This window comes from Poecilia reticulata, chromosome 9 (assembly GCF_904066995.2).
Source record: "Poecilia reticulata chromosome 9, P_reticulata-male-v2, whole genome shotgun sequence".
In the NCBI taxonomy this organism is placed as follows: domain Eukaryota; kingdom Metazoa; phylum Chordata; class Actinopteri; order Cyprinodontiformes; family Poeciliidae; genus Poecilia; species Poecilia reticulata.
This window is the reverse complement of record NC_088838.1, coordinates 16681667-16745672: the sequence shown is the minus strand read 5'-3', so window position 1 is coordinate 16745672 and position 64006 is coordinate 16681667. Positions and strand designations below refer to the sequence as shown.

Sequence of the window (64006 nt, the reverse complement as noted above, 5' to 3'; positions counted from 1 at the left end):
GTGCACTACAAGCCTCATCGTTGTGCGGGCGCTCTGCATAGCAGAACCTGGATTCGTTTGAGCTATTCGTGTCAAAAACAGCATGCAAATAAACAGTATGGGGTGTGGAAAAATAACTCCAAGTCAGAACAATGGCACACTGGGTAGATACTGTTGAGAGAGCATGGCTGATTTACAGCGAGCAGGCAGGCAGCATGCCAAAATGCTTTAAGCCCACCATTCGGCCATTCCAACAGCCAAAGCAGAGCAGGGCACTGCTGCAGTCCTGACGGCTTGCTGGCCCCAGCATGGCCAGGCGATCCCCAACCACTCTCTGACACTGACAATGCAGATGATTTAATCCAGTTTCCCCGGACACACCTCACTACGAGACAGAGAGGAAGAGGAGGTGAAGAAGAGAAATGGATAGATGCTTAGCTTAGCTCATCATGTGAAGGAAAACAGACACAAGAGGGGAAAAGTAGCCGTTTGCTTCTCAGCATTTGGATGAGAGGCAGACACTGGATGCTCTTTGAAGCAGAAGAAGCAGACTGAGAGGCGACTTCTGCTGATAATTAAGTTGTCTCCTTTCACACAAAGCTTTTCAAACACACCCTCATAAATGGGGACCTCTTGGTCGACATGCATATATCAGGAAACCACATACCCTGACATGTGAAACCATTTCATCTCGCCCGCCTTTCTTTGCAGCATCCATCACTGTGCAGGAATCGGCGACTCTCTGCTCTTGCAGTCAGAAAAGTAGAATGTGGAGTAAAAGATGACGGGGGCATGCATGCATTAGAGAAAAGATGAGTGCTGTCTGGAGCCGTTTGTGTAACAAACCAATGAAGTACTAAAAATGTGGGCGAGTGAAGCAGCCTGCTGTATATTATGACACAGCAAAAGAGAGAGACGGAGAGCAAGAGTGGGAGGCAGGGAGCAACATTTGTCTGGATCTTATACTTTAGGTCTTGCCGCCCGACTCGTCTTTCATCTCCTTTTATTCAGCAGCACCGTGAGTTAAAGTTATGCTGTTCATCAATCTAAAACGAGAGGTCTTCCCAATTCTCTCAAATTCAAGCTCTCTAATATTCATCCAAAATTCTTTTTCTCAGCACATAGTCCCGGTGAAGAAAAAACAAAAAACATGCAATATTCATCAGGAGCTGCACTTAACATCACAGAAGCACTTTTCTCACCACCAACACAAACACACCCACGTATAAAAACACAAATGAACTCACATTGAAACAGTTTTCCCAAAGCAAGCTGATGCTCCAGCACAGATATGAAAACGACAGCAGATTCTCTTTGAAAAGTGGAAACTAATACATGTTAAACAGATGAACTTGTGATTATCGGCCATCTTTAAGCACCTCATCCTTGCAGGGTTTGATTCCCATCCCCAGTTCTTTAATCCAGAGGATTATCCTCATGATTTGCACAATCAATATTTATACACACATCTATAACAGACAAGAAGCAACCCCATTCTTAAAAGTGTATCCTATTAAGTTGAGTTGATGGTATAAAGGTGCTTGAAAATGGATTGCTCAACTTATAGAAATAATAATTATTATACTTCAACAATACAGCTAAAAATTAAGCCAGTCAGAATATTTTTACTTTTGTTGCTATGATGGATGCAATAATGAAACTATGGGAGGTTGCACAGAGGAAGCCCTCATTTGTCCATTTGGGAGCAGCACAGACACACTACCTAATGTAATGATACTTTAACCTCTACAAGGTCACCAAAGGTCACAGTTAGGGGTGTAGCAATACAATAATTTCACAATATGATATACAATATTCTGGTCACGATACGATATGTATCACAATATTTGTTGAGTGATACAATTCGGTGCATTTTTACGATTTTCTGAAAGATTTTAGAAGGACAGTGATTTTAGTGACATTTTGTGTTCCATAGACATGAATTTAGTTAACTGAAAACTGATTAAAAGCACCAACTACACAATACCTGACTGTGATTGGACAGTCTAACAGCCTGCAGCTGGACAAAATGAATCAAAGATACAGTGAGAGAATTAGTTTCTGTCATTTAATTCATGTGGATTTGACATAAAACTCAAAAGTTTAAACGGTAATCCAGGAACAGAGTGGGGAGATTATCAGCCTCTGTAGACTCTCAATATGCAAATGATTGCACTTATGCTTTTTCTTTTGGACACTGTGGCTGCATTTTGGAGTAAAAATGCAGCCACAAATGCAGTCTTTTGGACTATGGGGAAAAAGGCTTTTCTACCTTGGCGAGTTAGCCGTGGCTGTAAGCTGCTTTCTTCTAAATGCTAAAGTAGTGGCTCAGCCTCACCCCGTAGTGATTGACTCCCTGCAGCTACGCAGCGCGGCTATTCCTATGCTTCAATCTCTGAGTAGCTGCCTCTCAGACTGCCAGGATCTCATAGTTCTCTCACTCTCTGATACTCTTTGTCTGTTGCTAATAAGAATGATCGATCAGCCATCGTTATCATGGAAATCCTCACTGGCTGGGGTTTTTTTCCTCTTCGTCTTCCTGCTCAAAACACAGCGCTGCTGCGCGCCCGCTTCGGATGTTATCAACCCATATTAATTCTTCAGGTAATACTTCATTTACAGAACAGAAACCGCTAAGCTAAAAACTAATTACAAAGTGAATGCTACCAATCAAAATTTGCATTAATTTTGTGATCTCACTGCTTTTTCAGCTGCTCCGTTCGCGCCGCTACTCCTTTCCGCTTCTCTTTCACGGTTACTTGCGCAACTTTACTTCGTTTCTCAACAACAAAATACAGCCCATCGTTATTTATTGAAGATTTTACATTTCCAAATACACAGGAATCTAATGTTTCGTTTGGTTTTGGAAGCTCATTCCCCCTCACAAAATCGGAAAAGCCGGGGAATGGCGGCGCTTTTGACATTTATCTGACATTCGGAAAAATATGGTTTACAAATTTTAGCATAACTCCGCTTATACTTGGCCTATTAACACAATTTAAAAACTGGTGTGTAGTTTATAATGTGCACTTAAAGCACGAGTTGAAAGTGAGACTAAGGGAGGCGGAGTCTTGCTGCTACGCCGTAACAAACTAGACGTTTAAAAGAGCTATAAGGCTCTATGGACCCCTATGGTTTAACGGATCGATACTCGCAGATTAAAAATAGATACTTTCCGAGGGCGTAAAATATCGATATATATCGCCGAATCTATTTATTTATACAGCCCTAGTCACAGTGCAGGGCATGACCCCAAAATATTCACACTGTAACTCTAATAGATGAAAGGTATGAAGTTACTCGCACCCAAACTAAAACATCCTGCATAACACAGGACGTGAAGTGACAGAGGCAGCACAAAATTTGTAAGAAGCCATAAAAAATGAACTGTTTTTAACATTTCTGTGATTTGTTCTGGTTTATTAAGGAGAGAGCAAGTCTTAAAGTAGATAAACAAGGCTGCAGAGAGAAAAGCAGAGAACAGCTTACACCATCATCAATCCAGGAAATCCCAGATGATGATGTCATGACTTTAAAAGCGTCTCAAACATTTGAGTTAAACAGAGGCACACCCCAGGATGTTTTAAGCCAGCCCCTCAAACAAACCGCTTCCTTCATCCAGGGACAAATCCAAAACAAATCAGGCGAGAATTGTGTACCTCCACAAGTCTGGTTCGTCCTCTGGTACAATTTCCAGAGGTCTGAAGGCGACACGTCCATCTATTTAGGTCACAGAATAAACTCCAGGAATATCCATCCTATCACACCATTCAGGAAGCAGACGGGTTCCTTGTCCAAGAGATAAATGTGTTTTGATGCATCAATCCTAAAGCAAAAGTAAAAGGTCTTGTGAAGATGCTGCCTGAAGCTGGTAAGAGAACGTCATTACCCACAAGGAAACAAGTCTAGTACCAACTTGGATTAAAAGAGCAACTCGTAGAGGAAGAAGCCATCACTTCAAAAGCAAAAAAGAAATAAATAGAAGAGGTAGATTACAATTTGCAAACTCACTCAGACACAAACCTTAATTTTTGGGAGAAATGTCCTAACGATGAAAATGAATTAGAGACGTATGGTCATAGGGACGAAACATTACATTTGGAGGTAAAAAGGAAAGCTTGTAAGGCTGATAACACCATTTCAGCTGAGGAGGGGTGGCGCCCTCATGATCATGTGGTATTTTGCTGCAAGAAAGACTACTGCAGCTCACAAAATATGACGACATTACGCAGGAGGAATATTATGTTGAAATGTAGAAGAAACATCTGAAGACATCAGCCTTGAAAGTTAAAGTTTGGGCATAAGTATGGAGGTCTTCCAAATGGACAACAGCACCAAGCACACCACCAAATTTGTCACAAAGAGGCTGAAGGACAAAAAGCTCGATAAGAACTTCTGGAGAGAGCTTTTATGAGGCGGCTTACAATCCCAACTCGGTTCTGCCAGGAGGAATGAGCCAAAATTTCAGAAAACTATAACGAGAAGTTAGTGGAAGGACACCGAAAATGTTTGACACAAGTTTTAAATTTTGAAGGCACTCCTACCAAAATCTAAGGAAGTGCACGTAGACGCCTGACTTTTAGGAAAGTATATTTATAACATTATCATTGTCATTATTCTGGTATTTAACAAACAATGTATGTAAATATCTGGTTTCAATAATGTACATATTTTTCGCCCTGGGAAAAGTTACATTTTGGTGATGTCAGTACAATGTTGGCAATGCACTACCAGAAAAAAATACTACGCTAAATTTATGACTGCATCTAGTACTCTCACTGTGTAAAAGTCAAATTCATGTGATGTTCTTGTGTTTGCAGCAAATGAAGTGCATCACAAAACATGTGACTCCAGCCAAGCGAGCTCTCCAGACGGGAGTTTTCTTTGCAGAAGAGACGTTCGGCCTGTAAACAAATGGATCTAAATGCAAACTTTGACCCAAAACCTGAACAAATTCAATCTGGCCCACATACTTTTACTGTGAAGCCAAACATCATTTAACATGTCTCTGAAGGGAGCAACAGCCTAGTATCAGAGAGAGGGAAGCCCCCCGCCTCATCACCTCACTTAGATTCTTGACATTCCCCGAGTACCGAGCTCTGCATGTGTGTTCGAGTCCTTCTGCTGTCACACCCAGCCCACAGAACAGAAAACACAGAACTCCATGTCGGATCTGAAAATCTGACCTCCGATTCAACCTGAATGTTGGAGCTACGTGAATACGGCAGCCAGGAAAATATCTGATAGCAAAAAAAGATTATTTGGCTTATTGTAAGAAAACACGTTTTTAATCTTGACGGGGGAGGGGGGCACACGAACCACATGCAAACACATAAAGAACTGGATTTAGATGCCGTGAATGGACCAGTTTCCTGAATCTCTAAATTCGTAACTATGCAAACAAAAGGGTCAAGAGTGACGAGAAAGGAGAACATAAACATAGTAAGCTTATTAATGAGAATCAAGAAACTACTCACCTTATGCAGCTCTATGGACTCTATCCACTCCTGCCTGTGCTCAGGGTCCTGTGCTCTGAGGTACCAAACGCTGTCATTCACGCTGATGTCAAAACGGCACTCGTCAAACTCGTGAGGCTGCGCAAAGAGAGGAGAGGCCTCATGAATAATATCGACGAATGTTTGCTATCGGAACGGACTATAGCCGCTCACAAAATCACAATAACTAAATCTGAACTTTTCCCTCTACCTTAATTAGAGTACTGGGAAGTAGGAGCAAAATACTACTTCTATAGCTCTTTGTTACCCTAACTGAGCAGGAATGACACATTCTTGAAACACATGGAGTCAATCAATGACAGAAAGCCATATGTCACACACGATAAACAGAAATTTTAATTGAGAACTGATGTCTCGTGTCTCCTGTCCCACCCCGAAACGACTGGAGCAGGGCTGTGCGGAGAAAAAAAGAAAACTAAACATTAATTATTACAGGAAGAAGCTGGATCATTTCAACTTTGCTTTCTCCTTTAGGGAGGAATTATTCGACTTATTACGCTCCCCCACCCTGCTCCACTCACCGACTGCCTGAGGCACCCAAACACGTGCAATAAAGAATTTTACCCGTTTCCTCTCAGACTGGAATTTGACCACTGAGCTCAGCTGAGACGAGTTCAGCTTTGCAAAAAAAAAAAAAAAAAGGTTCACAGGAAGGAATAAACACACAGGAATATACAAGTTTTCTTGTCAGTTTTTTCTTTTTTTTCCCTCCAGGACCAACAAGAATCCAGCTGCCCCATCAGCTGACACAACCTTCCGCCAGCTAAGTTTAATTTCATTTGCAGAATGACGCTCATGTGCTGCCTTATTTGCTCCTGCTGACAACAGTCACATCCCTCAGGATCCTGATCACCAAGTCTGAGCCTGCAGAACTTTATGCAACATTGATTGAGACACTTTCATGTTGATAGTAGATTTCACAAGCTGCACTTTGCAACAGCCAATTGGGTCAAAGGTTTTCTATGATATTTCAGTGATCAATTATATATATCTATAAACCTCAGTAATTTCAATTTGCAGGCTGGTGTTACATTAGGAAAGCTACCCTGTCTCCAACCAGAACCTGAAGATAATCTAGGGGAGAACATTTAGGCGCATCGAGCCGTGACTGTTACTGGGGTAGAGAGAGAACGGCCATCTATCTTACTGTGCAGTATCAGACACGAACCATAAACCTCTGCTTTATGGTTCGTTCATTTCTTTTTCTCATTGTGTAAGCACTGCTGTGCAAAAAGACTGCGTACAGGAAAGAAAAACCTCGTCCGTAAGCACACGGGAGGTCGTAGATTGAGCGTGTCCTGTTAATACTGGCAATAACTAGTCGTCTTTTCAATCATTTTTCTTTTAATCGATTATTCCAAGCAACCGATTCTGTAAGAATGGAGAAGAGAAAAGAACATTTCTTCTTTATGGACTTTCACATTTATTGCGTGCCACAAAATAAAGGATTGGCACATAAAGTGTGACATACAAGTATAAAGTTCCTCCTCCAGAATCTGACTTCACAAAGTACATCACAAACACAGTGGCTTTGTCTTCACTCTTGGCCTATTAGTAGACCCCCAGTGTTGTCTCCATAGATGCTAATTATACATTTTGTTTGAGTAGCTTTAAAAAAAACCAAAAAAACAAAACCTAATGTAACGTCCAAACCACCGTTTAAAAGATTAATATTTGCCAACATAAATGTAAACAAAGTTTCACATGAGTTTCCCCAATAATACACACATGTGAGCAAATGGAAACAGCAACTGCAAAGATTGTATCAGTTGAGGTTGACAGACCTTTCAAAAGTTTTGTTTGCAATGCTTTTATGGTTTTAGTGCTTAAGCATGAGGGCGGTTTGCTGCGCATTCATTGCTGGCCAGTGAGTAACAAACTGATCATTTAGAAAAAGAAAAAAAAAAAGTGTTGTTTTTTTTTTCTTTCTGCAAGTCCTCAGACCTCACTGTCACAACACCAAGATGTTTAATATTCACAGAGAAAAAATTATGATAAAGCTGTAAACAATTAGTTTCCTGTAACACTGTTAGCAGCATACCCTGGCTGGACGGGGTTTCCATTCTGTTCACAAGCTGAAAGGAGCTGGCTGAGAGCTTTACTTGTACAGTTTTAATCCAGGTCCAAATCAAATAATCCCACAGGAGGGGAAAAAAGTGCAAAAATCACAGTAAAACCATTTGTTTGGCTGCTGCAGCTCAAACAGGAGTGAATATTTAACTAGAGTGTGGAATTTCAGCATATCTCACTTGCAGAGGGAAAATGCCAGAACAGTGATTACACTGTATGAACCAAACTTACATTTAACAGGAGAAAACATCAGTTTCAAGTAAACAAATAGTTTTTAAAAAGCCCGAGGGTGCTATTATTGAAACAATCTCAATGACTGACTAAGTGCCATTGTGATGTGAATAACAAGTGGAAATTAAGAGGAAATTTTACATGGGTCATTTAAGTGACTACCTCCTTGTACTCCTAACAACTTCATTAGCCTCTTATCTTTATACCCCAAGAGTATGTGGATTAAAGAAATCCAACTGTCTGCTGAAAAGGAATTAAAATAACGATGGAAGAAAGCCTCCCTATAGATCTGTTACTGCGACGAGTCTGCAGCTGCCATTTACACTGCAGTCACTTGATCTGTGACTAACCTACCGGCTTCACTGTTCCCTCAGAAACAGAGCTGTACTTATAGATATATTTTCAAGAACTTAGTTTGATAAAGCAGAATCTCTTTTATGGCAAGGCAGATTTTGATATTGCCTCTTTTTACAGTGAAACTTTTATTCTATGAAAAAGGAACACGACCTAAAGGACTATTGCAACATAATTTGTAGATCCTCTTAAAAGGCAGAGTATTGACCAAGAAACATTTATTTAAAGCTTCATTGCATGAGCAAATAAATTTGATTCACAAAACATTTCAATGTAAATTGAGGGGAATAATCACTCCATAATGTTGGTGTTTTAAATGTAATAACTCTCCTATTTTATTGGTCTTGGCATGATTTAAAACCATATATTTTTTCTTTGAGATTAAACTATATATATATTTTTTTCCAACATATTATCTCCAAGGTATCTGGTTAAAAAGCAGACATGTTGCAAAGATGCAAAACCGCATGATATTTTGTTTTGGTGCAATATTAAGCCACAAATTTCCCTCCTCTCCCCTGAGGTTGGCACTTACTGTGATAACAGCCTTGCTGAGGCACAGGGAGCCTCTGCAGCCGTACTCCCGTTCATCCTCCGACTTGTAGTAACTCAGTGTGTTGTTTTTTAGCACAACCCATCGGTCCTGCCATCCGTGTATATAATTCGTCCACTGAAAGCACACAAAATTTTTTTTTTAATTTGTAGCATGCAGTTATAGCTCCAAAATGCTATCAAAAATCTTTTCAGCGACTAATTAAAATGTAATTTTTAGGAGGTGAATTCAAATTTGAAACCTCATGACGGGATAGATAACAATTTGCAGGAATTACATTTTCTGAAGTAATTCACAACAAAGTTAAGATACTCTTCATCCTGTACATGAATTAAAGTATATTTTTATATTCTGTTACTTGTTAGATGTATGCAGATGACACTGTTTACATACCTGTAGAAGCTGAACAGTGGAATAAAGGAGGACTGTCTTTTGTAATAGTTACGTAAAGCATGTTTGCATCTCAGGATGAATAAAATTGTTTGCCTGTCTATAAATAGAGATCCAGAAGTTGCAGCAATATATAAAGAACTTTCAGCAGTACTTTATATGTGTGTTTAGGTGCAATAATGGATTCACAAATTACACATATTAAAAAAAAAATCTATTTAATTGTTAACTTAAGAAATACAAGGAAATATAAAGATAAGAAAGAAATAGTTTCACTTATGAGTCATCAAGAACACACAGGCAGGACTTTGTTATATTTGAAATACTGTCAGGTCAACACAAACCAGAATGCCAATCAATACAAAAATCATACACACCAACTTAAATATTAGTCAAACTAAGGAATTATGGGTTTGTTTTCCAGAGGAACTTTATTTGAACATTTTTCAGTTGACTAACTGTGTGGTTTAACTTTCTAATCTTGTTTTATATCACCAACCTGCAATCTAAGGAACCTTAAATTGAGATTAGCCTTCATGTCCCAATCGGGTACATTTACATGCACTCCACTACTTGTGTTAATCAATGAGTATTGTGATTTTCCAAATGAGAAATAAAGATAAACAAAAGTCACGCGGCTATTAACTCGTGATTCTTGTAGGGTGGTGTTTACATACCCTTTTGAGACTATATGTGTGTTAATTCGCCATAACTTACTTTGCTTAAAACTCCTCCGAACTCCACAGGCTGGCCGGATTCTGGGTCCACATCCTCATCCGAACCGGACGATGAACTCTTCTCGGACATTGATTTCCACGTTTCAAGAAAGCCCGTCTCTGATTTTATCGACAGAACACCGCAGCTCAAGGTTAGAGGCTTGATTAGCTATCAGTTTAACAGCTTCACGGCCAAACTCGCAGTTACTTCAAATTGTAATCCTAAACGGCAGCAAAATAAAGATAACTAGGCATTAAGCATACATGCATAACAAATAGAACTGAAGAGTGCTATTGCGATTTTTCCATGACTGTTTGAAGCAGCTAGATTTACTCATAAAAAGTTAGTCTGAAAGTGACAGCTGGGTCTCGGATTCTCGATTTTGCGGGCTTTGTTTTGAAACTGATGTCGAATACCAATAAGCCTAGCTAACTTAGTTAGCTAGGCAAACGACGAAACTAGCTAACAGTAACTACAAATGACTAACAAATTGGTGCAATTCACCTTAGGTATGGCAGCAATAGTCGACAATATGCTCAAAAAAGGCCTTCGTGTTAGCGCAACACTGCAACTTCCACCTACTAGTAAGGAGCCAAAGAACAGCCTCCCTGCTGTAGTCCGCAGTTCAGTTAGCAGTAGCGGAGCTCTGACTAGCTCTGTTGGGGGAGGAGCCGCGGCCACGCTTTACTGTGTACCTGTCAAGTTATCAAGTAACCGAGGTTACAGTCATACCGGAAACACTGTAGCCCCTTAAAATTAAAAGCCTTTCGACAAGTACGACAGAAACCAGTTTAACTTGCACGGATTTATTTGTAGGTGTTATTAAATGTATTTTTATTAAAGTTTTGTACAGTCTGCGATGAAGATTGCTTAAACCAAGGTAAGTTTAAGCAACTTATCTGCATTTTATTAAGCTACACGTAAGAAAGTGATACACACGGTTTACAAAAGTTGCAGAAACTTTTGAATCACTGCCTACTGTTCCTGAAGTCATTTTAATGAGATATCAGAAAAGACACCAAAGTGACTTCAATTTTGAATCCTAGAAGACAAAGCACTGTCCCTGCTTTTCTGATGTCATACATTTTTCACTAAAGGTGTGTGATACTGCATATTTTGGTATCAAAATCAATCAAAACCAAAATGGTATCGCTGATACAAATACTGATTCCAATACTTTTTTCTTTAAGTTGGATATATCATGAAACTTCTGACTTTTAGGTGTTTGTGTTTTTTTTTCTCTTTTGAGTTATTTACTGTGAACCTAGGACAAAATTTTGACAAAGTTTACAGGTATTAATAACATTTTAACATGAGTTGTGTGCATTTTTCCTGAATAAACAAAGTGAAAAACATTATCAAAACAAAATCTTTTTTGAACTTTAGTTGAGAAACCACAATGCAAAAATAAAATAAAAAATTTCAGAGCCACAAAGTTTTCTTTATGAGGTTAAGAATACTTAATTATAATTATATTGGTTATAACAACTTTCTTAGGTTGTCAACTATATGTCTGTGTTTTTTATTACAATTCCTTGATAATAATAATAATAATAATAATAATAATAATAATAATAATAATAATAATAATAATAATAAACATTTATTATTATTATAAATATAGCAATAAATATAATACATGCATTTATTATAAACCTAATAATAATCATTGTTATTACACAAACAATAAGAAGGCGAAACGTATAACTTATTTGTTGTTTTAGAAAAAAATATTTTCCAAGATTAATATCGTTTTTTTACTTTCACTTCCGACTTCGTCGAGGATGACGTATGCGGAAGTGCCGCCAAAACCGTCTTCGTCGTTAATTTTGAAAACATGTAGCGACATAAATGTCAACAGGGAAATTTATTTCATACTTACATATTTCGTTTCTTTTTATTTTTGTCTTTGTTCGCATCAAAGGGGTAACAGAAAGCCCCACTGAACTGCGATATTGATAGATCTTGGTAAATTAACACAATCCGGCTCGTTGTCGGAACAGTGACAGAATAAACCGATTCAGGATGGAGAATGGAGTTGGATGTACTAAAGAGGAGAACCTCCTGTCCAGAATGGCGCTCAATGACAACAAGGCGGGGATGGAGGGACTTGACAGGGACAAGATTAACAGGATCATTATGGAGGCGTCAAAGGTAGATACGTTTCTGCTGCCAGAGATACTCCATGTATTCATGGAGTATTTGAGAGCTATACACTGAGAGCTATACACCGGAGATTATGTGATTAACTTCGACATGTGCCATAAAAAATTGTTGCAAATAAATAGAAAGCTGCAGTTTGCTATTGATCATTTGAGCGGAGAGATTCAGGCATCACTTTTAATCCACTCTCCCTGTTTATAACAAAACATGCCCCAGGGGTTCATACACAGTGTGGAAACGTGTGGAATTTTGTGTTATTAATAAAAATGGAAAAATAAAATACAAAATGGAACAAAATGTGTAATTCCACATTTTATTATCTTTCTCAGTATCTAAAAGTTCCATCCATCTGTCCATCCTTCTCATGTTTCTTCCAGGTTCAGTAGCTAAAAGGTGACAGTTGTAGAAAAATTGTCACCCTCAGGAAATTTTGCATTCAGATTTAAAAAGAACTGAAGATCAAACAATTTAAGTTAGGAAAAACATTGAACTTTCACTTGGAAATATGTGTAGGAACGTTGTGTGCTGTTGTAAATATCTACAGAAGTACAGTAAATACAACTCCTCTTTGTGATTGTCTTTTTCTTGCAGGGATCCAGATTTTATGAAAACGAGCTGAAGAAAGAGCAGCAGGTGAACCAGCGAATTGAGAAAATGATGCACCAAAAGGCTCAGATCTCAGAGCAACTCCTACAGAAAGCACAGGCACAAGTCAGACATCATAGATAACATAATTGTAGAATTATTTAAATCCAACGAATTAGTAAATTACACGTTTTTTTAAATTCTCTGTGTAGGTGGAAAAGATGGCCTCTGAGCTTGAGAAAAGTCGTGATCTGAGCAGAGTAATTGTGCATGTGGACATGGATGCCTTTTACGCGGCTGTAGAGATGAGAGACTGCCCTGAGCTGAAGGACAAACCCATGGCTGTCGGATCTATGAGCATGCTGGTGGGTTAGGATGTCCAAGAAACAATTTCCTTGCAAATGTTTGTGGAGTAAAACAAATATGGTTTTGCTCCCATCTATCTAAAGTCAGAATTCTTTTTTTGTTTTGATTTCTTAACTGGTTTCCAGTCCTGTAGCAAAGTCCTGTAATTTTAACTACAACTTGCTAAGTTATTGAGATAAAAATACACATTTAAAATCACTAAACTACAGAATTTCTTCTTTTTTTTTTTTCAAGAATGCAATGGTGAAAAACTGTTATTATTATGAGAATGCCCACACATGCTGTGGGGAAGCGGCGGAAGATGGTCAGAGTTGACTGGAACATCGGTGGAGCTAAATCCAGGAGAATACTGGAGTAATGAAACCTTTGTAATGTTAAAGTTATTTACTATTTTTTTTTTATTTCAGTCAACATCAAATTATCATGCCAGGAAATATGGAGTCCGAGCAGCCATGCCTGGCTTCATTGCAAAGAAACTCTGCCCCAGCCTGGTCATCGTACCTCCTAACTTTGACAAATACAGAGCTGTGAGTGAGGAGGTAAGAGCACAAACACACACACAAAAAAAATTTCCACACTGGACTTTTGGGAGGACGTGATCATGATTTTTATCTTTCAGATTAGGGAGATTTTTTCTGAATACGATCCTAACTTTCAGCCAGTGAGTCTGGATGAAGCCTACTTAGATTTTACAGATCACCTGGAGCAGAGACAGAGATGGCCGGAGTCCTCACGTACGCACCGCTGCAGATCCAGGAGCAACACGCCAGGCATGCACGCATTACATAATAGTACTGATAGACGGGTGCATCTCAGTAAATTCAAATATTACTGAAAAGATCATTTACTTCAGTAATTCACTTTTTCAATTTAAAAAAGGTGAAGCTCATGTTTTCTCTATAGATTTATTAGATACAGAGTAAAACACTTCATATGTCTCTTTCTTTTAATTTTGGATGGTTTTGGCTTAAAGCTAATGAAAATCCAATATTTGTATCTGTGAAAAGTTGATATTGCATAAGACAAATGCACAAAAGGATCGTTATTGCCCTCCTGAAGAGCATGTTTCAGTACTCCAGGGTTTCCTGCAGTGTAAGCCTGGTGGGTCACCAGGCTTTACTTGTGCCCCCACCAGGTTTAGCAGTGCTTATTTATTTAAGTTTTTTTTTTTCTTTTTTAATGTTTGCATTTTTTAAGACTTTATAGTTGGTGTTCAGATTGTAATCTTTCAATCTTCCAGTAGTACATAATTATCAAGTGATATTTTCAAATTTCCTGCAAACTTTAAACATTTTTTAACTCATAAACACGACGGGCTGCTTGATGAATGACTGCTGAGCGCCCCAACCACAGGACTTAGCAAGTTTTCTGAGGGAAACCTTGTACTCTGCAATTCTGTAAATATATATTCTGTATTTAGTCCGGGCTCCTTTCGTGTTCATTACTGCACTACTGCAGGCTGTGGCTCATCTAACGGGGTCCAGGTTCCCTCAGTTCGTCAGCATTATTGGCTCTTGTGCCTCTCATCCTTTACTCTGTTGATTGTGCTCCGCTTTCTATCACAGGTTTTCCTTCATCTCAATTTTCCACGTCATTTGTTTGGATGCAGCACTTTGTAGCAATGAACTTTCTGGGACTTGCCTCCCCTGTGGAGTGTGCCAGTAACTGTCCTTTGGACAAGTCTGAGTATAAAAGACACAACGTAGCATTTCTGAAATAAAATTGGTTCTTTTTTTTGTGATATTCTGCTTTTCAGATAAGTCAAATACAAAGTTTTCATTAGCTATGGGTCACTTATCAAAATCAGCACAAATAAAAAATTGAACTGTATCCCTCTGTGCTATGAATTAATATAAAACACAAATGTCACTTTTTCAAGCAAACTACTCAAATAAAATAACTTTTTAGATGCATCTTAATAATGACTTGTGATGAATTTCTTTTGTAGACCTGAAAGCCTCATCTCTTCCTTACAGCTGACGAGTCTGATCAGACAGAAGAAGGGACAGACCTCTCCCCAGTCCTGTTCGAGGACAGTCTGGTCTCCTCCGAAGGGGACGCCGCTGGCTCCTTTGAACAGTTCGGGATGTCTGTTGAGGAGGCCGTGAGAGAAATGCGCTTCCGCATTGAGCAGAAGACTACGTTGACTGCCAGCGCGGGTGAGAGGGAATAAATCACTAAATCAAATGAGTGTGTGTGTTTTTTTTTAATGCATCTTATCACAATATGAGTGCAATAAAGAATAAAATGTTGTTTTATCAGTTGTATTTCTTCCAGACTTAATCAAAGCAATTGAAATAATAAATATATGAATTGGTATTTGTTACGTCCTCTAGGAATCGCTCCAAACATGATGCTTGCCAAGGTGTGCAGCGACAAGAACAAGCCGAACGGACAGTACAGGCTGGCCCCCACCAGACAAGCCGTCATGGACTTCATGCAGAAACTTCCTGTTCGAAAAGTAAAGCACAAATGACCCAAAGTTTTATGTCGACATATGCGGGAGACATGTTAAACGTTTCTGCTCTGAACCTCTCTAACTAGTGTCAGTTCTAGATGAGATCAATGATGCATCACTACATTTTATTGTTATCTGACTGCATCATGTAAACTTCAGTTGGCAGGATTATTTTGTCTTCAGTTCAGTTTTTTTGACACTAGAAGGACCTGTTTGGTCCTTAAATATGTTTATGCTCAGGCAGCTCTTTAGTTAAAGTATTTACCCCCCTCCTCCCCCAAATATTAAGCTTCTAGATTCTGTCCTAAATATTAGATGCAATCTGAGGGTATTCACATCCATGGAGAACATGAAATATTTTTAGGTCTAAATGTGGATGTTCAGAGCCCAGGAAAGATTATCGCTAAAGATTGAAGTCTGAAAAGTCTTCTGACCACAGCACATCATAATCTAGAGTTTACAGCTGGATCAGGGTGTTTGATAAAAAAGCTGGGAGTTGAGGCTCGCAGATCTTGCAGATTTCCCAGCAGAATTGTAAAAGAGTACAGAACGACTCAACGCTGAAATCTTGGCTAAAACTGTGCGATATGCTTGTTCAGGTTTGTGGCATTGGGAAGGTGAGTGAGAAAATGCTGAACGCTCTGGGCATCACCACCTGTTCAGACCTCAGCAGGCAGATGGCGCTGTTGTCCTTGTTGTTCTCCGAGACGTCTTGGCATCACTTCATCCAGATTTCTCTGGGTTTGAGCTCCACACACATACCCAGGTATTGTGCCGTATTTAATGCAGTTCAACACATAGAAAAAAAAAAAAAAATTTGATACGAATCAAGAAGAGCTCATTCTCCCTGTTCTTGGTTCCTTATAGACACGAAGAAAGAAAAAGCATGAGCACTGAAAGGTTTGTTTGCAAGTGTACATCTACAGCATGAATGCAGTGCAAGTATACTATTTGTGTCATTTGATTTTTAACTCTGATTTTTGTTGATAGGACGTTTAAAGAACTGAGTAAACCCGAGGAGCAGCTTTCTTTATGCAGAGAGCTGTGTGACGATCTGGCAGAAGACTTAAAGAAAGAAGCCCTGAAGGTATGAAATAAGAGCTTTGTTTTCCAGTTTCCATGTGGAGAAAAAGGTTATTTGGTTTCTGCACTCAGTATTGGGCCCAGTCTGGGTAAAGATCTATAAAATGCCTTAAAATAAATTGAGATTTTATTGCAGGAAAATAATCTGGCAATTAAAAAAAACTAATAAATAAATAGGCCTCTGGCATATTTTCATATATAAAGGTATTTAAGTTCAATAATAATGTAAGAGCACTTTTCCCTGGAATATGTTATTGTCTCGGAAAGAGCGAGGGTCACCAGAGTTAAACAATGTTACTTGACACATATGAATTATAGGTTCATATTGGTGAGAAAACGACATCCTATTCTTGACCTTCCAAGGATCACTTTGACTCTCAGCTGAATTTCATGCAATATCCTTAACCTGTCCATTTCCTTTCGAATCGATAGAGGAGGAAGTCGAGGTCTCAGTGCAGCCATCATCCCCCCTGCCTGAGTCCCCTGATAGCAGGAGAAAATGGAGGCCATTAATGAGACAGCAGGGGCAACTTTCAGCCTAGGCAGCATCCCCCTCCTGGAGATGATCACATGACTAGGAAAACTGACAAAATGCGCAGACAGATCAGTCAATGAGATGGCACATTACACAGATTTCCATCTCCCTTCTGTTTCCAGCATCTTGGGAACAGACCTATTGATTATTGGGAAATCAGACAGAATTTTTATTTTTTTTTAATGCAATTTCCTCTTTTACTCTCTAAGGGTAAGACGGTGACTCTGAAGATCAAGAACGTGAACTTTGAGGTGAAAACCAGGGCACAGACGCTCCCATATGCCGTGGCCAGAGCGGAGGACATCTTTGCTGTCGCTAAAGACTTACTGAAAACGGAAATAGAAAATGAAAGCCCCCAGCCGCTCCGACTGAGACTCATGGGTAAGTTCATTCAACTTTACAATAAAGCACATCGATTACCATGTTTCTAATAAATTTAAATGAACCGTCCTGAGCTGCACATTACCTTACTTAAGTACCCAAAGCTCAAAAAGGTCTAAGTACTTTTTTGGTATTCAGCCATAAAATTTTATGTGCGTTGTTGAACATTAATTTTGATTTTGTGTATGAGTGGAGCTCAGAAAGTCCAGCTTACAGTTTGCTGCATCCCAGGTAGAAGACAAAGCAAAAATGTAGAGCAAACTTTTCAAATCTAACATTTTGGGCAACATGCAAAATGTGGACAGAGTCTAAAATTATACAGTGGCTTGACTTAAATTAAAAACTTGAGCTAAGAAGAATGGGCAAAACCGTCAATTTGGAGATATGGAAGGTGATGAACCCCAAAAGACTTGCAGCTGTAAACGCAGCAGAAAGAGGTTAAAGTACTGAAACAAGGAGATGAATCGGAATGCAAACATTTTCTTAAATGTATCCCTTTTTCTTTCATGTCGTAGTTCTGCACTACTTTGTGTTGGTTTGCCACATAAAATCCTAATAAAACACATTAACCAGTGGTTGTGAGTTAATGTGGAAAAATTCAGAGTTCACAAATACATTTCAAAGGCATTGAATCTGGCCTTGCTTTCTAAGATTTGAATATTTTGCCTTTGTGCTTGCAGGTGTTCGAATATCTTCCTTTGTTTGCTCAGATGACAAAATACCGATGCAAAAAAGCATCATTAGCTTTCTTCAACCGGGCAAGACAGACCGTAGTCGCTCTTCCCCAATAACGCTTCAAAAGCCGGAAGTTGTGAACTTGTGCGATCACTCGGTCCAAACCTCTGAGCTTGTAGATGATCCCCCAGTAGAGAATGGCCAGAAACAAAACAAGGTTCTTTGGAGGAGTAAGCAGAGGCCCACTGGTGAGGAACCACAGCAGTCTTTCTTTCAAAGAGCTCATGCCAAAAGACTAGAACTCCAGGCTGCAAAGCCAAGTTCACAGGATGAAGGTTGTGAGGAACATGTTCCCGTGGTTACCCCTAACAATGGGACAGAGTCATTGAAACAAGCAAACACAGACGACGACAACGTTCAGGATCTTTCTGAAAACGAACTGGCGTCACCCGTGCAACCTCATGCATCCACGTCAGGCTGTGGGACTCCCGCAGAAACCTTCACGTGTCCCGTGTGCTTCACGAAAGTGAAGACAACCGATCTGAATGTCTTCAACAGGCACATAGACTCATGCCTCAGCGATGCTGCGAGGAGGGAAGACGAAGCCTCGGGCTCCGAGTCGGATCTGGATCCAGAAGACGACCATCGAAAATCTGCAGTTGTGATCCAAAAAAAGGAGAAGCCGTGTGACCTTAAAAACGAGGCGTCGGCAAGCGGCGGAGAGCTGGACTTAGGCAGAGTATCACCTCAAGAAGGCCAACAAACCTTAAAGAACAATTTGGTTTCACTGATTAAAGTTGACAAGAAGCCTGTGGCGTTACAGCAGCAGTCATCCCTCAGTAGGAGTCCTCTCCTGACTTGCCCCGTATGTCAGCGGACCCAAGATACGGACGACCTCGCCGTCTTCAACCACCATGTGGATCTCTGTCTCAACCAGGAGGTCCTGCATGAACTCGGAGGACAGACGGCCTTTACTGGAAAACCACCTGCCGTTAAAAATAGATTCGGCGTAGGTAAGTGTGTGTCCTTTACTTCACATCTCATTAGTATCAGCTTTATTGATCAAATGTGAACGTCATTAAATTCTAGGTTTTCAGAATATTATGAAATGATCCATTCTTACCTGCCTCTGTTATCATGTAACGTACAAAACACAAAGTACGAAAAATAAGTGCAACCTTTAAGTTGCAATGGGTTTTAAGAAAACTGAAAACCATGGGAAAACTTTAAATCTCTTATACAAATTATGATTGAAACATGCATATTTTTGTCTCTCTTAATATTTTATATAAAATGAAGCGCTCCTAGAACAAGATCCATGCTAAATGCATCCTGCATCAAAAAAATGTGTTACGAAAAAGGTGAAAAGGTAAAACTGGTCAGCAGCAGCAGAGAGAGAGATATACGCTCCTCTTCATCTACTGAAAGGTTCATTTTGTTCAGCAGCTTCCTAGATAATCAATTACCCACTAGTTGGGCTCTGGGTTTGTCATTTATTTCTTCATAGGTCTTAAGGAAAGAAACAGCGATGTTAAAAATGTCCATAACCTATAAGCACACCCTGAAGAAGCATTGTCTCGTTTCAAAGGGCTCTCAGTGACCTGTGACCCTGTTATTTACCGACTGTGGCACTGTATGAGAAGTTCTTATTGATCCCGACAGAGGAAGGACATCTCATTTCACCCCATGACCCCCCACTGGCCCCGGCCTCTCAAATGGCTAAATCACTTTCTGTCCTATCTATCTGCAACAATGAACCGAAGGCTGATTTCCTCTTAAACGATCCTGCTTCTGGAGGTCTGGGCTTTATGCTGCTGGAGATGTGTTACACATGGCTGTTTTTGTTTTGTTTTTTCCCATTGAAGAGATCAGAGGAGTTCCTTTTCTCTTCCATGTAACTAACTGGTTGTGTGTCTCTGCTTGTAGACAGTGGACATCCCCTGCCAAGACAAGCAAGTAAAGGCAAAAGCAAACGGTGAGGCAGTTTGTTTTTCTATATGCTATCTTCATATCTTTGAAGTTTCTTGCATTTTGTCATATAAGTACACTTCGAAGCTTTTAATTTGGTTTTTATGTAAGATACCTGCACAGAACAATATAATTGGGGCCACAAAAGAAAAATTTAATGTAAATGAAAACGAGACAAGCAAGGCTTGTGCCTTTCACCTTTCATGGTAGTAGCAGCTTTAACTCTTCTGATCTAAACCATTGCATTACAGCTCCAGGTGTGGGTTTTGGTCTTTTGTTATGCTTGAAGATCCACCTCATTCTCAAAGTGTATTTCAGCCTCTATCAGATTTTCTATTTGAATTTCCCTGTGTTTAGTTCCATTCATTTTCCCATCATTTTCTGAGTAATGGGGGTTGTATGCAAATGCATGTTTCAGATTTCAGATTTTAATTAGTTTTGTTCCTTTTTACATATGCGGCTAACCCTTGACTGAGACTCCTAAACGTGTTTAACGAGCCAAATGTTTTTTTTTTTGTTTTTTTGTCTGCCGTCTATATTACTGTTTGAAATACAATTTAAAAAGTATTTTTTCTTTCACTTCACATTCATGTATAACACATAGAATCCATATAAAATACAGTGAAGTTGGTGATTATAACACGACAAAAAGTGCAAGATCAATACTGAATACAATTTCCTTCACAAGCGCCGTAGTAACAACCATTTCCTGTGCATTCACCTCTTGTCTTAGACGAGACACGCCGTCCTCTCCTCCATCTAAAAAAGCCAAAAGCCTCGGACTTTGCAACACCATCGACAAGTTCTTCAGGTGACAGTAACCGTGTGGAAAATATCAGTCTGACTTTTCTTATTTTCTGCTGTCAAGAGACACCAGACTCTTCCAGTCTGAGGGTTCTATGTCGTCTAGTTTTATTCATGCCAGGGCCTGAGCCGAGCCGCTCCACATACAAGGACACATATTTAGCTTTCTGCTGCGACACCAAGCTGAGCACTTGCACTGATTAACTTCTTTTAAGCCATAAGCAAAAGTAAAGATGACAAGAAGTAGTTTAATTGCAGAAAAGTAAGGATTTTTAAATGACTATGAAGTTTGCTGATTCCAAATTCTTTTGTCAATGAAGACAGATAGATAAAAACTTTAATAATGTTATAATAATAATGTTGAATAAGTATGGTAATTTAAAGATGAGGATATTTGCTACCTATTCTATCTCTAAATTATTTTTCTTCTATTTTCATAATTTGTTGTTGTATTTCTTGCAATTAATAAATATTGAACTTGAAATGTTACTGTTGAACTCATTGCTCATTCATTCTCCATTAGCTACTGATGTTTTAGCAAGGAGGCGGGCATTCAGATCGCTGCGTCCAACGAATATCCATGGAAAATTGAGTGGAAGGAAAAGATGTGGCAGATAAAAGTACTCAAGTAACAGGAATAAGAACACGTGTGAGAGAATTTTGAGGTAAAGATCAATTAAGAGCTTGAGGGAAGATTCTCGAGTCATGGACTGGAGCAGGACTTGGAGCTTCATATTTATCCTGGACCTGGATTACAAATATCACTTTCCATGTGGCCTTTAAAACAGATGCAAAAAGTTTTTTTTTTTTACAAGAAAAAAAAAAAGACAGTAGTGCTGCTCATTTGCAAGCGTAGGCTTGCATTTGGATGTGTTGTCTGTTGTAAGCCAAAGTTATTGCTATTAGAAATAGCAGTCCTTAAAAATAGCATGAAAACGAGCATTTAGTTGATCTGAGTAAATCCTGCACTAAAGTCAACAAAATGCTGAGCATTACATTGTTATGTCTTTTAGTGAAAGGTAAATATTGTGGTTCTGCCACCCGTTAGTCACATACACAGCTGAGGCAGGTAACGTTTAACATTATCAGCTGACTTTCTGTGGGTGTGAGCAGCGAAAGCAAACATGGATCAACCTTTAGAAAACAAGTGAACGCTTCCATTTAAAGTCCTGCTGTTTCTCTTCAGACTGCGAAGCTGAGTAAAACGGTTTGCCTGACCTTTTACAAAGAACTTATTCATATTAAGTTAAAATGGAGAGAAGGGTTTTGTCTGTGAGGACGAAGATAAAGGGTAATTGTCCCAAGAAGGAAAAGCTGGACCTCTCAAAGTGGATGCAACGGGATAATTTCAGGGGACCGAGAAAGCACTCGGACAGAGAGACTGATGATGAGAGTTTTGACACCAGCGAGATGTGTGAGTATTGCGACAGAAAGCAGAAAAACTGGAAAATAAAAAGACGTGAGAGGCAACATGCCCTTAACAGTATTTATTTAATTTTAAATCAAATGTCTCTCAAAAAAATGACCATGGATGTGCTTTCGTAGTATTGTGTGTTCTGGATGCTTAAACATATGTTGATAAGGGGATTTGATCAGAAAGATTCTGGGCTAACTTTTAATAGAAGCAGCAAAGACGGACATTTGCCTTTTCATTAAATTTCCTTTTATAAATTGTCACACGTCACATAGTTATATTCATCTGAAGTAAAGGACAAGGAGCAGGATGACTTTCTGCTGATTGACAAGTTTGTGGTAAAATAACATGCAGTTTGTGTGAAATCCCATGTTGTGTTGAACAGTACTCGACACCGAGAAGCAGCTCATGGAAGCAGCAAAGAGGAATGATGTGAAAACCATGATGCATCTTGGAAAAAGTCTGAACGTCAACGCAAAGAACGTGGTGGGTAGAAAAAGTGCTTGTCTTTTTTTTTGTTTTTTTGAGGGACATAAATAAAGTATCATCAAGAATAAGCGTTTGGCAGAAACTTTCCACGGCGAAGTGGTAACGTGATCTGTAACTGCAAAACAGCTCAACAGGACAGCCCTTCACTACGCCGTAGCAGGCAAAAACAAGGAAGCAACTCAGTTCCTTCTGCAGCGCAGGGTCAAAGTGGACCAGAAAGACAAGGTGAGATTTTTGGAAATGTGTGGTTTTTTTTTTAAAGAATAATAGGTTACATATCTAAGTATAATTTTGTGTTCTGGTTGTGGCAGTACGGCATGGCACCCATTCATCTAGCTGCCTGGTTTGGCAGCTTGGAGATCCTGAAATTACTGGTGCAGGCCGGGGCTGAGCAGAAGGTTGAAAATGAGGTAAAAAAAAAAAGAATATGATGAGATTCTTTGACTTACACAGAATACACACATGTACCTAATTTAACGTCGAGGATAGCAATAAGAAAGGTGAGGTGTGTACATTTTGTAAAAACCAGCTACTCACAGATTTTTTCTTCTTCTTCAGGAAGGACTGAACATCATGCACTGTGCTGCCATCAACAATCACACTGAAATTGTAGAATATATTATCAATGATATGCAGATGAAAGAATTAAACAAGGAGGACCAGGTATATGTTTAATTAGAAAATAGATCTACCTCATTATGAAACACAGCATATTTATAAAGTGCATCTGGAACACAAAGAATCATTTAGTTCAGTTGCATTCAGTCCTTCTAAATTTACATCTGCATCAGCGAGTCTGACGAACCTGAAATGCAATTTATTTGTCCTACTAGTTCTCTTAACATTTGCGTAATTTAGCTAATGTGTAAGACTGCAACATGGAAGCCTTTTACTTCAAAGACAAGCAAACTTTACGATCATCACAGTCAAGACTGAACATAATCAAAAGAGCTCCTTACCCACAGTGAGGCATGGTGGTTCCATCTTAAGAAAAGTAACTGGGGGGTTTCTGTGAATGAATTTATGACAGTTATAAATACCATTAAGGTGATGTCACACATAATAATGGGGATTTGGAGGAGGGAAAAGTGGCTAGATATCAAAAAGTCAAGTTGTGGAGAAAGATTCCTACCAGTGAGTACTGAGGGATAAAAAACTGCATTGAATGTCAGGCTGTGCACATTCATGCAGCAAAGTGATTGCAGTGATCATGTTTTACTTTCAAAAGCTTTTGTTCTCAGTTGAATTATGCAGAACATATGAAAAATGTAATACATATCAGAAAGAATGATTTACCTTATCGTCCTCAGTCAGTGTTATTTGAAATAAGGTTGTGGATTTTTTTTTGATCCATTGTGTGTTGCTGTCCTCACCTGCATTTTTCCCCCCTCTGTATTCCAGTCAGGACATCGTCCATTTGCACTCGCAGCAGAACATGGGAGCATTGAAATGTTAAAAATACTGATGGAGCCGTACAACATGGCCACAATGAAGCCCAACAAGGTCTGAGCCACCTGCAGGATGTTGATGCATCTTGTTCCTAGTATCACTCAGGCTGTTTATGTTCATACGTGTCTCTGTGTCACACCTGCAAAGAAGCTCAAAGTCAAACCCTCTTTGATGTGCTGCTGTTTCCCTCCCCTCCTTCTGGCAGAGAGGGGACACGCCCCTGCACTTAGCTGCCAGGAACGGCCACTTGGACGCCGTCCAGCTACTGCTGCAGAGCTTTGATTCTCGGGATGAAGTCAATATGGTAGACAATCAGAGTAAACCTTCTCTTCTTTTCTTGGTGTTTGTGGATAATCCACTGCTGAATGTTGGTTCTACTTGGGCTTAATCAAGACCGACGAAACACGGTTGTGTTACAGCAACCACATACTGTGATCTAGCATCAACTTGAACTCTGACCTCTGGGCTGTAATGTAATTTCACGGTTCATAATTGCATAATAGCCTGTCCGACTTGCTTCAATGGATAATTTCTGATTCGAGGTTGTTTTTAAAAGCATATTATACTAAATAACTAGTTGCTTTATCTTTACTCCTGTGTTGCAGGACGGTGAGACAGCTTTGTACCAGGCGGCAGATAAGAGTCAGGAAGAATGTGTCCTGGCCCTGCTGGACGCCGGCTGTGACCCCAACATCCTCACAGTGGTACCGACTGATCTTAGATTAGAAGAGCGATTCATATTCTGCTGCCATTCATTTACTTATACTGTTCACAAAACTGCCTAAAACCTGCCAATAAGTCCGAACTCCTGTTCTTTGCAGGCCAAACGCAGCGCTCTCCATCAGGTCTCGGAAGGCGGAGACTCGTCTCTTGTCCAACTCCTTTTAGAGTACAACGCCCATACAGATGTTCAAAACCAGGTGAGGAAACACAAGCCAGCTGGGAGCGGTACATTTTCTTCGTCCTTATCATTGGTGTGTCTTACCTTGAATTATTATTTATTTGGGGGGATAATATGAATAAATGTGTTTGCTCCAAGCAGCTGGAGGCTCCTCTCCACCTGGCAGTGAAGAACGGTCACATCCCTGTTATCCATTCTCTTGTAGCAGCAGGCTGCAACATTAACGTAGCCGACAAGGTAGGATCAACCTCACGCAGAGAAACTGCAGCGCGTCAGGTCACAAACTTTCCCACATTAATTAGCAGAGATCATTTTCTTCTTTTGGGGAATTTTTGTAGTAGGTTTGAAGGAAGGAGTGGGGAAGTCAGTAGAAAATAGAAAATGACAGATGAAAGAAAAGGACAGAAGGAGAAAATTTAAAAAAATCAGAAGAGTGCGGGTTATTAAAGATGGTTAAGAGGAATATAAGAAATTAAAGCAGGAAGGGAAGTAAGAAAGGGATTAAAAAAATGGAAGGGAAACGAGGAGAAGCAAAAAATAAGGGAGAGAGAATTGAAATAATAAAATGAATGACAAAAAGGTAAAATAACACTGATATATACAACATTTATTTGAGCCAACGGAGAATGAAGTGAAATATATATCTATATACATATTTTCTATGCAATCTTCTGTATCTGGACCTTGAAAATACTTGAGTTATCCAGACAAAGTATGAACCCTGATAAGATGCCTCATGTCCTGTTAGAGACTCCAGACCGCGCTGCATCTCTCGGCAGAGCTCGGCAGGACTGAAGTCGTGGAAATGCTGCTAAAATCTGGTGTGGATCTACAAATCCGGGACAGAGTGAGAATACACACATGGTTACAACACAAAATCACCTCAAGACAATCTGACGTATAATGCATATATGTCACAGCACAAGCAAAGTACATCAAAATAAAGAAAATTGTGTCGAAAATGACACAACTAATGTTGTTCTACTTTACTTTATCAATCTCCTTTTCTGTGCTGGATCTGGAGTAGCAGGGTAAAACTGCTCTGGGAGTGGCAGCCAGAGCAAACGAGGTGATCATTGTGGACATGATCATTAAAGCAGAAAGATACTACAGCTGGAGAAAGGTGAGGGGAAAAAAAAAATCCAAATATGCATGTTAGCTGATGCGGTTGTAGCGTTTATATGAGCTACATGCCATTTTCAGGGCTTCAAATTCATCCAAAATGATTTATTTGGCACCAACACATCCTCAATTAGCTGCGTTTCCTCTAATAACATTAAAGAATCCCTTGTGAAAAAAAAAAACAAATTTGACAGGCAATTTACCAGAAATGTAATTAAAGATATGCATGATTCACTAACATTACTGATTGCAGACATGCTTAGCTCTGACATTCATATTGCTAATCATTTGTTTTGGTGCTTTGCCAATAACCTCTTCCCGTAGCGCTGTGTTTTCAGGGGCCGATGGCCTTTATCAGCCCTCTGACGTGATTTAATTGCCCTTTCAGGCCAACCCAGAGCTTAATGAAAGCGTTCACAGCGAGCATCCGCTAACGTTTAAACTTGACCACCGGAACGAAACCAAGCAGCTCCGTTCTGCTGCCTGGCGCCTGGCGTACGAGCTCCTGAAACCCGGAGACTGGAAAAGGCTGGCGGAGAACTGGGCCTTCACTAAGGAGCAAGTGGCTGCTATTGAGGATCAGTGGACAGGTGGCGCAAAAACCAACACACAGGACTTTAAAAACTAAAATCAATTTTTATGGAATCACTGTTCAAGTTCAAGTCACAGGGCGTAGACTGCAAAAGGAATCCTATGCATTTTTACACATCATAATTCCATAGTTTTCCAGACTCATAGCCAGAGTGCTAATCTTTAAATAAAAAAATTAGAAAATATTCTAAACTAATACTTGTTTAATATTTCCAAGTCAGACTTTAAAGGAGCAGAAAAAAAACCCCTCAGAATGTAAGGAAGTGAGTGAATGACTGACGGCTGGTTGGATAAAAGGATGAAAAAACCAGGATATGTGGGCAGATGAATAAGCAACAGATGAATTGATCAAACAGGCCGAAGGTTATAGTCAGGTTAGATGTATGATGAAGGGATTGATAGTGAGATGCACTGAAGGTAGAAAGATAACAGGCAGAAAAGCATAAATTGACAGATTTATGGACGGGTGAACAAAGGATTTGACACGAGGCATTTTAAGCTCTAGTTGAGTACTGATTTGCATATCAGTGTGTTTGAGTGGTGAATGTAGTTCTAAGGTAAGTCGTTTCGAGTTAATAGCTTGACTAGGAAAGTGCTGTATAAAACTCAGCCCATATGAATATTAATGCTCATTTCTCCTACTTACTCAAATGCCAGACGACACAGGAGCCCAGTAATCAAAACACCTCGCTGTTGAACTCACAGCTCTCGCTTCAAAACGTCTTGACGGGTCGACCAGCTTTCCTGACTCTACGCCGTTGTGTTTGTTTGGCTCCCAGGTCAGCACAGCTACAGAGAGCACGGCCACAGGATGCTGCTGATCTGGCTCCATAGGGAGGAGCTCGCTCAGACGAATCCTTCCAAGCAACTCTACCAGGAACTCATCCTCACTGGGAACAGGAAGGCTGCTGGTACCTTTAACCAACATGCATGCAAACATCGCTCTGTGCCTGTGTATGGTGTTCAATCAAGTGTCATTTCGTCTTGCAGATAAGATTCGGACGGAGGCAGAGAACACCAGCAAGAGTTGCTGCATTTCATGATCAGTTTTGTCTACTTAATTATCAACCATGGATTTCTGTAATAAGTTAGTGGTAAAAGCATTTATTTAGAAAATGGCAACGTGCTGCTGATCAGTAAAATATGACTTTGCATTGAGAAAGTAAGCAGCCATCGCTGCTAGATTGTTTCTAAATCATGAATGGATGCACAAAAATGATTTTATGCAATAAAATCCACATTCATGATGTGCATAATTTAAAAGCAAACATCTGACATGAGGTAAAGGTCAGTTTATAACCCTAAACTATAAATAATAAGTAGAAATTTCTACTACTCTATCTGCTATGCCTTTACATAAATGAAAGCCAACTAAAAAAAACCCAACAACAAACAACAACACAGAGGTAAATCTGTTGTAGGATATCAAACTTTACATGAATGTTTAAAAGACAAATGAAGATTTTTGCATAAAATAAATTAAATGCTATCACTAAATTTAATGCACCAGGGGGTGATCATTCCACTTCCTTGATCGAGTGGACGCTGCATGTGCTGGTGTGTGTTCGCGATGTCGCTCTGCCCACAGCGGACGTGTGGCTCTGCTGGAACGGCCGAGGAAACTTCGAAGCGATGGCCTGTCCGACCGTCAGCTGGAAGAACAGAGAGAGAGAGACATTTTACAGCTTCAAACAGCTGGAGGCTACACTTAGTGTACACCTTGAAGTGCAGCTCTCCACCACCTGTCATACCTGTGTAATAGGATGATGGCGTTCTACTACGACAGAGCTCATTGGTGGAGCTACTCCCATCACCTGAAGGCCGCCGTGTGGGACCTTACCGACATCGGCTCGTGCAGTGATGCGAGCCGTCACGGTCTTTGAGGGTTTCTGTTGTCCTGCCGTCAAAATCCGAGCAGCAGACTGAAAGAACACGATAACACAGCTGCATTTAGAAGAAAAAAAAAGCATTTTTATGGATGTAACAAAGAGAGAGAGAGAGCCAGTAAATGTTGGCAGGAAAGTTTATCTAGAGTTGCTTAATCATATGTCCTTCACAGCCATTTTAAAATATAAAATGGTTCAGTGTGTGTACTACACTGCTCAGTCCCTAAATGTGGAACTGGAAAAAACAGAGACTTGAAGAAAGCAAAGAAAGAAAGAATGCAAGAATGATAAAGAAAGAGAGAGAGAAAAGCACAAGAAAAAGAGGACAAGAAAAGAAAGGAGGGAGGACAGAACAAAATAAGATGGAGAAATGAGGGAAGAATGTTAGGAAAAGAAAGGAACCAAAGGAGGAAGGGCAGAAGAAAAACGCAAAGAATGAAGAAGGAAAGGATACAACATTTAGCCAAAGGGAATAAAGTCTGGAAATATAAATACTTATTTCACTTTTCCATTCTTACCAGACCTGGAAAAACACTGACATAAAATTTCATACTGTCCAGACTGAACTCTGATTCTACGCTGATGTGAAAGTGGATTTCCCTAAAACCTCAGGTTCCCTTGACCACAATCATGTTTCCGGCACTAACCTGTTTGTGGGTGCTCGCGATGCCCCCTGCTGGCAGAGAGCTGTGCAAAACTGTGGCGGACGGAAGCATCTCCTCCTGGGAGGTGGAGACTCTGTGGCCAACCTATTGGAAATACAGAACATGCTCATAAAGAAAAAAAAAAGTCAAAGACCAACACAAACTAGTACAAACTTTACGTGCCATCTTCCAGGAATTCCCTGTGATTAGCTCCACTAGCTCTGAAAGGGCCTCAATATTCCTGGTGGACAAAACAGACCCACAGCATGATGCTGCCACCACCATGTACTGACATTGTGGCGATGGGTGATGTGGATTTTTTTTCAAGCCAGTCAAACAGTTCAGTTTTGCTCTCATCATTTTAGATTTGTATTTGTAAAAAAGAATTAAAAAAATTAAAAAACACTCATTACTTTTCTTTCATTTCAGTTTCCAACTGCTTTATCTCCATATATTTCACATAACTGAAGTTTGTGACTGTAGTGTAAATAAATATCTATAGTGAAATGACAAGCACATTGTCATGAGATGAGGTTAAAATTTGTGCACACTGGCTAATCTAAGAACAAGAAAACATAAACCAACTCATGAATGCAAAAACTTACAAATGTGTAAACAAAATGAGAAAAGGAAAAGAAAGCTAGCCCAGTACATTATCAGTCTCTCACCATATCATCAGCTTCCCTTTGTATAGGCTCGAAGCGATCAAAATGGACTGGACTCAACCTTTTTGAGGTAGAGGGAAACGGCTGATGCTTAGGCAACGTAGCTGATCCACGCTCGTCCTGGCCAGGCGAAGGATCTACGAGAAACACAGAAGGTAAAGTTATCGCTAAATAAACATAAAAATTCAAACACCCATGTAAGATTAATACAGCCTAATTATTCTATGTGCCTATTCAGTTGGCAAAAGTGGCACATCATTGACAAGACTATGAACAATCAGGACAGAGTATCACATTAGCAGCCTGTGCTGACAGTAAGATGACGGCGAGCAAAACTCACTAAAGCCGAGGCCAGATGGATGAGCAAAGGAACGTGCTACAACAAGATGATAATAATGAAACCCTCCTCCAGCCGCTTCAGCAGAACGGCTGCTTAATTTGGTAAATCCTGATCATTTTTGTTGCAGCATGGTGTCAACGTTTGAAATATTGGACTAACAGGATGAAAACATAGAGATTCTGGATTGAGTCCCTGAGGTAAAGTGATATTGTGTAGTCACATCAAGTCTCCCCTTGCAAAGTACCAATAATCACATCCACTAATAGATACCTCAATTATATCATCTAATAAATGAGTTCAGGAGGAGACAGTAGACACCTGCTGTTATTCATGTCTTATTCACTCAAATGTCAGTAGCACATAGCTGCACTGCTGGAGAGGCAGGCCTCAAGTTTCTCCCAGTGTTGATGTGTGTGTCTAATCAATACGTCTCAGACACAAAGTTAGCATTGGAACAAAGCATGCTGTGGGAGTTAGCAAGAGCCACGTTTATTAGCACGCTTGTTAATAAATGTGCATCAGCATAATTTCACACACGCACACACAAAAAAATAGAAAAATCTAAAGTTTTTTTGTTAATATTTATGAGGTAGAAATACGCTTCATTATTAAGTAATTGTTTTTAACAAAAGCAATGGTGGCACAAGAATTAGTGCCTCTGATAATCCATTTTAAAACAAATGCAACTGAAGCACTTTTTTAATTTGAACTTTGCTTTTTTTTAAAGTTCTAGTTGTTTAAATAAATGAAATATTTAAACTAAATTCAATAAACGCTAACTGGTTGATCGGGAGTAATGCCCGAAAAAAAAGCTTCCTCCGTTCAACCATCACAAACGCAAACGTGGGATAATCTGAGGTTTGATTTTTCAGTTTTTTCCCCATGTGATGTTTTTCTACTTTATTAGAAATAATACTAGACTGGGCCTGGCTGTGAATGTGCCGTTTCCGACGATCCATATTACTGATTAGAAATATGTCAGGTAGGGGAATTTTGCTACAAACCATGTGGTTCCTGCGCGGGTAGCTGCTCTGTTCGTGTTTCAGTGGACTGGAACATGTTGAGAGCCTCCATGTTGAGGGCACAGACGCCCCTCATGAAGGCTTTCTTCATAGACTCTTCATAACGCTCTCGCTCAACGTGTAGCCCCTGAATCTCTGCCTCGGCCTTCTCGAGAGCCTCGGCTTGCTGTGGAAACAAGACGGGTGAAGGCGGAAGGAAATTATAGGTCCTTAATAAACCTGCTAACATTACCTGACGTTGCTTTCAGTTAAAACAGCAACACTGCCAACACTAATTTACATTTCTTGATGCTCCATTTCTCTTTCATTTAAGTCAACTGTACGAAGCTCTAACACTCCAAATACTTATGCAATTTAAAATGCCGTAAGTTTTGTTCACTCAGATGCTGAAATCAAATATATTTCTAATAAATGACCTCATAAATCTTAAGCTATACATTTAAAGAAGGACTTGAATAATATTGGTTAGCTTCATATGACAAAATCTTGTATAGAACATTGAGACCAACCATACATTTAGCGAAACAAAATCAGTGCATTATTTTATTTACCTCTGCCAGCTTGACCTCGTACTCTGCGGACAGGTGGGAGCAGACCTCCTCGGCCCTGGAACGGCACGCTCGCTCCACCTTACTCCTCCAGTACCTTTGGATCAGACCGTGCCAGCCCTGCCACACCTTCCTCTTCAGCTGCAAAGTGTAGTGCTGCCGAGCCACCTTAACAGCATGAGCCTGCCAGCGGAGCACAGCTACATGAAATATTCACACGGTAATAATTGCACGTTTCATTTCTTCTCGGGCGGCTTGGGGACATTTTCCTCCGCTGCAATTTGTCTGGTATGATTCTGGCGTAGAAAAATAGTACGTTTGTTCAATGCAGATTAAGGATGTTTAAAGTTACTGCGTCACTGCTGAGCAAATAGCTAACTGAGACGATAAAAATTTTCCATAAAGATTTAGAAGCGGTAGTTACGGTGTCGTGCAAAAGTATCTCTTTGGCTTGAACTCTTTAGATCTTGGTATAGCTGCAGACTTCGGTGTGTTTTACTAGTCTCTCATGTAGAGACAAACACAAAGTTTAACTGTGGATAGGATGGAAAATTGGAAAGGGTTTTCAAATCACATTAAATATACAAACAATATGGTCTGCATTTGTATCGAGTCCCCTTTACTCTAAAATCTATAAATAAAATCTAGTGCAACTTATTGTTTTCTGAAGTTACTTGAGTAGTAAATCGTTCTCCTACATCTAATTTAATGTCAGTAAATAGTTATTGACGGCCATGTAATATTTTCCTTCCACTTCACGGTTGTGTGTTTTGACAAATTCAATAAAATCCATAAAAAACATTGAAGTTTGCTACTTTAATGCGGAAAAATGTTTGTGCAAAGCACTGAATGTAGCTTTATAGAAAATATTCTGTAATAATAATTTTGATTCAAATTCTTTCCAGAGAATAAATAATATAGTTCATTCTCTAAGATTGGTATCCACTAAAATTTATTAGCGTTTTTTTAAGAATTTTGTTGCGCTAGAAGCTCTTATTGACTATTATCAAACAGTAAACGGCTGGAGAGAGAAGGAGAGCTGTGTATACAACTTTATCCACAAAACAATTTAGGAAAAATAATGTCATCAAGGGTGTGTGTTGAGGGGGGGATTTCAACTAGAAGAATCCCTTCAGTCTCAAAGCAGGTAAGTTTCAAGCTTATAGGAATGCACACCTCTTCTTTAGCCTCAGCATGCTGGAGTCTCCACTGTGTCAAGGTTTTCATCTTTTCCTGCTTCTCTTTTTGCCTCTCCAACACCAGGCTCAGATTCCTGATCACCTGCAAGAAGACGCGTCACACTATAAGCGTGCAAGTCTAAAAAGGTCACGGTACGTTCCTCATCTTCTTCGTTATGACCATGCCGATCGGGTTAATGAATTAATAAAAAGAGGATGAAGGAAACAGAAGATTAAAAGATGATTGCTCCAGTTTGGGAAAATGTGTCACAAAAAATAAAAAATTAGAATCTTGGTGCAATAAAATGCATCATTACTGAAGTGAAGTGTGTTTTGTTGTTTTCGGTCACGAGTCGTCACGTAAAGGAAGCCGATCGACACAGATACCTCATCCTTTCTCTGGTTGGACGTCTCGTAGGTGCGCAGCAGCCCTTTCAGCGTATTGAGCTCTGACTTCAGGCCAGCCATTTGGACTGCATGCTTTTCCGCCTCCTTCTTCATCTCCATCCTGTGCCGCTCCATGAAGGCATACTTCCACTTCTGGAGCTCGGTTAGCACGTTTGACTGAACAGGAAACAAACGGCGGTCAGTTAACAGAAGGTTTTCAGATTCCTTTATGGGGCCGAGGTTCGTTGAATATACCGAAACATACGGAGTTCTCCTTTAACTTGAGGAATTTTTTTTTTTTTTTTTTCGCTCAACACAATCACAAACTCACGCTGCCTTTCTTGATAAATACCAATAATGTGATTTCACCTAAACACGGACAAACAAAGCCTTCATCGGTTTGAAGTGTGAAAGTAAAATAGAAAGCATTTTACTACTGGGCCATAAAAAGAGCCTTTCTAAAACCTCATTTAATGGATCACAAGATCAGAATAGAGCTGGTTCTCTGTGCCTTTTCTCAGCACTGATTAGCAGCTGATTGGTTGTCACATGCTCTCCATGAATGAGCTGTACAACAGCTGAGGAAAAGGGCAGGGTGAACATATCCACCTCATCTAAAGTACTTTCACCAGCAGACACTTGTATAGTTAAAAGGTCACCATTTCACAGAAGAAAGGAGCTGTCACCCTTTTCTGGAAAGTGTCATTAAGACTCGGTCCCTTCATAAGCTAAGAGAGGGATTGTTCGCTTTCATTTTTTCCCCCCACCCTTTTAGTAAAGATTTAATGCTGGCTAAATATACACTAAATACAATAACATTTAAATATCCGGAGTTTTAAAATTAGTTATTTTGTCCTGACTAGCCCTCAGTTTATATTACATATAAATAAAATAGCAATTTATTATACAATTTTTGATGGAGATAACAATGTCATCATTCTAATAACAGAATTTGAAATGCATCACGAGACTTTTGAGACAAATTTCCAATCTCCAGTTTTCGTAAAGCTCTGAAACTGATTTCAGTGACTTTCTCTTTCAGAGCAGGAATCCACACATTTCTTGCCAACATCCCCCAGAACGCTGTTCAGTCCTGGATCGGAGATCAGTCAAATGATTGAACATTCTATTAAATGCATCTATTGATTTTGATCATGTGTCTATCGGGACATATAGTGCTACTGATTTATTGTCCAGCCCTGCCTCCCCCACTAAAACTTTCACACCAGATTGCCAATGTTAGAATACATCACAAAGTGTTAGGCTAACATTGTGCAAAAAATGTTCAAGTCTCTGGTCAACTGTCAGCTTCACTCAAACTGATCCCTCGCTACACACTTGAACCAAAGCAATAACAATTGAGCCATAGCCACACAACAAAATATTTTAGCTAAAGCAAACAGACTGATGGACTATTTGAAAAAACTTCCATGGAAGAGGAACTAAACTAACCTTGAGGTTGTTGCTCCACGTATCCAGAATGTTTTCCATTTTGCTCAGATTCTCTTCGGAGATAAACATCTCAGTGAAAGCATACTCCTGGGACTTCTGGTTGTCTGATGTTTTGGATGCTGCCTGAAAATCCACTGATGGCGCATTGGAGCGCACTGAAGTCTTGTGTGACGACGGACCTGCTATCCTCTCAGCTGGAGGAAGAAATTACAGACACTGAGAATACGCATCTACAGACGTAAAGAAAAACTGTAAGCAAATTCTCATCGCAAAAAAAAAAAAGTACCGCAACATTTTATGCTTTTTTTTTTTTCTTTCAGCTTACTCTGACAAGAGGCCTGTGACAATCTTACACTTCTGATGGATTGCCTCTCATCTGCTTCAGGATCTGGGAAATGGTTCACAAAGGATCAAAATTTACTGTTCATTGAACACACACACAAAAATCAATATTAAAACTATTTCATTGTGAAAGTGGAATTCTAAAAACAGAAGGCAGTTTAAGAACAGAATAAGTGACGGCAAGAGTGCTGAATAAGATGAGCACGGCTCTCTCCGTCCAAGAATGCATTTATATCAATGTCTTAATTAAATTCTGCAACGAGAAACGAAAAAGCCTGCACTCTAAAGATCAGAGTGGGCAGAGTTCCAGGAGATCATTACTTATCAGCCTGTCTGCTCTCTGCATCGCCGTGCGTGGCTCAGTGAAAGTTAGAGCACTAAACCTTCAATGAGAGATGCTGCAGGGGAGCAGGGGAGGGGGGGCTGATTGACTGTTTAAGACGGGTTATTATACAGAAAGACTCAGAAAGTGACGTGAGACACCAATATCTATTCTGTTACAGTGAACTGGAAGCTGAAAATGCAGAGTGCACAAAAACATACCGTTGCCATAGGTTGAGATGGGAAACCCTTTTTGAAACCTAATCATTAGATGCTTAGCTTCTTCTAGAAAAACTGAAGGAAAATGGGTGTATATGAACATTTTCCTCAGACAGATCCTACCGTGCAGGTTCTGTCCGCTTGGTTTATCCGTTCTCTCGGAACTTTGACCTTGACCGACAGAAAGCGGGTCATCTTTGGGGGCGACAACAGCATAGCGGAAGAGCTCCTCATACTCATCCTGTTGATTAAAAACACACAAACAAACAAATGTCTATGTGACGTATGGAGGACCAAATTATTTGCTGCACATAAAGAACATTAGACTGGGTGAAAAAGCAGCTTCTTGAACATGAAATCTAAACAAAAACTATGTGATCTAAAAATAGTAATCCATTTGTTTATTCCAAATTGTGGGAAAAAAAAAAAACCTTTGAAGAAATTAGCCTTAGTTTTACATCTAACAATGCCTGTTTCAGGGGTGGTAGACTATAGAGTCCTATTTCAAACATGAGGCATGGACTAAATAGAAATTGCACAAAGCATGCCTCTAGATTAGCTTGCATTTTCAGCTACAGCAAAGGATTCTTTTAATCAACCTGAAGATCAGAAGACACAGAGCTGCCTCGGTCTGAGTCTTTGGGGAGAACAGGAATGTCTTCATCCTCTGACGACATCTAGGTAAAAATAAACAAACAATAATGACAATTTTAGTACTTAGGAAAACATTACGAGTTATTGACTGGTAAAAATAGATGATACATTTTTATATTTTTTCACACCCATGCCATAATAAAAGGCAGTCTCATGACAAAGTAAAGGTCCTAACTTAATAAATAAAAATAAATCCCCCATTTTTTTTATTCCAAGGCCAGACGAAGTAAGACATAATCAGGTCTCTATCTGGTTTCTAAGCAGCTTCTTGAAGATAAAACCCAGACTGTCACTGTCCCACGAACAAAGAAGCCCAAAGCATCACTCCTCCACTACTGTGCATGACCCGTTGGTCAAGAATTATTAGTGCCAAACAGAGAGCTGTGCAGTTTGGTCAATCATTTCTGACTTGGCCTTATTTTTTTCCTAAAGTGACAGTGACCTGAAAACCAGGTGATTCATGATATACAGATGCAACTCTCCAAACCAGTCTTGTTGCTTGGCTTTGTACTTGAATCTCTTCCAAACAAACCGGGCAACACTATTTATGTTGTAAACTTTAACATTTAGCATACTAATTAAAGTTTGTAGAGTCTAAGATTGATTTTTATTTTTCCAAGGAGGACAGTGTGAACCGATGGAACTCCTTGTTTTTTTGTGCCTTTAAATCTTGGTAGTCTGAAATTGGGGTACATTTTCCAGAAAGCCCACTCGTTATCAACATATAATGTTTCTAACTTTTGAATGATGTACATCTAGTTAAGAAATGAACCCATAACCCATCCCGGATTGATAGGTAGAAACAATTGCTTCTCTAAGATTAAAGCAGATTGACTTGTTCCTGTTTCATAGAGGTGGTCAAGCTCCTTGATCAACAGTTAAGGGAGTGAATTTGATAACAATCTTAGGAGAGAAAGTCGCAACCATAAGATCCTACGGTGTAGGAGTGTACATAGTTTTTCACATATAACTTCAACTCTCGTTTTCATTATTAAATCGTGACCGTGGACGTTTCTCTGTTTTGTATAGTTTGCTGAGAGGCCAGATACCCAATTTAGGTGTTTACAAAAAGGCTAAATAACTTCCAGTCAAGTGTTTTGATACAAAATCAAAAGGAATGCCAGCTGAAATATTCACTGTAAGACAGAAGAAGCCAGAACAAAAAGCCTGAATCATGAGATTTAAAGCAGGTTTGTAGTTTAGATAAATAGGAGAATTAGCTAATGTTAAATCTGCATAAAGCACAATTCTGTAGCTTCTACAAAACAAGTTTAGCTAATAATGCTAGAACGTTTGGTCGGGAATCTCTTCCTGTTTCATTAAAGATTTAACACAAATAAAAACCTCTACCGTGATCTCAAACGAGTCGTCAGTTGTAAAGTGCTTTGCTTTGCCGTTTCAAATAAACAGACTCCCAAACAACAGCGTCAGTGATTGGCTTATGCTTCTACAACTCCCGCAATCTCGGCTCTGGTTGGTTGAATTATTTCCAGGGCAACCATAAGCGGAAGAACGCCAGCTTCTGCTACGTTTAAAGGGGACTTGTTCAGTTAACGTGAAGTGTTTACTAAAAAAAGGTCCAGAATAAAGATTGTACGGTAGCACAGTCTTTCGGGTACTGATTAATAACAGCTATCACACAATAGCCTCAAATACAAATGTATTTTTGGCAGATTTCATTTGATAGACCAAAACAATGTAATTAATTGTGAAAAGGAAACAACGTTACACGCGGTTTCCTTTCTTCCCCCCTTTTGTTTTCAAATAAAAATCTGAAAAAATGTCCATGTATTTATGTTCAGCCCCCATTTATAAACACTTTTTGTTGTTGTTGATGTCAGATTTACATCCACAAATTCAGTGGTGGGAAGTAACGAAGTACATGTACTTTGTTACTGTACTTAAGTACAATTTTCGTGTATCTGTACTTTACTTAAGTAGATTTAATAATGGGTACTTTATACTTTTACTCCACTACATTTTACAGTAAGTATCTGTACTTTTTACTTCACTACATTTCTACTAAAGTGTCGCGTTACTCGTTACATCCAAGTCGCATTGAGCTTTTTTTCCCGTTAAAATGTGAAGTTCAGTGTCTTAAGGTGGTGCCGTAAAATCCAAGCAATAACGTGACTTAGTGTCTGTTGTCACCTATCCCTCCAACTTTACTCGCACGTGAAGCTCCCGACATGTGCAGTGGTTTCCTCTGAGCGGGAGAAGATGTCTGTCTAATCGTCAGTTATATAATAGCGCTGCATAAACCATAAGATATAGCGACATGTAAAATCAGCAGCGCTGATGTAGAGTTGAGATGTATAATAATGTATACATCTGAAAATGAAGTTGTTTAAATTCTCATTCTGTATGATAAAAACATACTTTTTATATTTAGTTCACATTCTGATCCTGTAAATTACTGTAGTGTCTGTTGTAAATCCATGAATCCATGCAGGAACACCAGGTTGCAGAGAGTCAGAGGGAGGCAGAGACAGAAACACATATCTGTAGATATTTTTAATTAAATGTTTGCGGCTAAAAATGACAGGAGAATAAAAACATTTAGGCTTTTTGCCTCAGTGTTTTTTATGGCTCATGTTTGCTAAGTTACTGAATGCAGGGCTGGAAAGCAGTGGTGGGAAGTAACGAAGTACAAGTACTTCGTTACTGTACTTAAGTACAGTTTTCGTGTATCTGTACTTTACTTAAGTAGATTTAATAATGGGGACTTTCTACTTTTACTCCACTACATTTTACAGTAAGTATCTGTACTTTCTACTTCACTACATTTCTACAAAAGTGTCGCGTTACTCGTTACATCCAAGTCGCGTTGCTCTTTTCTTCCGTTAAAATGTGACGTTCAGGGACTTAAGGTGGCGCCGTAAAATCCGAGCAATAACGTGACTTAGTGTCTGTTGTCACCCATCGCCTCCACCTTTACTCGCACGCGGAGCTCCAGACATGCGCAGTGGTTTCCTCTGAGCGGGAAGAGATGTTTGTCTATAATATAATAGCGCTGCATAAATTGATACGGCGACATGTAAAATCAGCAGCGCTTCGCTTTCACAGACGGTGGGACTTCGTCCAACTTTTATCGTCACTTGGAAGGAAAGCTTAAAGAAAGGTAAGATCTGTGCTAGCAAAGCTAGCTGTACTGAGACACATGTTGCATCTGATGAAAAAAAGTTGTCACTCAACGCAGACACCTATATGTGACAACGCTGGTACCAAAGTCTGCATTGATATGACATTCAGGAACGGTCCAATTCTTCTGGACGGATCTTTACTAAGTCCTAAGGACTGAAGCCTCACTGAGAGCCGTTCTTTGTTCTTGTGTACACTGCGGTACACAGTGTGCGGTAGACATTCATTTAATCGCTGAATAAGTAAAAGTTGAACGTTGGACAGTGTTCATAGTTGAACGTTATTTACCGTTAATTGCGATGTTTCAGTTGTGGTTTCTGACATGGGCAATATGGGCAACCGCCCAGGGCGTTATTTTTCTAGGAATATCAGGAGACCTCTGCGGATTGTAGCACAGCGATGAAAGCAAAACAGAATGAAGTGAGTTTTAATTGATACTGGTTAAATATATTTCAGCTCTAAGTATTTAATATCTAGGTGTTTTTATGGGAATGTGGATCTTTCAGATCAATCTGAAAACCAATTTTGATAGGTAAACTTAATGTTATTGTGTCATTTAGCGTGGGGCGCTGGTCTTGGTCTCGGGTTCGGTGGTCTTGACTACAACTCTGCTACATGGCTCCTTGGTTGCATGTCCTCCACCCCGCCCGCACCTTCTTTACATCCCCTTTCAGTTAGATTTCTTTCTAAATAAATGTGACTAATGAAGTTCATGTTATGTTAGTACAGGAGACAAAATGTTTCCATCCCTGAAATTATGATTCATAGAATCACATATCTAAGACTAAACTGTTACAGAGAATAAACACAATAAGAACATGTTTAATCTGTGGTAGTGTTAATTAAAATGGCACATTTCTGATGTATTAAAATTAAATGCGATCGGCACACTTTATGATATTAGCGATTAGGTAATGCATTCAGCGAGTACTTTTACTTTTAATACTTAAGTATTTTTAAAAGCCAGGACTTTTTTACTTTTACTTAAGTAAAATGTTAATGTGGTACTTTGACTTTTACTTAAGTACATTTTTGACTGTGTATTTGTACTTTTACTTAAGTAAATTTTTTGAGTACTTTCTCCACCACTGCTGGAAAGTGAGACTGAGTTAACAGTGAGGAGCTAAGGTGTCAGACGTGAAAAGCATCATTTTTATTTATTTTGTAGATCAAACTGTTGCACTGATGTAGAGAGTTGTTCAAGAAGAACAAAACTTGTTTTTTAGATTTTATTTTTGTTGGTCAAACTGCTGTATTGAGTTTAAAATTGCCGAGTCCTATTTTATTATTTGTTTTTTACTTTGGTTTTAGAAAGAAGTAGAACCAGTTCAACTGCAAGTCAATTTATATCAGTGCATTTTGACCAATAATCAAATGTCTTTTGACCAATAAGATATATCAGAATCTGGTAGCCTGTCTGTGCTACCAGAGTATGTAGCTTGCTAGTTGTGAGGCAAATGCTAAAGTGAGTGTTCATCCTGGAATCCTGATTATTGGATTGTAAATAGTAACGTGTTAGAATACTTGTTACTGAAACAAGGGTCAGATTAGAGTAACGCATTACTGATGTGATGATGGCATAATTGTTTGACATTTCTGCTCAAAATATTTACTGATCAGTCAGGTTTCCGATATGCGTCGCCCCCAATGACAGACTCGTTCCTACGCACTTGCCTAGAACACTGTAAAAGGCAATACCTATTCTTACTTAAATTAGGTTTGTATGCTTTACTCAAGTCTCACTAAATTGTTTATTCAACTCAAGTAATGTGAGCAATGTACATGTTTGGCCTGAGAAAAGTACAAGACTACATTATTTTGAGTAAACTGGATTTGACTATTTTTGTCACTGGAGTGAATGCTTCAGCTCAGCGGTGCGCAGTAAAGTGCGGGAAGCTCCCACTGGAAGAAACAGAGCTTCTTTAAAGGTGAGTTATTCGTCTTCAGTATATTTTCATGTGTCATGTATGCCTTTACTACTCGCATATATGGTTACAGGTAAATTTTTCTTTGAAAAGATGACGCATAAAAGTCTTTGCAGGCTAATATGCTAATGTTAGCATTGGCTAATGGGTCCAACATTAACTAAAACTGCCACGCTTTTTACTTGAGAGCCTTTAATGTTTTGGTCCATTGTTGTGGAAAAAAACTTACCAAGGACTGTTCAGGTAAAATCACTCAATTAGGTTTATTTATGAATTATGCACAATACAGAGAGCTTGTAGGACAATCAATCATGAAGCAATTCTGGATGGAAAGCTCTGCCAGGCAGAGACAACACATGAGTCTTTTACACACATTAAAGTTAATTTTAAATTTACTTCTCTTATGTCTAGAAGAATGAATTTCTAACCTCTTAATCATCCTCAGGAGTCAAACAACTAAGAATGATCATAATTAAGCTACCCAATTTCATGTGTTTTCTAGAAAACCCAACAAAACAAAAAAAATTACATTAGTGCAGTGAAGGTATAGATAAGTGTCCGTTCAAAACCCAACAAGAAAGCGCACATTTTCCATCTGGAAAGTAGGTAAAGCGTAGAAACAGGAACACTGATCACCTGCTCAGGAGGGTTTGTTACCTCCTGTCATAAAAGTATAAATCTTCACTCTCTGCTTCGGTCACTCGACAGTGGACCAGCAATAGTTCTGTGAGTGGAGAGCCTTTCAGAAACATCTAAACTAGCTGTTGCTCTGGACATTGTCCTCTTTGGTGTCAAAAGTTGAAGTACTTGATACTTGATAGAGTGAAGTTTTGCTGCTCACTCTGTTGCTCTGTTGTTTCAGATTTAAAGTTGTGATCTAGATGGACATTACAGACAGGTTGTCCTTCACAGTGCTTGATGTGGATTCATGTTGTTCCTTCCTTCTCGCCCCTCTCCCCCACTCGGTCTCAGCGTTGCTGCAGCCAAATCCTCCCCCGTCTCTCTTCTCTGGCTTCCTGTCGGTCCAACTGGTTCTGGTGTTGGATCTTTGGGTTGTCCAGATCGTCCCTCAGGAAATGTCCATGTTGTCCACAGATGAAACAAGCATCAACAGTTCAGAGTCGTCTTCTCTCACAGCTCTGAAGCATGTTTAGCTTTTCTTCCTCTACGCTGATACTGGACAGCAGACCAGTGGAGGTTGTTAAAGCTCAGTCTCACAGTTTTCAGTCCAAATGCTCAACAGGAGACTGACCCTGGAGTTGTCCCCTGGAGGTGATGGAAGTCTTTTCTGTCTTCTTGATCCTCCAGATCTTCTCGATCATTTTCATCGGCTGGTTTTGTAGGAGGGACATCATCTGGTCCATGGGAGGACAGATGGGAAGAGTTGAGGTCAGAGGTCAGATGCACCGCGCGAGGCTCAGACAGAGAGAAAGAGAAAAAGCAAATAGAAAACAATTAGGGTTTGTTTTGTCATTTTTCTTGTTGTTTTCTATGCATATATATTTATGAATCTTATTTTAACCTTTTACGTGATCATATAGTTTTAGTCATTTATTATCCATCCAGTATTATGGCTCCTGTTTGTGGAACAGTTTGTTATTTCCAATAAAGATCTTTAGGATTCCAAAAAGGTTTGGTTCCCTCAATTTAGAAAACTCAAGGAATCACCTGCCTTATTTACCTTCCCTACGACTCGTGTTTAGTCAGAATGCTAGATTTGGGGTGGAGCACTCCATGCATGGTCAGTAGTTTCCGAGTGTCTTAACATCGGTGGTCTTCAACTCCTCCTTTGGCCAGCTGATTATTCCTGCAGGGTCTCTGATTACTCTGGTGTAGGGCTGAAACGATTCCTCGAGTGATTCGAGTACCTCGATTATTAAAATTCCTCGAGGAAAATTGACCTGCCTCGAAGCTTCGTTAATTTATGTTTTATCATTTAGCGCACCGTGTTTCAGCCGGAACATTATTTGCGTTGCGCGAAGCTCTGACTTCCGCCTCTGAGTTGTTGACGGAAGCTACGTGTTAGCGGCATAACGCCCAATCTTCAAGTTCGGCCCGCGGGGATTTTACTGATTGGTGATAATTCCGGGTTTTCATCGTTTTTGTGGGACCAATAAACATCCTTAAAATGATGCCGGGAGTTCGGCAGCCTTTCTGCTCCGGAGCTGCTGGTTGAACGGCGGGAAGAAGCTGAGGAGGATTTATACAGGTGAGCGGAGAGACTGAACACGGCGGGCGGCTGAGGGTTGATGCTTACAGGGTAATAAGCAGCTTTACGGGCGAACCGCACAATAAACTTTCATCATCCCGGTCTGAACACACGGGAGGCGGAACATGGCTGGTAGATGAGTTTCTGAACGGAGGAGCCGTAAATATCCCGTATTGCTCCCCCGGTCTACAAAAAAGTAACTGGTAGGGAAGCACAAATGTGGAAAAAATAGACTGATGTTGATATCCGATAGTAACACTGGTGTTATGGAAGATTTACCAATATTTTATTTCATAATTGTTTTTATCCGATTACTCGATTAATCGTAAGAAAAATCTATAGATTACTCGATTACTAAAATAATCGTTTAGAACAGCCCTACTCTGGTGAGTAGCTGTTTATCGCACGGATCTTGTTCTTGCCATTAAGCTGGCTTCTCAGGACTTGCCTTATTTGTTGGAGGTACGAGGGGGTGCCCAAAAGTTTCCAGAATGACGCTGCTGCACGCGCAGTTTTTGTAGTACACGATTCTGCCGCTAGGTATTTGTTCAACCACGCCTTCTCAATCAGTGTGCCAAGCAGCGTTGATGTGGAAGGTTTCATCTACCCGCAGTGAATTTTCTTGTAAGAGCTGTTTTGTCCAGCAGTCGTTTTTCTTCAAGGAGAAGTTCTATGAGCAGCACACGGCTGAAGCTTTGCTTCCTGCTCCGGAAAAAAGCGCTTGATCATCAATTGACAATTCACCATTTTTAAAGCGGGTGAACATGAGTAAACTTGAGCTTGACACATAGCGTCATCCTTGTAATCGGTCTTTAACATTTGAACGGTTTCCGATGCTTTTTTCCTGAGCAGGAAGCAAAGCTTCAGCCACGCAAACTTCTCCATGAAGAAAAACGACGACTGGACAAAACAGCTCTGACAACAAAATTCACTGCGGGTAGATGAAACCTTCCACATCAACGCCGCTTGGCACACTGATTGAGAAGGCGTGGTTGAACAAATAGCAGTGTTTCTCAACATTTTTCAAGCCAGCGCCCCTCTAGCCCTTATCCAGGTCCCTCACCGTCCCCCACCAAAGAATTTGCAGGCTACTTTGCACTGACTATATTTTATCATTAATATTACTATCACTATTGTAGATGTTTTGATTTTTATGCTTGTTTCTGTATTTATCATCAAAAATAATTTCCCAGAGAACAAAAAAAGTCATGGGAATAGAAATTATTTTCACAGGTGTCTACGAAAAATGCAATGAACATTCACGTTAAAATTTGTAGGCCTAACAGCAGCCAATCAGAGTGGCTGTTATGGTCTGTAAGATATATTTATTCTCAGTACTAGATGGGGTCTCAACAAACCCATGACATTTCAACAATATTTTACCTTTATCTGGAAATAGTGTCTGTTTATTCTTGCCATACAGTCCTCTGTATTAATTATTGCTTGAAAGGTCTTGCCATACCAGTTTATTCCTCTGTATTTACTTTAGTTTCTTAGTTTATTCTTGCATTTTGTTCTTCATTCATTTCCATTTAGTTTCCTTTGATTAGTATTGTCCTCTCTTGGTTTATTGCTATGTCCACTTTAGTTTCTTTCCTGTTGCTAGATTTATTTGATCATTTATTGACGCTCACCGTCAGTAATTTTCACTCATCACCTGCTGCGCCGTCTAATCGTCATGTGTTTCACATCATGTGTTGATTTTTTTCAATGTTCAGTGTCGGATTCTCTGTTTTCATGCCATAATTCACATCTAAGTTCGTCGCTCCGTTTTATGTCCCGCTTCTCCTGTTTCAGAGTTTTGCGCAATGTGCATGTCTTTTTTTTAAGCTCCTAAGGTGCTCGGCGGTCGGGAAGCGTATCGATGGGGAAAAGCGATGCAGCACATATAGGCTATACTGCATTCTGATTATTGAAATTTAAAAGTGCTGTGTTGTTCTATCACACCAGTTTCATACCGGACCACTTACAGCACCGGTGTTAAAGCTATAAAATGAACGCCCTCTATCGTGGTATCACCCATGGAGGGATTTCTTGATTTCTTTATTTAAATGGGTTCATTTTTCAGAGGGATACACAGCGAGAGTATCGTGATTTTAGCTACCAGTAGAAGAAGAACGGAGCTGCGCCAAGAAGCTAACAGAAGCTACAAACACTGAATAGAAGAAGAGCTGCCATCAATACAGCTGCAGCCAAGCATGGTTTAATGTTACACAATACAGTTTTACCAAGTTGCTCAAAGTCTAAACTGGCATTGTTGTGCATTTCAGGTGTAAAGTTTACCTTCGACTAAACGCCCCCCAAAGGCATCCCAGCGCCCCCCTTTTGAAAAAATGTCCGCCAGCGCTCCCTGCCGTCCTCTGAACGCCCCCTGGGGGCGGCACCACCCACGTTGAGAACCGCTAACCTAGAGGCAGAATCGTGTACTACGAAAACTGCGCGTGCAGCAGCGTCATTCTGGAAACTTTTGGGTACCCCGTCATATTTGGCTGTGGCTCCTTTCCTTGTGACCTCATTCAGGTTGCCATTTGCTTGTGGTATTCCCAGGTACTTGTAACTGTCCTCAATGTCTGCTATTGTTCCTTCTGGGAGTGAGACCCCTTCTGTGTGGATGACGTTCCCTCCATCCGCCACAGTTCTCTAGTCCGAATGACATCCCAGTGTCAGTGCTGTAGGTCCTGGTGGTGCGGATCAGTGAGTCGATGTCTCGGTCGCTCTTGGCGTACAGCTTGATGCCATCCATGTAGAGGAGGAGACTTTTGGTGGCTGCATTCTTGAGTCGGTATCCGTGGCCAGTCTGGTTGAAGTTTGGAGCCATCCCGTTTTTCCAAACAGCGATGGTGCTCAGAGGGGCTTTCCTCCCTCATTGCTCCTTCCCACCTGCCTCACCCGGAGAGCCAGGCAGCCGCTGCTGCTGGGACCTCTGTCCGTGGAGCGCCTGCTCCTTCGTCCAAAGAGGCGCAGGCGATTCTTCTTTGTGCCTGTGTCCTTGAGCTACAGGCGCGCCACCTGTAGCTCTGTATGTTCTTTTTTTTTGCCACCATTCGGATCACAGAAACGTGGGTGGGCATCTGCCTGCGCCTGCTTACCAGCAGGTTTCTGGAGGTCCATATGGTGGCTAGGGTGAGCCACATCTCCATGAGGCCCTTTTTTATGTTTTCCGGTGGCTCACCCTATGCAGCACTAGCTGCGTGTCGAGGACCTCCCTTACTGGCAAGTATGGGAATTGCAAGGAGCCGGCCTTTGCCCACAGGTCCACAGCAGCGCTACACTCCCACAGAAGGTGCCTATCCGACTCCGGGTCGGGGGCAGATGTCGCGGGAGTGCATGACGGCTCTGACTGGGAGGATCCCATGAGCCACCATCCTGGAGTCTGTTTGGAAGGACGGGATGGCTCACGTTGATGATTTGGCTGAGGGGATTCAGACCTATGCAGAACAGCAGTGGGGGCAGAGAGTTTCCTGGAAAGAATTATGATTCTTTCCAGAGTTTTTGATTTCTGCCCCATTTGATTAACACTTGTGCAAGTGGTTTGCAGTTGCAGGTTTTTTTATTTATTTATTTTTTAATATATATACTGCAAACTGCACAATTGGTTTTCAGTTGCAGTTTTTTATCCATCCATCAATTTTCTTACACCCTTGTCCCTTAGTGGGGTTGGGAAGGGGTGCTGGTGCCTATCTCCAGCTAAAGTTCTGGGCGAGAGGCGGGATAAACCCTGGACAGGTCGCCAGTCTGTCGCAGGGCAGTTTTTTATTTATTCCATCCATCCATCCATTTTCTTTACACCCTTGTCCCTTTGTGGGGTTGGGAGGGTTGCTGGTGCCTATCTCCAGCTAACGTTCCTGGCGAGAGGCGGAGTACACCCTGGACAGGTCACCAGTCTGTCTCAGGGCAGTTTTTTATTTATTTATTTTATTTTTTTAAATATATACTGCAAACCACTTGCACAATTGGTTTGCAGATGCAGTTTTGTTATTTTATTTTTTTATTTATATATAATGCAAACTTCAAACCACTTGCACAAGTGTCCACTGCTGTTCTACATCTGAACCCCCTCAGCCAAATCACCAACAAGACTGGCTACCGATACCGACTCAAGAATGGGGCCACCATTAATGTTACCCTAACCCTCCTCTACATGGATGACATTAAGCTGTACGCCAAGAGCGAGCGAGACATCGACTCACTAATACACACCACCAGGATCTACAGCACTGACATTGGGATGTTATTCGGACTAGAGAAGTGTGGTCGGATGGAGGGAAGGTCGTCCACACAGAAGGGGTCTCACTCCCAGAAGGAACAATAGCAGACATTGAGGACAGTTACAAGTACCTGGGAATACCACAAGCAAATGGCAACCTCGATGAGGTCACAAGGAAAAGAGCCACAGCCAAATACCTCCAACGAATAAGGCAAGTCCTGAGAAGCCAGCTCAATGGCAAGAACAAGATCAGTGCAATAAACAGCTACGCCTTACCAGTAATCAGAGATCCTGCAGGAATAGCTAGTTGGCCAAAGGAGGAGATAAACACCACGGATGTTAAGACTCTGAAACTACTAACCATGCATGGAGGGCTCCACCCCAAATCCAGCATTCTGACTAAACGAGGAACAAGGAAGGTAAATAAGGCAGGTGATTCCTTGAGTTTTCTTAATTGAGGGAACCAAACCTTTTTGGAATCCTTTACTGTGGCGATTTAAAATAAAACCTATTGGGTGTATGTACAGTAAAAAGAGGAGTGGGCCCAAAACTGAACCTTGGGGAACCCAAGCAGAGCAACAAGGTCCCAGAATACTGAAATATTAAAACTGTACAATTCATGTTTAAGGTCAGAAATCAGCAACTTCCACCCAATATACAGAAAATGTTTTGTGACAGAGAGGGAAGTTATAATTTAAGAGGTGATGGACATTTTAAAAAACAATGTATTAGAACAACCATGCAGAGTTTTTGTTTATCGGTGCGTGGAGTAGATGTATAGAATGGATTGAATGATGAGTTCAAAAAAGTAGAAATATAAACCAGCTTAAAAAACTGATTAAAAAGGAGCTTATTGCAAAATGTTCTATAAGATGACTGTTTTAAAGTCTGTAAATACTATTGATGATATAAATACTTTTTAAATAATGAGACATCTTTAAATGTCATGTAAAATGGAAACAAGTTGTCTCGTTTTGATGTTTTGACAGTTAATTGATTATAAATTGATAAGTATGAAAGGGGCAGGACATTATAAGATATTACATCTTCTGCTCCTTTTCAAACAGAAAATATAAAATGTGCATGTCACTTGGGCATAATTTGTTTTACCTCTTATTTCTCTAGTCTGTTTCATTCTATTTTATTTGATTTTTTTCTTTCTTGATTGTCTTTTCTGTCTGTTATAAATAAAAATAAATACATAAATAAATAATTAGCTGGCCAAAGGAGGAGATGAACACCACGGATGTTAAGACTCAGAACCTACTAACCATGCATGGAGGGTCCCACCCCAAATCCAGCACCCTGAGACTAGCCACAAGGAAAGAGGCAGAGGACTAGTGAGTGTGAGAGCCACTGTCCAGGATTAAACATCCAAGATCCATAAATACACCAAGGACAAGATCTCAACAGGCAATGTGCTCAATAAATGTCTCAGACAATGGGGAACAGAGGATGAGGTGCTGGAGGTACCATGATGGGAGGACAAGCCCCTACATGGGATGTACCACCGACAAATAACTGAAGTGGCTGATATCAGGAAATCCTACCAATGGCTGGAAAAAGCTGGACTCAAGGACAGCACAGAGGCTCTCATCCTGGCTGCACAGGAACAGGCCCTAAACATCAGAGCAATAGAGGCTCAGATCTACCACACCAGACAAGACCCAAGGTGTAGGTTGTGCAAGGATTCCCCTGAGACAGTCCAGCACATAACAGCAAGGGTGCAAGATGCTAGCAGGGAAAGCATACATGGAATGACATAACCAAGTGGCAGGCATAGTGTACAGGAACATCTGCAGAATATGGACTGGAAGATCAAAGTGGGGAACACCCCCAAAGGTGATGGAGAATAACTGAGCTAAGATCCTGTGGGACTTCCAGATCCAGACAGACAAAATGGTAATGACGAACCAACCGGACATTGTGGTGGTTGATAAACAACAGAGGAAAGCCGTTGTGGTGGATGTAGCAGTACCATGTGACTACAACATCAGGAAAAAGGAGCACGAGAAACTGCAGAAATACCAGGGCCTCAGAGAGGAACTGGAAAAGGCCTGGAAGGTGAAGACCACAGTACCATACCATCCCACACCAACTTTATTTATGAATCACTTTATACATCAATAAATTGATTAAAAACAGAAGAAAACTGACCATCAGTAGAAGGGTTAAGAACACGATAGAACTGAGCTGCAGCGCATGCTTTAGCTTCAGCACAGGACAGCGTTATCTCAAATAAAACAGGCATATGGTCTGAAAATAATGAGTCACCAATCACTAAATTACAAACTGGTAGACCATAAGATAAAACCAGATCAAGACTGTGACCATGCTCATGGATAGCACCAGTCAGACTACACAAAATTAAAAGAATCGGTAACATTAAGAAATGACTGAACCATAGGTGAAGTAGGACGACAGACAAGAATATTAAAATCACCAACAATGAGAACTCGGTCATACCTTGGCATAATATCAGCCAGGAAATCAGAAAAGTCATTTATAAAGTTTTTGTTGTACTTCGGTGGCCGATAGACCGCTGCACACAGCACAGTGTGAGAGCTGCCGAGTTCAAATAGGCTGATCTCAAAGCTACTAAACGAGGCCAGAGGCAACTGTTTACAAGTAAAACTGCTTATAACAGTCACTATTCCTCCACCGGACCCCGACATCTTTGGAGCATTAAAATAGCTGCAGTACCGCGGTACAAGTTCATTAAAAATGCTGGAGTCACCAAACCACTTGTCCATGATTCTGTTAATAAAACATCCAATCAATAAGAGGAAAAGAAATCCCTAATGACGAAAGTTTTATTTGTCAGCGACCTCGCATTTACCAAACTGATCCTGGCAGAAATCGGCGGGTCTACACCATCAGGTGGCATCCGGTGCTCCCGGCAAAGAGGCCGCAGGTTGCTAGAATTCACCCTGCGTCTACAGGGCCGAGGAGCGCAGGGACCTGTGGTAGTCTAGCCTGTGGTCATCGGGGCCCTCGGGGCAGTCATCCCAAACTGGAGCAGTGGCTAAAACAGATCCCAGGAACAGCATCAGCCATCTCAGTCCAGAAATGTCAGGTTCTAGGCACAGCCAAGATACTGTGCAGAACCCTCAAGCTCCCAGGCTTCTGGTAGAGGACCTGCGCTCAGTGGATGAAAGAGTCCACCTGCGGAAGGGTGAGAAGGGAATTTATATAAATATGAATAAATATATATACACATTGTCTGAGTATCTCTAAGTAGGTTTGATTTTAAACTAGCGTTTCACCTAGCAGTAAACTACATTATTTTTTTCTTATGTGCACAACTATCAAACGTTTCCCAAATACAATGTGACCCCAACACTGAAACTGTGAGTTTCTGTAACAGTATATGTTGAGTAACTGAGGGAAATAACATAAACATACAATATTTAGGGCTCTCTAACAAGCACCATGATGTGCAGAAGTGCTTACATCCCATAACTATTTCTAGCATTTGCAATGCTGCAGCCACAAATTCCAAGATATTTTACAACAAAGATGATTACTTCAGATCAACACAAAGTGCTGCATAACTGTAAAGTGTAAGGAAAATAATTTGCAAACTTTCTACCTTTCTGATAACATTTTAAAACTTAGAAATCTGACTCGTTATCAAATTTTTGGGCCTTGTCAGAGAACTTAGGAACAGGAAATTTAACAAGGCAAGTGATATCAGATCTGAACCTGTCCAAACAATATCAGATGATACATTGGATGCTCACAGAAAGGAACATTTTAAGTCTGCTTGTAAAGCAGGTGTTTCTGTTTTTTAATAGAATTCCTTTAACTCAAGAATTAAAGCCAGTTCTAGGAGTTTAAGATAAATTGTGTTTTTTTTTCTCATTTCTGCCTTTGCAATGATTCTGCTTAAACATCTCTTTTTGTAAATATTTCTGTCTTTGTTCTGTAGCCTATATTTGGTATCACAAAACATTATGCAATATCAAGATCGAATAATGGTAATATTAGCCTAAATGCAGCTAGTGGCATGTGGGCTATAACTAGCATGTTGTCTTACATTGACTTCCTCCATTCAGTGTGCTAAACATGGTTAATAAATAAACAAAATAGCTAAAAAGCTTTTTTTAGTAAAAAGCCTACTTTTAATGTGGGCAATAGTTACATTAGAAATGTTTGTGCTCTGCTTTTTGTTCACTTCGTGGCACTTGGTTACCAGTAAACACACTCATCTCTTAGCAACAGATTAGCAACAAAAAATTGTTATTGTTCAAAAAACATAGGATTTCTTCTGCTATCTCTCAGACGTTTACTTTATGGAACTTTGTGGACTTGGTTACCAGAAAACGCGATCATCTCTTAGCAACAGATTAACAGCGTAGCAACAAAAAATTCTTATTGATAAAAAAATATAATGTTTCTCCCGCTCTTTTGAAATACCACTTATTTTACACTAACAAGAATTGTGCAGTTGGTCAATTTTGCAGAAAAGTAATTTTTTTTTGTCATTAATGGCAAATAGGCTATATTAAACACACATTGAACACAAAAGTAAAAATCTCGATTTATACTTCGTGGCAGTTCGTTACCAGAAAAACCCCGCTTATCTCTTAAAACCAAATTAATAACAAGTAGTTTATAAAACAAAAGCTCTTTTGAAATAACGCTTACCTGATTAGATACAAGACATTTACCTTTGGCAAATTACGCTAAAGTAAATATCTGAAGTTCACTTCATGGCACTTGGTTACCAGTAAACACACTCATCTCTAAGCAACAGATTAGCGACAAAAAATTGTTATTGTTCAAAAAACATAGGATTTCTTCTGCTATCTCTCAGACGTTTACTTTATGGAGCTTTGTGGAACTTGGTTACCAGAAAACACACTCATCTCTTAGCAACAGATTAGCCTGGGAGAGCGGCGCGCGTGATCCGCACCGAGTTGCAAAGATCCAGAGATGCACGAGGCGCTGCGACACGCTGCGCATGCGGCGGCGTTAGCTCGTGCCGCTGCGTGTCCCCTTCAACGCGCACAATGAACCGAGCTACGTGCTCATGATTAATTAAAACAAATTCAATAATTTCCATTGGCATGATTTATCACTTCTCTTTTTATTTCTCTTTCTTTCTACAAAAAACTGTATGATAAAAGCTTTCAGGTTGGTGCTTTGGTCTCAGCTAAACCTTTTTTTGAAGGAAATTTTTATTTACAAAGACTTCAAAATTCATTTTATTTTTGTCATTTTGTTTATTTATTTTGGATATTTGAGATATCTTCTAGTTGCAGTGTTAAATGTTCATTATAATTTTATGTTTACTGATCTTTCAGATTGTGTTCTTGCATTATCATTTTCCCATTAACATTTATTACTTAAAAATGGTCTAAAAATAATATTGTTTATCAAAAATCAAAATTTGTTATTGTGACAGGTCAACACACATATGATTTATAGTGTAGTTAGTTTATTGCCATGGATGGCATAGTTACTTTGAAAGAGTAATTTGATCACTCAATAAAAAATTCATCCATCAGCTAGAAAATGTGCATCTCTTTTCCCTCAATCGTTTACGTTTGTGTTGCTGGTGTTACATATGAAACGTATCTCCCCAAGGAAAAAGAAGCAACAATATGTGTTTTCTAAAAATAATCACAAATACTTAACTTGGATACGTAATTTTAATCTGATTATTGGATTGTAAATAGTTAGATTACGGGTTACAAGGGATCAGATTAGAGTAACACATTGATAACACCATTGTTTGACATTTTTGCTCAAGCTATTTACGGATCTTTCAAGTTTCCGATATGTGTCCCCCCCAATGATAAACTTGTTCCTACGCCCTTGGTCACTTGGAAGGAAAGCTTAAAGAAAGGTAAGCTCCGTGGACGTGATGCTAGCAAAGCTAGCTGTACTGACTGATGTTGCATCTGCGATGAGAAAAAGTTGTCACTCATGCGCTGAATTATTGTGTGGAGGTGTTAACTGAGGTGTCGCATATATGGGACAACGCTGGTACCAAAGTCTGCATTGATATGACATTCAGGAACGGTCCGATTCTTCTGGATTGATCTTTACCGATTAAATTTATTTCAGCTCTAAGTATTTAATATCTAGGTGATTTATGGGAATTTGGATCTTTCAGATCAATTTGAGAAGCAATTTTGATAGGTAAAACTACATTTTTTGTGTCACGTAGCGCGAGGTGCTGGTCTTGACTTGGTCTTCTTGGGTAGGTCGTCTTGACTACAATTCTGCTATGTGACTCCTTAGTTCCATGTCCTCTCCCACCCACCTTCTTTCCATCCCCTTTCTGTTTGATTTCTTTCAAAATAAAAGCCACCAGTGGCAAAAAAAAAGTGAAGTTCATGCTATGTTAGGACAGGAGACGAGATGTTTCCATCCCTGAAATTATGATGCATAGAATCACATATCTAAGTCTAAACTATGTTACACAGAGTAAACATAATAAAAACATGCTTTATCTGTGACATTGTTCATTAAATGGCATATTTCTAATGTATTAAAATTAAATACGATTGGTACACTTATGATATTAGCGATTAGGTAATCCATTCAGCAAGTACTTTTACTTTTAATACTTAAGTGTTTTTAAAAGCCAGTACTTTTTTACTTTTACTTAAGTACAAATGTTAATGTGGTAGTTTTACTTTTACTTGAGTACATTTTTGTCTGTGTATTTGTACTTTTACTTAAGTACATTTTTTGAGTACTTTCTCCACCACTGCACAAATCATTCGGGGCGTGTCTCAGCAAGCTAAAAGCTACAGAGTCAACTCAGCACCCATTGCTAAATAAAATCCAGTCCAACCAATTGACTTCTCCACCTGACCTCAGTATAAGTTTAGCTGTTTCATGAACTTCTCAGATGTTTGTTAGGGAACATATGTGTACAAATAGCTTCTTATAGACCAATGGAACAGATTATTGAAGAAAAGGACATGAAAAGCCCTCTTTGAGATTTATCATAAGCCATGCAGAATATACAGCAAACATGTGGAAGAATGGGCTGTGGTCTCTGAAGACTCATAAAGACATTACCAGACATGACTGATAATGTCTTCTGTATTGATTTGCATGTAAGGTGCTGCATGAGGTAACAAACTAGCACGGCACATCAGCTTGAACACACCATCTCCATGGTGATGGTATCATCATGAGACCTGGGCAGAAGTTCACCTTCCAGCAGGACAGCCACAATTAGCATGTGATCAGAACTACTAAAATCAAAAGTGTTAAAATTAGTCCACTCTAAGATATACCTAAACTCAAGTGAAAATCTGGTGCTTGAAAATGAATCCTCACAGCGTGCAGTGTTAGCTTGTTACCACAAAAACATCCAATCAGCCTAAGTTAAAGCTAAGTTTGCAAATAACATGCAGCTGTGAATCACTTTAAATCACAAGACGGTTCTAGTCTGGGTAAAAAGTGTCTGCTTGTCTTTGACTATACTTTATTTTGTAAAATGCATAATCACATGATCATATGCTAAATGAACTGAACTCTGCAGTTTGAATGACTGGAAAAGGTTATAGATTTCAGCTGAGAAAAAAAAAAGGTAAACTGTACATAGTTCATTTCTGCTATAATTGTATAACATTTTATATACATTTTGTCTTGGGTTTGAAAATGAAGTGCTTAACGGTATTACAACACGTGGAATAGGTCTTAATGGCCTGGCACTCCTGAGCTCTGACAGACTCCGGGGAGAGGAGACATATGGTCCCTCTCAGCTGTGGCAGTGCAGGGAGAGGAGCTGTTGGACTCCAGCCTCCTCGCCACCTGGTTGATGGCACTTTGCTGTCTGAGGATGTCCTGTCAGCACCGGTGCAAGACAGCAAGCTGACGGTAAAGAATAAACAGAAACTCTGCTAAATCTGGCGAGGTTTGGCTTAAATCTGATGCTCTGTTTAATAACCAGCATTGATATTTTTTTGTAAGCAGCACCAGAAACGCACACATATACACACACATTTTACTCTGTACACATGTTGACAGCTGAAGCAGGCTTTAAACTGTGAGGATAATCCAAGCTGCTCGGCGGGGAGTGCAGGTTTCCTGTTGAATGACAGGAAGCTGTAACCTCCAGGGATTACTTATTACTTATTTCCATTCTATAGCAGACAATTCACACATGTGTACGTTTGGTAAAATGATCATTTTGGGAAATTCTTTACACCTTCATGCAATATGTCTGAGCTTTCTTTCGTATTTTCTTTTTATATTACATAACAATGGCAAGTGTCTATTATGTTCCTTTGGATTAAGGTGAAAAGTGTTTTCCCTTTCCAAATTCTTTTCTATTTTTGCTGTTTTTTTTTTGTCATACTTAAATGCCCAGATCAAATAAAGATATCCAGAGTAAATGCAAAACACTGTTTTCAACTGATAATTATATTTATTAAGGGGAATATGCTATCCAAACCGACTTGGCCCTATGTGAATAAGTAATTAACCACTTAAACCAGAATGCGCCATGCACCCTTGGCAGCATCAAGTGCCATTAAGGGTTTGTGATGACAACTGGTAATATCTGTATTGCTTCTGATGGGTTTTGGACTGCTCTTCTTAGCAGATCTGCTTTCCTTCAACTACATCAGAATGTTTGCAAGCCTGAATATTTGGGTAAGGAAGGTCATGTCATAGCATCTCAATGGAGTTTCATCCATCCAAAGGAGGACTTGCTGGTTTGCTTCGGATCAACTATCCTGCTGTATAACCCTAGTGAACTTGAGCTCATTAGGATCACTAACTGATGACTGGACATTCCACAAAAGGATTTCCTTATAATAAATGGTAACAATCAAATTTTCCATCAACTGTGATTAGTCGTCCTGTAACTGAAAAGTGCCACTGCCATGTTTGGCTGCCGGCTTGTGAGTGTCTGAAAATGTTAGTTTTGTTAAAGAAGCAACAGATGTATCATGCTTGTCCTGATCTTTCCTTCTTCTTCTTCTTCTTTTTCATGGGCAGAGGCACATCTGGAGTAAATCACCTCATTAGCATCATAGTTCCTAGAGTCTCGTTGTCCGTTCTGGGCCCAATACCAAAACCTTTACGTATTCATGTGATTTGTTCCTGCTCAGTATCCCCAACAGAAATGTTTCTCTCTTTGCTCCTTGATGTTTTGGTCTTTCCTTGCAACAGTTAGCCAAGAAAGCTCTATGACCAAACTACCATACTTGCCTGTCTGCCCTCCCACAATAAGTCATCTCTGTCCTTAGCCGCCACAGTCTCCACTTCAGGATCTACTGCCACCTGCCGACCTCCACACTGTAGCCCCCACTAACAAGATGACCTCATTCCCAATGTATTAACCACCTGAGCAGTTCTAATCTTCTTCTCTCTTTCTCCAGTGAGTCTGCTGAATGAATCACTGACGTCTAAGATCCATACATTTATCATCTGTGTTTTTAATAAGCTGTTAAGCTTTTTTCCTGTCTCCTCTGTTTTCTGCACATTAGTCACACTACACAATTCACAATTCTCATACCTTCCAAAAAGTTTCACTTTTTTTTTTCTTTTCTTTTTTGCCAGTCCGCAAATGATTTTCCAAAAGTCTTGGAAATCAGCAAGATGGTTTTTTTTGTTTTTTTTGTTGTTGTGAGGGACAGAGGAGACGGGGCAGTGGCAGTCTGAGTCCTTTGTGTTCATTTTGGTCAGCAGTGATTTTTTGCCTTTGAATTCCTCTATGGATGCCATTTTCTTTCCCCAGTTTCTTTGTTATTGTTGCATGATGAACATTAACATAAAGAAATGTCGCCTATTGTGCTTTAGATGTTGTCCTGAGTTCTTTTTGGCCACTTCTGGGAAGGTTCTACACTATTCAGTATCTTCTTCATTTGTGGATCAAATCTCTCAATGTGGCTTTCTGGAGGTTCAAAGTCTTAGAAATATCTTTATACCATGTCCAGACTGGTAGACAGTAAAGACTTTGTTTCTTATCTGCTCTTAAATTTTTGGATTCTTTCTCCATTTATTTATTTATTTATTCTTAAATATTGGCCTCAGACATGTTCTGTTTAGGAGATTTCTTGATTATGCAATTCTCCTTGTAATCAAACCTTGATGTTGTTAGAGGAACCTACATTTGATCGATTTTGTTTATGTTTTGTTTATATTGTGTTTTATTTATATTAGTCTTTCTGAGATCATGAGGGGAATATTAAGCAAGTGTACAATTCATTTATCCATCATTAAAACAAACGAATCTGTATACAATTAATTTACATTAATCAGATTAATGTAAATTAATTCCCCTTTACATTATAAAGGGCATATTAAACAAGTGTGCAATTCATGTGTCCATCATTAAAACAAATGAATCAGTGTTACTTGTTCATTTCTTATCAAGTTATTATCAATCATATCAGTATTAGGAAGTAAAACATCCACTTGTTAAATGCAAAGTAACAGCATCTGAGTTGCGTTTACTCACAGACGACAGAGAATGACTTCAATTCACAGGCAGTAGACAAAACAATAATTAGGTACTTTAGACGATTGTTAGATTAAAGCTGGAATTACTGCCTCAAACTGCCTCAAACCCCTTCCTACTAGAAAACAAAATGCATCTTGTGTGATTGAACTGATATTCAGCTCACATTCTTGTGTATAGTCTGTTTAATCTGTTCCAGGACAATAATCACAGTCCATTTAGCTTTCCTCCCTTTAAGCTCAGCCACGTATCCACTAAAAGGAGGCCAAAGAGGACCTTGCAGAAGTAGGTGGAACAAATGTTTGCAGTAATGTAGTGTTTTTACAGTGAATGACAAACGTGTTACTCTTTCTAATCTTTTCCCACACGTTGTCATGTTGCAGTTATAAACTTCAGTGTTTTATTGGTCATTTTTGCAACAGACCAGTAGAAAGTAAGGAATAATTTTTGAAATGGAATAAAAATTGTGTTGTTTTTTTTTTACTTAATAAAACTAATAACTGTGCCGTTTATTTGTACTAAACCCCCCTTTCTTGATCGTGCTCAGTTGAGCAATAAAGAGACAAAACTCACCTTCACAGCAAGACTACACAACAAATCTGTGTTTCATCAATTTCAAATCAACTCACCTTTAATACCGTTGCAGATCCCATTGTTATTAGTTTTCCTGTAAAGATCAGACTATTATACAATCAGAAATTGTTTGAATGTAGCTAGAGGTGGACACTCATTCATTAAATGAACGTACAAATCTGGTAAAGCTTTCCACATGTTGCATGAGTAATTCCCACTGCTGAAGTTCGCCAACGTTGTTTTAACTGCATTCGCTTAGACTTGCAGTTGTTCATGCATGTGCTGCAGTCCAGAGATCCGTTCAGAATCCCTGCAGCACCAGCTTTATTGAGAACATGAAAGAAACAATGGAGGTGCATCTGTTTGCCAGCTAATGTGGACACTGCAGAGCTTCTGCTTTGTTGAGGCTGACTGGTCAGCTCTCCGTGTTTAACGTCAGCTACTGCCCCAGCTGATCCCTTTATCTCGTCTCGTCAATTTCATCCACGTGTAATAAAAGAAATATTCTGCCTTTTTACGTCTCATCTGTGGTTTGATGCGGTATAAAATGACTCCAGACTACACAGAGCTGTGCTCAACAGCTATGATGAATGTAATGCAAGCATCGTCAAAGGACATTGGTGTCACTGGCAGAAAAAAAAGTGATGGATTAGACTGTCCTGAGGGGGAAGTCCTGCTCCATCAACAAGTAATGAAAACTAATATGAAAGCAGCAAGCAGCGACAAATAACTGTACAACACGTTCAGGTTCCACTGTCTTTCAGAGAGGGGTCATTATTGTCTCACATGTGACAAAAACGGGTTGACGACGTTACGATTGATGACGGCCCATTAGTTGTTGTCCTGAAGAGTTATGGCAGTCTGTGAACGTGTCTCACTGAAAATCGATCACAAGGCAGAAGCAGCGCTGCGTCCAGTTTGTGGTCAGTTTCGCGCACGGAGAGCGAGTAACAACAGAGACAATGAGGTCTGGGATTTGCTTCACAAGAAATACAATGAAAAAAAAAAGTTTTTTTTTTAAATAAGAGAAGGTGATTTTCTAAAAGTTAACTTGTAAAGGCATTTTTATTTATTTATTCATTCATTTTTACATTTTGTATTATTTTTTTTTTGTCATTTAATATGACAATGTGACATGGAGGAAGGTTATCTGATTAAATGAAACCAAAACTACCCATCAATGTGAACATACCATCCAAACCGTGGAACATGCTGGTGGCAGCATCATGCAGGGGAAAACAGTTTTCTTCAGCTGGGATGGAGAAAATGATGCAATCCATCTAAACACAGAGAAACCCGGGAAGAAAACCTGTCAGAGTCAGCAAAGCATGAGACATTGGGGTGTAATTCAGTTGGACAGAACAAGTTAGGTACCTGAAGTTAAACATTGAGCGTTAGACAGAAGAGAAGCGTATAATTGACAAAGCTAGAACACGACGCTGATTCCGTATTATTTAAGTTAAACTAAAAACACCCAATATTTTAGGTAAATATTACGAGCAGGAACTCAGAGAAATATGCTGACGTCTGAGTTGGAAAATGGAAAATATTTTTTCCACTGTCTTTTATTGCTAAGGCAGGAGTAGCTGTTGACAGCGCAAGTGAGCGCTCCACAATTCTGGCTTTTATGGAATAACAGTAAAAAGACAACCACAAGAAATTCCATTGATATTTTTGCCATAAGCTGCACAGAGACACAACAAACATGAGGAAGGAGGCGCTCTGGTCAGATGAGACAGAAATTAAACTTTACCACCACATAGTAAGTTTAACTAGTTAGCTTGGAGTTAATTTCTCATTAACACATATGTTTGCATTATTTACAAAAAAGAAAAAAATCTGAATAAACTGATTTTATTGCACTTTCAGTTGGAAACAATAAATTCAACTGGTGCTAAAACAGCCAGGTTTTGCCAAACAGGACTCATTATGCTGACTTGACTTGCTTAGCTGCAAAGGCTATCTGGTCACTAACGGGGTCAGTGCTCCAAGCTACAGCCTCAGTAGAAGTGTGACAAATGAGCCAAGTCGAACTGGTTGTGCTTACAAACATTTGCACAAAATTTCTTGTTTTTTTTTGTGCCAGATATGTGACCCCTAAGTTCAGGCATAAGGAACAAAAATTATTTGTAGCAAAAATCCAGATTTTGTTAATTTTGCTTTGAATGTTTGCATGTTTTGCGCTTTACACCAGACCTTTATCATCTACGGTTTCATACATGTTAGAAGAGTGTTTTCATTGTAATACTGGAAATCCTTTAGCATCTCTTTTGCGTCTGCGCTTGCTTTAGTGACCAGGATAAGAGAGAGAGAGCAGTCTCTTTCATGTTCAGTGTTCTGCTTCTTTGTGTGTGTGTGTGTGTGTGTGTGTGTGTGTGTGTGTGCGTTGGTAAATGTGGTTTAGCAGGACATTTCGTCAGAATACACACAACACTAGCAGGACATTTTGAATTAACGGGACAGGAGCGGTGTCCTGCTAATTTTGACAAAAATCTAAAAGCGTAGAAAGGTTTCTATTGGTCTAATAACCCCAAAAATGCAAAAAAAACGAGATGTCCGGTTAATACACATAAACCTGATTTTGTGTATAATCTGTGTATCACCACAGCGCCCCCTATGGCAGGTTTGTGTAATAGCAGGACCTCATGAATATTCACACAACCTCTCATTCTGATTGGTTGTCTGCCGGAAGGTCCTGCTAATTACTATAGTGTCTTTCTAATTCACGTGTCGCTGTTTACACACATGAATTGTGTGTAAATTGCCAACTCTTACACTGGGGATGAGATGGCAATATGATTACTCTGTGCTATGAGACTGAATATTTTATAAAGGTTAGTTGGATGCCTAAACCCAACCTTGGAATATATGTGGCACCTAAAAATATACAGAAATTAATATATATTTTTGATCAAATTTTGTTTAATTAAAATATTATGAATAATAAATGTGTGGAATAAGTGCATGGATAAAAATAAATATAAACCATAATAAAGCAATTTTTTCACCAAACTATTCCACTGCTAACAGTTTGTTGATTCTGGTCTGCTCTGCATCCCCAGAACCAAGCATTTTGAAGCAGAATTTAGCTTCAATGTACCACAAATCTTGAATAAACTTCCAGAAAACTGCAACACAGTTGAATTCCTTTAAATCAAGGCTAAAACCACACCAATTTACAGTTGTCTCTGAATCTTAATCATTGGTAGATGTATCAATATATTTTATGTATATGATTTTAATTTTGATTTTACTTTGAATTTAATTTCTTTGTTTTTCTTTTTATGGTAAATGTATGTTATTTTATGACTTTTTAGTTCTTTGATGTAAAGCACTTTGGCCTTGTGGCTGAAATATGCTATACAAATAAAATTGACTTGTCAGCAGTTTTCAGATCTTGCCAAAGAATCTCTGCTGAGTTTATGTCTAGACTTTGACTTTGCCATTCTAACACATAAATATGTTTTTATTTAAACCATTCCATTGTAGATCTGGCTTTATGTTTAGGGTAGTTGTCCTTCTGGAAGGTGAACCTCTGCCCCAGCCTCAAGTCTTTTGCAGACTCCAGGTTCAGGTGTGTTCAGGTTTTCTTCCAAGATTACCCTGTATTTGGCTTAGTCCATCTTACAATCAACTCTAACAATTTTCCCTGTCCCTGAAGAAAAGAAGCACCCTCAGAGCAAGATGCTGCCACCACCATGTTTGTCAGTGGGGAAGGTGTGCTCAGATTGATGTGCAGTGTTTGTTCTCACCACAAATAGTGCTTTGCATTTTTGCCAAAAAGTTCATTTTGGTCTTGTCTTATCATTTTTGCTGTATCCCAATATGGCTTTTGGCAAACTGCAACTTCTCATAGTTATAGGGACTTCTTATAGTTTTCTTTATACCATGGCTTTTCTATTGCCACTCTTCCATAAAACCACATTTTTGCAGTGCATGACTAATAGTTATACTGTGGACAGATTCCCCCACCTGAGGTGTGGATATCTCTGCATTTCATCCAGATCCACCATGAGCCTCTTGGCTGTATCTCTGATCAGTGCTCTTCTTGCTCAGCCTGTAAATTTAGGTGGATGACCTTTTCTTGGTAGGTTCACAGCTGTGTGATTTGCTCTTTCCATTTCCAGATGATTAATGGAACAGTAGTCTGTGAGATGGCCTAAGCCTGCTTTAAGCTTCTCCACAACTTTATCCCTGTCCTGTCTGGTGTGTTCCTTGGACTTCATGCTGTTTGTTCCCCAATATTCTCTTAGCCAACTTTTGTGGCAGTCATAGAGGAGTTGAATTTTTTACCATTAGCAGTCAACTTCTGAAGACAATTGGTTGCATTCAGGGGATGGGGGCTGAATACTGGACTTTTAACTTTTATTTTCCATAAAATTCTGTGAAAATATATTTGCAGTTGTGACAAAATATGGAAAAGTTCAAGGGCTATGGATACTTTTGCAAGCCACTGTACTTACAAATAGTAAGGCAAGTCCAATGACAGAAACGAGGTCCAGACAATCAACAGGTATGCACTGACAGCTCCATTTGACAAAGTCTTAGACTGAACCACAGCACAGAGGCAGTATTCATGATGGCACATAAGCAGGTCCCTAGAACCAGAGCAATAACGACCCAGATTTGTAATACCAAGCAAGATATTCAGTGAATGCTATGCAATGAGTCCCCTGAGACAATCTAGTAGCTAACACCAGGATGCAAGATGGTAGCATGATAAGAATACATGGAACGCCACAACCAAGTACCCAGAATAGTGTGAAGAAACATCTGAAGGGAATATAACCTTGAACACACCTCTTTAAAATGGGAAATGCCACACAAGGTGGTAGAAAACGAACAAGCTAAGATTCTGTGGGCCTTCCATATACAGGAAGACAAAACAGGAAAAGCAAACCAACTGAACATGGTGATCATTGAGCAGCAGAGCAAAGCAGTTGTTATGATGTAGCTATCCTGAATGAACAGAAGGTACAGAAAAAAACTAGAGAAATACCAAAGACTAAAAAGAACCATCATCCTCCTAGAACCTGAGAAAAAATTTGTCCACATAAGTGG

General features: G+C 39.7%; 3 protein-coding genes and 2 long non-coding RNA genes across 9 annotated transcripts; 2 read left to right on the top strand and 3 right to left on the bottom strand.

The window, feature by feature from the left end:
- Window positions 1-5277: 5277 nt before the first annotated feature.
- On the bottom strand, window positions 5278-10503 carry LOC145552792 (uncharacterized). Its single transcript, XR_014088908.1, has 4 exons — window positions 10315-10503; window positions 9811-9929; window positions 8686-8820; window positions 5278-5573 (listed from the first exon to the last, which is right to left on the bottom strand). It is a non-coding gene; the product is annotated as an uncharacterized LOC145552792 (long non-coding RNA).
- A 1082-nt stretch (window positions 10504-11585) lies between these two features.
- On the top strand, window positions 11586-21317 carry polk (polymerase (DNA directed) kappa). The gene is made up of 14 exons (XM_008418858.3): window positions 11586-11964; window positions 12565-12684; window positions 12771-12923; window positions 13332-13463; window positions 13544-13694; window positions 14901-15083; window positions 15261-15385; window positions 15982-16148; window positions 16250-16282; window positions 16373-16469; window positions 17210-17381; window positions 18062-19069; window positions 19983-20031; window positions 20758-21317. Exons 1-14 carry the CDS (start codon window positions 11836-11838, stop codon window positions 20837-20839), a joined length of 2601 nt encoding a protein of 866 aa, XP_008417080.1. The 5' UTR covers window positions 11586-11835; the 3' UTR covers window positions 20840-21317.
- A 132-nt stretch (window positions 21318-21449) lies between these two features.
- ankdd1b (ankyrin repeat and death domain containing 1B) lies at window positions 21450-29742 on the top strand. Of its 4 annotated transcripts, XM_008418862.3 has the most exons (15): window positions 21450-22242; window positions 22628-22728; window positions 22858-22956; window positions 23043-23141; window positions 23290-23394; window positions 24133-24234; window positions 24386-24484; window positions 24786-24884; window positions 25002-25100; window positions 25220-25318; window positions 25830-25928; window positions 26109-26204; window positions 26592-26793; window positions 27574-27705; window positions 27785-29742. In XM_008418862.3, the coding sequence occupies exons 1-15, from the start codon at window positions 22080-22082 to the stop codon at window positions 27835-27837; spliced, it is 1647 nt and encodes a 548-aa protein (XP_008417084.1). In that variant the 5' UTR covers window positions 21450-22079; the 3' UTR covers window positions 27838-29742. The 4 variants fall into 4 exon arrangements, with proteins under 4 accessions (XP_008417084.1, XP_008417083.1, XP_008417082.1 ...); XM_008418861.3 differs by having other exon boundaries at window positions 25223-25318; window positions 27574-29742; XM_008418860.3 differs by having other exon boundaries at window positions 27574-29742.
- Window positions 28206-37948, bottom strand: poc5 (POC5 centriolar protein homolog (Chlamydomonas)). Its single transcript, XM_008418859.2, has 13 exons — window positions 37803-37948; window positions 36398-36475; window positions 35922-36039; window positions 35242-35304; window positions 34917-35110; window positions 33465-33641; window positions 33076-33180; window positions 31903-32082; window positions 31334-31517; window positions 29993-30126; window positions 29328-29429; window positions 28546-28716; window positions 28206-28446 (listed from the first exon to the last, which is right to left on the bottom strand). Exons 2-13 carry the CDS (start codon window positions 36473-36475, stop codon window positions 28312-28314), a joined length of 1641 nt encoding a protein of 546 aa, XP_008417081.1. The 5' UTR covers window positions 37803-37948; the 3' UTR covers window positions 28206-28311.
- An 8522-nt stretch (window positions 37949-46470) lies between these two features.
- LOC145552791 (uncharacterized) lies at window positions 46471-52754 on the bottom strand. Of its 2 annotated transcripts, XR_014088907.1 has the most exons (4): window positions 52585-52698; window positions 50774-51099; window positions 47815-49553; window positions 46471-46993 (listed from the first exon to the last, which is right to left on the bottom strand). It is a non-coding gene; the product is annotated as an uncharacterized LOC145552791 (long non-coding RNA). The 2 variants fall into 2 exon arrangements; XR_014088906.1 differs by having other exon boundaries at window positions 47815-51099; window positions 52585-52754.
- Between the last annotated feature and the right edge of the window lie 11252 nt (window positions 52755-64006).

Excerpts from the sequence above, each read along its gene's own strand:
- ankdd1b (XM_008418860.3), top strand. The coding sequence starts at position 22,080 with ATGGAGAGAAGGGTTTTGTCTGTGAGGACGAAGATAAAGGGTAATTGT. Across the intron at positions 22,729-22,857 it reads ACGTCAACGCAAAGAACGTG|CTCAACAGGACAGCCCTTCA; the intron begins GTGGGTAGAAAA and ends ACTGCAAAACAG. Across the intron at positions 22,957-23,042 it reads AAGTGGACCAGAAAGACAAG|TACGGCATGGCACCCATTCA; the intron begins GTGAGATTTTTG and ends TGGTTGTGGCAG.
- poc5 (XM_008418859.2), bottom strand. The coding sequence starts at position 36,475 with ATGTCGTCAGAGGATGAAGACATTCCTGTTCTCCCCAAAGACTCAGAC. Across the intron at positions 30,127-31,333 it reads ACCCGCGCAGGAACCACATG|ATCCTTCGCCTGGCCAGGAC; the intron begins GTTTGTAGCAAA and ends TGTTTCTCGTAG. Across the intron at positions 29,430-29,992 it reads AAAGGGAAGCTGATGATATG|GTTGGCCACAGAGTCTCCAC; the intron begins GTGAGAGACTGA and ends TATTTCCAATAG.
- polk (XM_008418858.3), top strand. The coding sequence starts at position 11,836 with ATGGAGAATGGAGTTGGATGTACTAAAGAGGAGAACCTCCTGTCCAGA. Across the intron at positions 17,382-18,061 it reads GCTCCGACTGAGACTCATGG|GTGTTCGAATATCTTCCTTT; the intron begins GTAAGTTCATTC and ends TTGTGCTTGCAG. Across the intron at positions 20,032-20,757 it reads AGTAAAGGCAAAAGCAAACG|ACGAGACACGCCGTCCTCTC; the intron begins GTGAGGCAGTTT and ends CTCTTGTCTTAG.